Source organism: Xenopus tropicalis, chromosome 10, assembly GCF_000004195.4.
Source record: "Xenopus tropicalis strain Nigerian chromosome 10, UCB_Xtro_10.0, whole genome shotgun sequence".
NCBI classification, from domain to species: domain Eukaryota; kingdom Metazoa; phylum Chordata; class Amphibia; order Anura; family Pipidae; genus Xenopus; species Xenopus tropicalis.
In genome coordinates, this window is record NC_030686.2 from 13590770 (window position 1) to 13662858 (window position 72089).

Here is a 72089-nt window from a genome sequence, read left to right on the forward strand (position 1 = left end):
AAGCTACAGTATGAAGTACAATCTTTTTCTACTATAAAGGCAATCTGCAAGAAAATTGCAGGTCCGTGAGGAACTGTAGGAAGATTCCATTGGGGAAGTTAATCAGGTTTGGACTGGGCCGACGGGACACCAGGAAAATGCCTGGTGGACCACAGACCTAGGCTTTATCCCTGCCAGCACCTCCAGTCAATAACTTTTATTTGTCCTTGAAATTTATAACAAAAATGTATAAAAAAAATATTTGCGTAACGCTCTCTCACTATCGGCTCTGTGGCGCAATGGATAGCGCATTGGACTTCTAGTAAAATAAAGACATTCAAAGGTTGTGGGTTCGAGTCCCACCAGAGTCGAAAGCTTTTGTCATACCTGTCTGTAATATTTAGGAGAAAGTATGAACTTAGACCTCTGAGCCAGACTGCTAATAATTGCAACTGAGAAACTAATTTCACAAAAAATTCACAAAATATGACCCAGATTCGCTCATAACTAATCCTAACATGTCTTTGTTTAAAAGGTTCCAACTAAATTCAAAGCCACACTTTTTAAGCGGCCTGTCCTTCCAAAACCTCCAAGTTATCCTGCTTTAGTTTGACTTAACTGCCCTATTAATCAGTAGTCCAATTGCTATTTTAAAGCCATACCCATATGAGGCAAATTAGAGAGTTTTCTTACCTTTATCTGGCTCTTTGCTTAGCCTCAGATGGCTGGATTCAGGTCTCAGAATGCTAACGATGGTTATGAAGTCAAACCTTAAAATCTGGAGTAACATTGAGAAGAGATCACTTGGGTGTCACCCACAGCCTTGGATCTGATTTTTTCCAACAATGTAACAAAAAGTCTCATCATTGGTGGAAGCGTACAAAAAAAGGCAAAAAAAAAAGTATTGTTACTATAGACCACAGCTGTAGTCGTGGCCGAGTGGTTAAGGCGATGGACTTGAAATCCATTGGGGTCTCCCCGCGCAGGTTCGAATCCTGCCGACTACGGGTTGTTTTTCTGTGTTACTGGTGAAATACTGGAACTGCAGGAACTACTATCAGCTGAAGTCTTGAGATCGTGAATAAACTTCACTAACGGACTAGATGGCAATTAAAAGAAAAGCTACAGTATGAAGTACAATCTTTTCTTCAATAAAGGCAATCTGCAAGAAAATTGCAGGTTCATGTGGAACTGTAGGAAGATTCCATTGGGGAAGTTAATCAGGTTTGGACTGGGCCAGCGGGACACCAGGAAAATGCTCGGTGGACCACAGACCTAGGCCTGATCCCTGCCGGCACCTCCAGTCAATAACTTTTATTTGTCCTTGAAATTTATAACAAAAATGTATAAAAAAATATTTGGGGGAAATTCTTTCACTATCGGCTCTGTGGCGCAATGGATAGCGCATTGGACTTCTAGTAAAATAAAGACATTCAAAGGTTGTGGGTTCGAGTCCCACCAGAGTCGAGAGCTTTTGTCATACCTGTCTGTAATATTTAGGAGAAAGTATGAACTTAGACCTCTGAGCCAGACTGCTAATAATAATTGCAGCTGAGAAACTAATTTCACAAACAAACTAAATTCAAAGCCACACTTTTTAAGCGGCCTGTCCTTCCAAATCTCCAAGTTATCCTGCTTTAAGGTGGCCATACACGCACCGATATTATCGTACGAAACCTTGTTTCGTACGATAATCGGTGCGTGTATGGCATGTCGGCGAGTCAACCGATATCGCAGGAAGCTGCTGATATCGGACGACTCGCCGATCGGACCAGTTTGAAAATTTTGATCGGGCGCCATAGAAGGCGCCTGACCAAAATTCTCCCTTCAGAGCTGAATCGGCAGAAGGAGGTAGAAATCCTATTGTTTCTACCTCCTTACCTGCCGATTCAGCCCTGAATGGTGTGTGGCGGATCTTACGATGTTTCGTGCGACCGATGGTCGTACGAAACATCGTCAGATCGCCACGTGTATGGCCACCTTTAGTTTGACTTAAAGGAACAGTAACACCAAAAAATGAAAGAGCTTTAAAGTAATAAAAATATAATGCACTGTTGCCCTGCACTGGTAAAACTGGTGTGTTTGCTACAGTAACACTACTATAATTTATATAATAAGCTGCTGTGTAGCCACGGGGGCAGCCATTCAAGCTGGAAAAATGGAGAAAAGGCACAGGTTACATAGCAGATAACAGATAAGTTCTGTAGAATACAATAGTGTTTTATCTGTTATCTGCTATGTGCCTGTGCCTTTTCTCCTTTGAATGGCTGCCTCCATGGCTACACAGCAGCTTATTTATATAAATTATAGTAGACTTTCTGAAGTAAACACACAACTTTTACCAGTGCAGGGCAGCAGCACATTATATTTTAGTTACTTTTATACACTTTCATTTTTTGGTGTTACTGTTCCTTTAACTGCCCTATTAATCAGTAGTCCAATTGCTATTTTAATGCCATACCCATATGAGGCAAATTAGAGAGTTTTGTTACCTTTATCTGGCTCTTTGCTTAGCCTCAGATGGCTGGATTCAGATCTCAGAATGCTAACGATGGTTATGAAGTCAAACCTTAAAATCTGGAGTAACATTGAGAAGAGATCACTTGGGTGTCACCCACAGCCTTGGATCTGATTTTTTCCAACAATGTAACAAAAAGTCTCATCATTGGTGGAAGCGTACAAAAAAAAGGAAAAAAAAAAGTATTGTTACTATCAATGTCAGCTGTAGTCGTGGCCGAGTGGTTAAGGCGATGGACTTGAAATCCATTGGGGTTTCCCCGCGCAGGTTCGAATCCTGCCGACTACGGGTTGTTTTTCTGTGTTAGTGGTGAAATACTGGAACTACTATCAGCTGAAGTCTTTAGATCTTAAATAAACTTCACTAACGGACTAGATTCACAAAACATGACCCAACCAATGGAGCTGGATTCATTAAATCCATGGTGTCTTGTCTGTAAAACCTTTCACCAAGTATCCTAGCTAGTGAAGGGCGAAATGTTTCGCCAGGCATGGATTTGCGGCAAATTTCCGCGTTTCACCATTGGCGGATTGTTTTGTGAAACAGATGAAAAAATTCGCCGTGGAATAATTTGCTGCGCGTCAAAAAATTGTCGCCGGTGACAAAATAATAGCAGCGGGTGACAAAATAATCGCCGCACCACGAAAGAATAGCCGCGGGCGACAAAAGAATAGCCGCGGAATGAAAAAATAGCCGCAGGCGAAAAATTTTTTTGACATGCAACATTTTCGTTGTTTCGCAAATTTTCCGGCGAAGCGAAACGGGACAGATTCGCTCATCACTAATCCTAGCATATCTTTGTTTTAAAGGTTCCAACTAAGCCACACTTTTTAAGCGGCCTGTCCTTCCAAAACCTCCAAGTTATCCTGCTTTAGTTTGACTTAACTGCCCTATTAATCAGTAGTCCAATTGCTATTTTAATGCCATACCCATATGAGGCAAATTAGAGAGTTGTAACATTGAGAAGAGATCACTTTTTCCAACAATGTAACAAAAAGTCTCATCGTTGGTGGAAGTGTACAAAAAAAAGTATTGTTACAGCTAACCTCAGCTGTAGTCGTGGCCGAGTGGTTAAGGCGATGGACTAGAAATCCATTGGGGTCTCCCCGCGCAGGTTCGAATCCTGCCGACTACGGGTTGTTTTTCTGTGTTACTGGTGAAATACTGGAACTGCAGGAATTTTAGATCTTGAATAAACTTTACTAACGGCAATTAAAAGAAAAGCTATAGTATGAAGTACAATCTTTTTCTACGATAAAAGCAATTTGCAAGAAAATTGCAGGTTCATGAGGAACTGTAGGAAGATTCCATTGGGTGAAGTTAATCAGGTTTGGACTGGGCCGGCGGGACACCAGGAAAATGTGCAGTGGACCACAGACCTAGACTTGATCCCTGCCAGCACCTTTGGCCTTTCACTCTCACCCCCTAAGAACGTGATGTGGAATGTGACACACCGTGCAATGTGGTGGGTGGGAGATGGAAGAGGCGCACCTGCAACTTCTAATGGGGTGGGGGCCCCCAAGGTAGCTGCCCTGGTGGGTCCCAGGCACCCCAGTTCAACACTGAAGTTAACTGTATCTACTGGCCAGATAAGTTCATTCTTTGCACACCATAGGTGCAGTTTTATGTGATATTTTGGAACTATACCTATTGTTATCCACTGTAAGGCCAAATTAGTAAAATTCAAGATTGCGTATTTCTGTTTTGAGAAAACTGAATAAAAAAAAGTGAATAAAAACTCAGTCTAAATTTGTATTAACTTGATTTTTTAAGATTTAAGACATGATGGGAGCAATTTCTCTCCTTCCACACAGCAAGAATTCACTCAGAGGAAAAACTTCTAGAAATCGCCCCCCATAGACTCTGTAATTGAATTACTGAATGACCATCTCATATAGACTCCATTTTATTCAAAATATTGGCTATCAATAAAAATACACTGCAGAGCTCTAAGGTCCCTTCGTCAGGCAAAATACCTAGTAATAAATGAAACACAAGCAAAACCTGCAAAAGGTTGAAACAAAGGTTAATGCCCTGTGCTCCAGAAAGGAAAAAAGGCCCACTAAAGGTGGCCATACACGGGCCGACTATAGCTGCCGATATCGGTCCCTTGGACCGATTCGGCAGCTAATCGGCCCGTGTATGGGGAGAGCAGAGCGGCCTGGCCGACCGATATCTGGCCTGAAATTGGCCAGATCTCGATCGGCCAGGTTAGAAAATCTGGTCGGATCGGGGACCGCATCGGCTCGTTGATGCGGTCCCCGATCCGACTGCCCCATTGCCGCCCACATAATCCGATCGTCTGGCCCCAGGGCCAAACGATCGGATTATTATTTTTTTTACCTAAATGGTCCCCGATATCGCCCACCCGTAGGTGGGGATATCGGGGGAAGATCCGCTCGCTTGGCGACATCGCCAAGCGAGCGGATCTGCTCGTGTATGGCCACCTTAAGGTCAGGGCTCACCAGGGAAATGTCCTGTTATCCCAAAAGGCAAGGCTGACATTGAGGAGGGCTAAAATGAGCTAAAATGCCCTTAACTATAAAGGTTGCTAAAGACAAGGGGACTGTGGGAACCATGATGCCACCACCAGGCTCGGAAATGGTAGCTACAGCGTCCGCACAGGGTCCTGTGTCAATAGTCAAAACTGCGCTCAATTTGGAACAGGAGGAGGGCAGATGTGCCGACTGCAACGATATGGAAGTTCAAGGGGCACATGTTGATGCAAGTACCTTTAATGAATGGGAATTTTTGTGCAACAGACTGTGGGGAAATTCGCAGGTCTGCAACTGCTGCGTGGTAAGTAAATGACCCCTCAAGTCTGTACTTGTATTTTGTTCTTCAAACATCATAGCAGATGACACTTCCATTCAGAAACCTGGAATATGTTGCTGAATATCCTTGTCCTTCCTTGTCTAGTCAGACTACTTGCGGTTATCTGCTGTCTGGAAGAGTTACGCTGTTGTTACAGACAGAGAGCAACTTACACAGGACAACACTGATTTGATCGAATGGCCCCCACACCCCACACTAACAATCAGATCATAATGGTGGCTTACAGAGAGCCACCAGGCAGACCTGGACTGGGACTTAAAACAGGCCTTGACAGTTTAAGTACACAGAGGCCCAGACAGACCCCACCAGCCCTAAACTGACTGTCTATGGCATCTTACAGCATATTCCAGAATCCACAGATTGCCAGTCCTGGGCAGCCACCAGGAGAGTGCTGATGTGGTTCTTGCTCAATAGGTTTTTAACCTGGCTGATCAATATCTGGCATGACCTCCTGCAGCCCACAGTGGGCAGCTTTGATCAATCTCTGTCTGGCCATACAAGCCCTTCAGACCTGTTCGGCAGCTTATCTGCTGCTTATCTGAATGGCCTACCCAACTGATATGTGGTCTAAAATTGGCCAGATCTCGATAGGGCAGGTTTGATTTTCCCGTTTGATTGGGGACCACATTGGCTCGTTAGGATCAAACGATTGAATTAGCCCCATATCATCCACAATAGGTGGGCATAGCAGGAAACAATGCACTCCTTTGGCGACGTTGTCAAACGTGCACATTGCACCGTGTATGCCCACATTTACTCTTCCGAATAAGAGAGTTTCCCCTCAGCTCTGACATTCCGGCTTCTGCTGCAGCAGTTTCTCTTCTTACAGGTGAGAGGACACTCCCCTTTCTGGTGAGGTGTTTAGTGACACCTCTTTAACCCTTTCCCGTGGAACAGTGTGTTGCCTGCCATACGTTTTTCCCGTTGACCTATTTAAACACAGATCTTTACATTGCCTTAAGGCTGTGAAACCCCTTGTTGGCAATATAACCTCTATACTGTAAGAACAGGCACAGGCGCTGCACTCTGGTAGGGTATAATTATCCACCTTTTTACTTCTAAGGCAATTACTGAACTAGGAAATCTCATGTTTTATAGACAAACTGTCATACATTCTGAGAGGGAAGTCAGTCAGTATACATGGGTTTGCTTATACCACTGCTTGTAGGCATTAAGTGACTATACATTGTTCCTCCCTTTGACAAATAATCCTCTTTTACTCCATAAAGCTCTCATGTCATTAAAGGATAGCTAGGGGACATAGACTAATATACTCGACAGGGTGTTAAATCATTGGTGCTAGAGCCAGCACTGTAATAGCATAAAGAAGTCACTGGAAGTTCTAATGCCTACTAAGTTTGCTAACAGCCTGTTTAGTAAAAGAACAAAACACAATGCCCAGCTGGATTCCTTCATGCACGTGGTAGAAAAAAAAAGTATCGTAATACATTCAACAGCTGTAGTCGTGGCCGAGTGGTTAAGGCGATGGACTTGAAATCCATTGGGGTTTCCCCGCGCAGGTTCGAATCCTGCCGACTACGGGTTGTTTTTTCTACAGTATTTGTAGCTCTTTCTGTGTTACTGGTGAAATAATGCAGCTGTCAGATGAAATCTTCAGGGCTCATTTACATCTCCAATGCAGCGGGAAACTTGAGCTTTTCCCTCAGTCAGTTGTGCTTAAAACCACTTTCATTTAAGGTAGTTGAGCTCGTTGCTGATCAGTTCTGTCTGCTTCCATTTTGAATCGGGTGTTGCTGCACCTATTGCTGTAGGGAACCATGGAGCTACCGCCACCTCCTGAACAGATGGCAGTTTCAGGGTACCCTCAGCACCCTGCGTCAGTAGGTGCAGCATACTAGCGGAAAAAGAATAGGGCACACATCACTCGCACACTGAACGCCGGAAATTACGCCAGGGAGATGAAACTTCTCCCAGTTTGAGACAAAACTCACATGCAGTTGAGATAGGCACAGAGCAATTGCATCAAGAGAATTTCCTGGCTGTATCCGCAGTGACGCAGAAATTCTGGGAAATAACCTTGCGTTGTGGGAAAAAAAAACATGGCAATTGCACTTGAAATTGCACTGTGCACACTGTGTCAAGGCAGCGCCGGATTTCAAATCCAGGCGCCCAGAGGTCGCCCCCCCCCCTTCCGTGCGCGCGCATGCGCAAACAAACCTCTCTCTCCCCATACCACCCCCTCCCCGCGCCGCGCAGGGCACATGCGCGCCCATTTAAACTCCGATACGGAGCAGTGGGGAGGAATCCCCATTGCTCCGTATGGGAGCAAAATTTCACAATTTCATTGTGGCGGGGTGACATGCCGCCCCTACATTTTTGCCGCCCCTACATTTTTGCCGCCCTAGGCCCGGGCCTAGAAAATTGGAGAAAATTGTGAAATAAAAAATCAAGTTAATTTTCCCAGCTCAAATTTTCAAGATGTAAAAATGTCAAAAACATGAATGCAAAAATGTGGCAATAAAATGTGGTGAGCTTCTATAGAGGTCAAAGGCAGCAGCTTTGTACCCACCTCCCAGACCCAAAGTTTTCTCCCCCAACAAAATACTAGGGACAGAATTCTGGAAATTGCCCTCCAATTCAATGTCAATGTCAGTGTGAATCACCAATAAGTATCAGGTCCTGTCTGTGACCTCACCCTGAGCAGGCCCAGACTGGGATTCAAAATAGGCCCTGGCATTTCAAATACACAGAGACCCAAATAGCCCCCCAGCCCAATAATAGTGACTGTCTATGGCATCTTACAGCAGCCCCTCTGGCACTCGCCAGAACCCACAGAGGCCTCACCCTGATTCACTTTCCAGCAATATGCACCTTTCACAGGCAGGACCTGGTGCATACACATCATTTGAGGGGGGGGGGGCTATTTATAGTATTTGTCTCCTTTCCATGGAGTGAAATTATTCAAAGGAATTGCCCCACCCATTGTGACATTATTCTTAAAGAGCTTTTTGTGAGGTCTGCATTGTGTCTGCAGACCTAACAGTGCATTATGGGACTTGAAGTCTTTTCAAACACAAGTGTATAAGATTAATGTGGTGATAAAGCATGCTAAGTGTCAGTGCTTTCAAGCATTAGTTGCATTAGCTATCCTCTTTTGAGTAAAGACCTCACTTTTTTCATAGTACCCAGCATTATGAATTACGTGATTAACAAACTGCTGTCTCTATGTAGGGGAAGCTCTCAGAGAGCATCATGGGACATGCATCTTTGGCTAATTAAAGTACAGACTACTTGCAGTGGCGACAGATCATCTCACTGCCAGTAATTTATCTTATCTAAACTTGATATGCCCACCTTGAGGTGGGTGATCTGAACCTGATCCGATCATTTGGCTTTCAGGCTAATGATCAGATCATAATTGCCACTATGCAGGCAGTCGGATGAGGACCGCATTAACACGCAGATGCGGCCCTCAATCAGACGGAAAAATCAAACCTGGCCAATCAACATCTGGTTGATTTCTGGCCATATATTTGTGGGGTTGGCCCATACACAGGCAGATAAGCTGCCAAATTGGTCTTAAGGGACCAAATGGGCATCTTAAATCTGCTCATGTATGGCCACCTTAACAGGGTGAAGGCACGTTGGTCTTTTTATGCAGAACTGTACAGTCAACATGGGTTAAAGGAGTAGTTTACCTTTAAAATTACATTCATACATTGATATTCTTGGCTATTTGCAATTTGTCTTCATTTATTTATTTTTACCTTTTTTTCAGCATCTATCTGTTTGCTAGAGTCTTATATACCCTAGCAACCAGGCAGTAGTTTGAATAAAGGTGGCCATACACGCACTGATACTATCGTATGAAACCTTGTTTCGTACGATATTCGGTGCGTGTATGGTATGTCGGCGAGTCGACCGATATCGCAGGAAGCTGCTGATATCGGCCGACTCGCCGATCGGACCAGTTTGAAAATTTTGATCGGGCGCCATAGAAGGCGTCTGACCAAAATCTCCCTTCAGTGCTGAATCGGCAGAAGGAGGTAGAAATCCTATTGTTTCTACCTCCTTACCTGACGATTCAGCCCTGAATGGTGTGTGGCGGATCTTACGATGTTTCGTGCGACCGATGGTCGCACGAAACCTCGTCAGATTGCCACGTGTATGGCCAGCTTAAGAGATAGGAATATGATTAGGAGAGGGCCTGCTTAGAAACATAAGCAATAAAAAGTAAAAATAGAAAAATTGTAGCCTCACAGAGAAATAGTTTTTGGCTGCCGTCGTCAGTGACCCCCATTTGAAAGCTGGAAATTGGCAGGAGATGAAAGCAAATAAATCGAAATCTATTAAAAAGAAATAATAAAACACAATTGTAAGTTTGCTAGGAAGAGGACATTCTATAACATACTAAAAGTTAACTCAAAGGTGAACCACCCCTTTAAAAGCACCATATGTACACAGAACCCCTAATGTAAATATTACACAATAATTTTCTCTGCACTAGAAGGAATTTAGGAATTTTGACTTTTTGCTGCCCCTGGTAACTTGCAGAATGCTGCCACCAAAGGCGAGTTAATCAACTCAACTCAAGGCAGCAGCGCCCTGTTGGTGGGACCACAAAAAACATGAAATTAGGTAAAATGAGGGAAAGCTTAAAATCAGGGTATGTAAAAATGAGCTTTCACTGTATGTTTTCTGCAACAATGATTTTGTGGATAACCTTGGAGACACAAATTCACATACTATTGAAATTATCTAGTAAAATTGCCTCACCAACAATTGTCACTTGCTCTGACATCATACGAAACTGATGACCATTCCGGAATTCAGAAGAGAGTTGTCACTCTTTGGAACATTAGCAACTGCCTTGACAGTTCTCCAGCGGAATTCACTTGAGACCGAACAGATGCAAAGCTGCAAAGTCATCTACTTCAACTTGCAGGAGAAGACATCGACCATTAAGTGCTGATACTCTATGCCCTCAAGTGACTTGCACGAGACTGATGGGGAGTTTATGCAACTTATTGCTGTCAGTTTCATCGCTCTATCATTGTCCCAAGGTAACAGGTCATTTCCTTCTGGTGTCACACTGATGGCTCCATGTTGTCTGGAGATGGGCTCGCACCTCTGATGGCTGCTTGGCTGTTTTGCTGTTTTCCTAGGGGCAAGTTTGGCTGAGTGCACTAATCTGTTCATTTGCACAACAAAGAGTTGCTATAGACAATCGAAGCTCAATTCTTTAGACTAGCCTGGGAAAGTAACTGAAGCTTGCTTATGACATATTGCACATAAGGCTCTTGACAGGAATTTTGAGACATACTATGCATCTTATTCAGTGGTACAAAGTATCCTGCTGGCAGGGTAACATTTCAGGACAGAACAGGAACATTTAAAACCATACTGCCTTGATACAGAAAGATAATGGTACATGGACCCTGCTTATATGTTGAGTTTATCTTCCATTTACTTTCCACTAACAATAAAACATGAATGTACAGCTTGTGTGCACAAAAAATGCCTTCCCTCAATAGTTACATATTTACATTTGACTGACAACTACAGATACTTAGCCATACATATTCAACTTTAGTGAAAGCCCAAAGGTGGCCATACAAGGTTACCAAACGAGCAAATCTTTCATGCAATATGCCCACCTTGGTTGGGTGATATTGGGCTAATGCGATTGTTTGGGCCAAATTATCACATAACAATAAAAGGGATATGAGAAGTCAGAGGGAGGAGCACATCAGTTAGCTTAAAGAAACAGTAATTAAATATAATGTTCTGTTGCCATGCACTGGTAAAAGTTGTGTATTTGCTACAGTAACACTACTGTAGTTATATAAATAATTTGCTGTGTAGCCACGGTGGCAGCCATTCAAGATGGAGAAAAGGAGAAAAGGCACAGGTTACATAGCAGATAACAGATAAGCTTGGTAGAATACAATAGAATTTTAGCGGTTCCTAATCCAGCAGGACAATCAATCCTGCCCAATTGACATCTGACCAATTTTTGGCCAAATATTGGTCAGGGAGACTTGTCGAAGGGCCCCATACATTGGCAGATAAGCTGCCGCATCAGTCTGAAAGACCCAAGTCAGCAGTTTAAATCTCATCTATTGCCCATCTATTGCCAGCTTTATGAGTGGCATTTGGGCCTAACTGCCATTTGATTCCAACAGCCCATGTGCTGATTGCTATGTAGAAGCCCATACATTTCCAGGTGTGCCACTAGCCCCAGTCATGTCCAGATTGGGGACTCCAAGGATCCTTCCTGACCAATATATGGCCAAATATCAGATCTTTCCCAAATATGCCCACCTTAAGATCACAATGAAGGTATACAGGCCACTGGGACAAGGACTGCATCAACGAGCCAATGTGCCCATCATCCCATTGGGATATTTAATCCTGCCCCCTAGACATCTGGCTGATTTTTTTTAAACCAAAGTGAGCTGTGCATGGCCTAGGGCAACACCAGACCAAAATGCAGCCTTGCATCTATATACAACAGTGAGAACTACCATACTACTTATTTTCCTTTGCAGAAGTACATTGTAAATGCCTCAGCAGATCACAATAGCAAGGCACCATCCACTAAAGACCCCATATAATATTGCCTATAGCAAAGGTTTTTGAATCTACATTAAAACGTAATGTTAAGTTAAGCTATGTAACGTTGTCACTGTTAGAGAGAGTAAATATTACATAAATTCTGGGCATAAATAGTGTATATTCTCTTTTCATCATAAAAATCTGACAGGCTTCATACCATGTGATGCTTTTTTTAGGGAAAAGGCAGAAAACAAAATCTGACAGGAGTTTAAGATCTTTATATTGTCTTTCTCTTTGCTCTGATAGCAGCCATACTGGTGTAGACTGCAGCCACTCACAAGCAGGGGCCTTTGACCTCTTGTCTTGACTTGTTTCTCTTTGCTGCATTGTCTATCATTGTATTAATGACTCAGTAGGCTAGGATGCAAAGAACTATTCTAACCCTTATGTCTGGGCAGATTGTTATCCTAATCACCCTTCTCTACGGGGTTGCTTTAGCAATGTCTTTCTCACCCGTGGGCTTTTAAACTGCCCCAGTTCCGAAACCAGGTGCTGCCTTGTGGATAAATTATTCTACTTACTGGCTTACAATCTATATTAATGCCTTTTATTGCCTATTCCCATTCTCCTATTTTGGAAAATGCTTTGTTCCAAAGTTATTGTGGATAAAAGATACTGAACACGCTTTTTAACTCCAGTTCAGATATGGAATCTTTTATCTGGAATGTATCAGACCTGGGGTTTCTGGATAAGGGGTCTTTACTGTATTTGGATCACCTTAAAGGTGTTGTTCACCTTTAAATTAACCTTTAGGGCTCTGATACACGGGGAGATTAGTCGCCCGCGGCAAAACTCCCTGCTCGCGGGCGACTAATCTCCCCGAGTTGCCTTCCCCCTGCCATCCCACCGGCGAACATGTAAGTCGCCGGCGGGATGGCAGACGCAGCGGCGCGATTTCGCGCAAATCGCCGGAAAAGCCTCGCGAGTTCGCCGGTGGGATGGCAGGGTGAAGGCAACTCGGGGAGATTAGTCGCCCGCGAGCAGGGAGTTTTGCCGCGGGCGACTAATCTCCCCGTGTACCAGAGCCCTTAGTATGATGTAAAAAAAAAAGCTATTTTGAGACAATTTGCAATTTTTTTTTATTTTTTACAGTTTTTTTTTTTTATTTATTTAGCCTTTTTGTTCAGCAGCTCCCCAGTTTGGAGTTTAAGGTGCTATCTGGTAGCTAAGGACCAATTTAACCTAGCAACCAGGCAGTGGTTTTAAGGAGAGACAGGAATATGAATAGTGAAGGGCCTACAGAGAAAGATAAGTAATACAATTGTAGCTTTACAGAGCAATAGTTTTTGGCTGCTGGAAAGCGTCAGAAGAGAAAGGCAACAAATTCAAAAAGTATAACAAATAAAGAATAAAGACAAAATGAAAAGTTGCTAAGAATAGGCCGTTCTATAATATAATAAATTTAACCTGATGGTGAAAAAATATGTTTTCAGCATTGAAATGCCTAATAAGATTATTTTGCCACCAATGTGGATTTATGTAACTAGAGCTGGCCAATCATGTTTAGGTTTTAGTCCTTTTACTCACTTCACTTGAACTCAGCAGAGGGAAACACAGCTCCTATTACCTGTCAGATGCACCAGTGACTATTAATGGTTCAAATTTAGTTGACCATAGACTGTCTGGTCATATTCCACAAGATCTGTGGGTTCATTTACTGTGAGCCCAAAAGCAAGTTCTCGAACAAGGGATGCAATAGAGTAACTTTTGGTGCCCATTAAAGAGGCACTTTGGGTAAGTACACGGCTCCGATGTGGTGTGTATCCTCTGCTGCTTCCTAACTCGCACATCTGAATGAGACACCTATGTGCAGAGTCGGACCGAAATGCGAGGGGCCCACCAGAAAACCTTGGACCACAGACCCACTCTCTAAACTATTATTCCTCCTTTGCTCATTCATTTCCCTAGTCCAGTGATTCCCAACCAGTGGCTCGGGGGGAAACATGTTGTTCTCCACCCGCTTGGATGTTGCTCCCAGTGGCCTAAAAGTAGGTGCTTATTTTTTTAATTCCTGACTTGGAGGCAAGTTTTGGTTGCATAAAAACCAGGTGTACTGCCAAACAGAACATCCCATAGGTTTCCAGTTCACATAGGGGCTTCCAAATAGGCAATAACAGCCCTTATTTGGCACCCCAGGAACATGTTTTATGCTTGTGTTGCTCTCCAAGTCTTTTTACATTTGAATGTGTCTCACGAGTAAAAAAAGGTTGGGGATCCCTGCCCTAGTCTCTTTGTTCTCATACAGGAATAGGGAATGACCATGAAGCAGGCCACCAGGAGTTTTCCTGGTATCCTGATGGACCAGCCCAACTCCAGCAAATAGTTTGAAGCAAGAGGGCCCACTGACACCTGGGCCCACCGGGAGTTTTCCTGGTATCCTGGTGGGCCAGTCCAACACTGCCTATGTGTCCCTCATGAATAGAGCAATACCAAACAGAGGCATCGTTGTATTAATAGAGTAGATGCAGGTCTTTGGGTTCCATTTTGGAGCACAGAGAATTGTGGCAATTCAGAAAAGTGCAGAGCAGAGTGCAAGGGTGTATTAAACATGGTTATTTGCAATTACTACATCCAGGCTAAACAATTACCTCTCCCATGTAAATAGGGGTCAGTGGATGGCTCAGTTTTTCTTTTGTATGTGATTGAATAAATCTGCCCACCATGGGCAAATAATCAGATCACAACATATACATATGTTACAGGCCATCAAGGCAAGGACTGCATCAACGAGCTAATGTGGTCAGCGCTCTGATGAGATTTTTTTTCAGGTAGGCCCATCAAAGTGCTCCATACATGGAATAAGCTGTTAGCAGAAACCTGCCAAATCTGCTGAGCAAATCAGCACTTTTGTTCTGCACCAAAATAGCAGAACAGCTTTTTATTGCACATTCTGTTATCCAGAATACATGGGACCTGGGTTTTCATAGTTTTTTTCCTTTAATTTGTATCTCAGTACCTTAAGGCTTCTAAAAAACATTTACCCCCTTATGTAATAAAAGACGCTAAGTTTGCCCAGGAGCAGTAACCCATAGCAACAATAAGAGGTTTGCTTTTAAACAGGTAACCAGTCAATTCTACTTTCCGATTGGTTGCTATGGGTTACTGCTCCGTGGCAAACTTAGGGGTTATTACATAACCCCCCTAATGTTTTGCCACCAGTGTAGATTTATTCAGTTTAGTGCATTATTTGCTTAAAGGAACAGTAACACCAAAAAATCAAAGTGGTAAAAATTGTGTGTTTGCTTCACAAACCCTACTATAGTTTATATAAACAAAGCTGCTGTGTAGCCATAAAGGTAGCTATTCAAACTGACAAAAGAAGAAGAGGCACAGGTTACACTTCATATAACAGATAAGCTCTGCAGATTCCCATTAAATTCTGCAGAGCCTATCTGTTATCTGCTATGTAACCTGTGCTTTTTCTTCCTTTTTCATCTTGAATGGCTGCCCCCAAGGCTACAGCAGCTTATTTATATAAACTATAGTAGGGTTTTTGAAGCACACACAAAACTTTTACCAGTGCAGGGCAACAGTATGTTATATTTTAATTACTATAAAACATTTTCATTTTTTGGTGTTACTGTTCCTTTAACATGGAATCTGTGGGAGCTGAGTTACTGGATAAGAGATCCCATTCGTACAAGGACATTTTTATTTATATCATACAGTTTCATATATCATATAGTTTGAAAATAGCAGGAATTCTATGTGCTATTACTGAACTACTAATTTAAACAGATAAGGCGTCAACGTGATGAAACTTCATATCACAGGGTGAAAATAGAGCATTCCATAGTGCACAAAAGTGGAATTTCACGGCATACTGTATAGCATTTTTAGGGGTACATGAGTTTAAATGTGATAAATATGCCTCACAAAAATCCATTCCTTGTGAATAGAGAGCTGTGAGATGTTATCTCTGGTGAACTGTGGTGAGCTCTATTGTCACCATTTGATAAATGTGCCCCCTAGTGTAGAACATAATGCATAGATAAGGCATAGATACGTTATTGAGGTAAGCAGAAACAAATGATTTAACTGTATTGCAGAAACAATTCCAATAAACGAAACAAAAACTTATCTCAAATATAAATGATGCCATAGAAAATAATGAGTTGTAACCTGCCTATGAGTTGCAGGAAATTTGTCACCCGTGTAAACCAAGCCCAGGGTTTCTTTTCCACAGTTTCCTAACAATGAGACAATGCCTGTGTTCTGGCATATGGTGGCTCATTAGCATTTCTGTGGCCAAAGGATGAGGAAGCTTTGAGACTTTTTCCACCCTGCCTAAATCAATTACCTCTAGACAAAAGGAAACTATCAATGATTGAATAGGGAAAGGGAGTATACAAACACCATCGTCCTGGTGGTTTCACTGTAATGTGCCAGACGAAAGTGTCGGCCGCTGGTAGTATGAACTGAAGATACAAGAGTTTAAATGTATCCTTTCATAGAGAGGACCTCATGTTAAACATTAAGTGCTAACTCCCATAATTACATTTTAATGCTGTTGTCATGTAGTGGGTTCCCATGAGTTCTACCACATGGCACTGCATGAAGTATTTGGTCTTGTTCTTTTTTTGGGTTTTTTTTTTATGAGACAACCAATGAATGTAGAAACTATAGGTCTTTATCTACAGTGTGTGCTTCTCTCTCCATTAGTACAGACCCATAGGCATCAATAAAACCAATAAGTAGAGAAGCTACCAAACTGTGGGCCTGGCTGTTGTCATGTAGTGGGTTCCCATGAGTTCTACCACATGGCACTGCATGAAGTATTTGGTCTCGTTCTTTTTTTGGTTTTTTTTTTAATGAGACAACCAATGAATGTAGAAACTATAGGTCTTTATCTACAGTGTGTGCTTCTCTCTCCATTAGTACAGACCCATAGGCATCAATAAAACCAATAAGTAGAGAAGCTACCAAACTGTGGGCCTGGCTGTTGTCATGTAGTGGGTTCCCATGAGTTCTACCACATGGCACTGCATGAAGTATTTGGTCTCTTTCTTTTTTTGGGTTTTTTTTTTAATGAGACAACCAATGAATGTAGAAACTATAGGTCTTTATCTACAGTGTGTCCTTCTCTCTCCATTAGTATAGACCCATAGGCATCAATAAAACCAATAAGTAGAGAAGCTACCAAACTGTGGGCCTGGCTGTTGTCATGTAGTGGGTTCCCATGAGTTCTACCACATGGCACTGCATGAAGTATTTGGTCTCGTTCTTTTTTTGGTTTTTTTTTTAATGAGACAACCAATGAATGTAGAAACTATAGGTCTTTATCTACAGTGTGTCCTTCTCTCTCCATTAGTATAGACCCATAGGCATCAATAAAACCAATAAGTAGAGAAGCTACCAAACTGTGGGCCTGGCTGTTGTCATGTAGTGGGTTCCCATGAGTTCTACCACATGGCACTGCATGAAGTATTTGGTCTCGTTCTTTTTTTGGGTTTTTTTTTAATGAGACAACCAATGAATGTAGAAACTATAGGTCTTTATCTACAGTGTGTGCTTCTCTCTCCATTAGTACAGACCCATAGGCATCAATAAAACCAATAAGTAGAGAAGCTACCAAACTGTGGGCCTGGCTGTTGTCATGTAGTGGGTTCCCATGAGTTCTACCACATGGCACTGCATGAAGTATTTGGTCTCTTTCTTTTTTTGGGTTTTTTTTTTAATGAGACAACCAATGAATGTAGAAACTATAGGTCTTTATCTACAGTGTGTCCTTCTCTCTCCATTAGTATAGACCCATAGGCATCAATAAAACCAATAAGTAGAGAAGCTACCAAACTGTGGGCCTGGCTGTTGTCATGTAGTGGGTTCCCATGAGTTCTACCACATGGCACTGCATGAAGTATTTGGTCTCGTTCTTTTTTTGGTTTTTTTTTTAATGAGACAACCAATGAATGTAGAAACTATAGGTCTTTATCTACAGTGTGTCCTTCTCTCTCCATTAGTATAGACCCATAGGCATCAATAAAACCAATAAGTAGAGAAGCTACCAAACTGTGGGCCTGGCTGTTGTCATGTAGTGGGTTCCCATGAGTTCTACCACATGGCACTGCATGAAGTATTTGGTCTCGTTCTTTTTTTGGGTTTTTTTTTAATGAGACAACCAATGAATGTAGAAACTATAGGTCTTTATCTACAGTGTGTGCTTCTCTCTCCATTAGTACAGACCCATAGGCATCAATAAAACCAATAAGTAGAGAAGCTACCAAACTGTGGGCCTGGCTGTTGTCATGTAGTGGGTTCCCATAAGTTCTACCACATGGCACTGCATGAAGTATTTGGTCTCTTACTCATTTTGTTTTTTTTTTAATGAGACAACCAATGAATGTAGAAACTATAGGTCTTTATCTACAGTGTGTGTTTCTCTCTCCATTAGTACAGCCCATAGAGATCAATGAAACCAATAAGTAGAGAAGCTACCAAACTGTGGACCTGGCACCCTTAGGGCTCTGGCCCGCGACAAATCTCCCTGTTCGCGGGCGACTAATCTCCCCGAACTGCCATCCCACAGGTGAAAATGTAAGTCGCCGGTGGGATGGCACACGCTGCGCAGGCGATTTGTCACCCGTGACAAGGGAGGTTTGTCATGGGCGACTAATCTCCCCGTGTGCCAGAGCCCTTAAAGGGGAACTTCACCCAAACACAACTTAAGCTTTTCAAAAAGTAAGCATAATTTCAAGCAACATTGGAATATACATCAATTAACAATATGCAGCCTTTTCATTATATTTCATGTAACAGTTACCTAAGCCTACCCTGAGCTGAGAGAGAACTATTTTGCAGCTAAATGTCAGCATATAAAATTGGTATTTATTGCTACTTTTTGAAGAAACAGATTACAGTAATAGGGTTACTGTGTTGTCTCAAAAGAGCCACATTTGGACTTCTGTAAGGATTTCTTTAAGGACATTTTTCACACATGAACATTTCTACTAAGGACAATCCACACTAACTTTGTGTTCTTTCTTTGTATACACTTGGTATTGTACCTTAAGTTCCTTATCCACTGCTTAATGACGGGTGGAGCATCACACTTATTTACCTGCTCACGTTCCAATCATGTTATTTGACAAAGGGTGGCTTGAATACCCAAAACCTTTCCTGTTTTTTCTCACTCTGTGGCCAAAATAAATGGTATACACAAGTCTGAAGTATAAAAGTGAGTGCTGTTTGATATACCACACCAGGTATCCAAGGGGTATCAGCACCACTACCAACCAGTGGCTTGTGAGCAACATGTTGCTCACTACCCCCTTTGACGTTGCTCCCAGTGGCCTCAAAGTAGATGGCCATTTTTAAATCTCTAGCTTGGAGGCAAATTGTGGAAGCACAGAGACATGGTTTTATTCCAAGCAAAGCCTCCTGCAGGCCAGCAGTCCACATGGGGCTACCAAATAGCCAATCACAACCCTTCTTTGGCACCCCCAAACAACTGTTTTAATGCTTGTGTGGCTTACCAACACTTTTTACATCTAACTGTGGCTCATGAGTAAAAAAAAAAGTTGGGGATCCCTAACCAAAAGCTTCCAAGTGTTTGTGTGGGGAGAATTGTTCTAAATTATGGTCCACGGATATGGGCTTGAACTCAAAATGCTAGAAAACGTTTAATCATGGTATTCCAATGGAAGGCACCACAAAGGAACCACAACAAAAAAAACATTCACGTGCACAAACATTTATAGTTTTGAAACATATAATGGATCATTTACAACTGCAAACAGAATGTGCCAAGTACAATTTTGGACACAGTCTTAATGTTTTTTCCCAGAAACACAGCACTTTCCCCAGCGCCCAGTTCAGAATAGGAGGCTGGAGGAAGGCAGAAGCGCCCAGAGCAACTAAAGGGAAGTGCAAGGAGCATATGTTGGTGCAACTTCCTTTAATGAGTGTTTTTTTTAGCACAACTGTGGGGACATTTGCAGCCCAACAACTGCGGTACAGTTAGGAAATGACCACTATAGAAACAAATGCTAATAATTGCTTTTAATGCAGGGTAACGCAAATTACTCCCATGTATGATATATCCTACACCAGCGATCCCAAACCAGTTTTGCACAAGAAACATGTTGCTCACCACCCCTTGGATATGAATATGAAGCTTTTCATTCATCCAGGTCATGGTATATCTAGCATAAATAAATCTAAAGCAACTGGACTTCTCATCACTACTCAGTTCAGTTGAACTGATGGATGAGTAGTGAAACATCTTCAATGATTACTTAACAAGTCCAGTTGCTTTAGATTTATTTATACTAGACACCCCTTGGATGTTGCTCCCTGGGGCCTCAAAGCAGGGGCTTATTTTTCAATTCCTGGCTTGGAAGCAGGTTTTGATTGCAAAAAAACAGGTGTATAGCCTTCTGTAGGCTTCCAGTCCACATAGGGGCTACCAAATAGCCAATCACAGCCCATATTTGTTACCCCCAGGTTTCCTACCTATGGAAACGTTACGTTGGCTGTTCATGCTGTTTTAAATGTATGTTTTGGCTTGGCTATGTATGGCAAGGCCATTATTCAGAGCTTGCCTAGGGCAAGACTAAGGGCAATGACACACTTAATCTGCTGCTGTAAAATCACAGAGGGAGAAAACACCTATCCGCTCTGATTCACCCTACCAGCACTGACAAGCATAGCATCAGCCTGTCAGTGGGCACACAGGGTGGAATTTGGAGCAGAAATCTGCCCCAACTATCCATTATCTAAAGTTTTATTGAACACAGTGTATTGGGTAAGGTTTGGTTATTAGTATCTGATTTGATTGTCGCAATTCAGTTGTGGTTTCGGTGCTACATACTAAGAGTACCCTCCAGACTGGTGGTAATTCCAAGGTCCCCATGTGTAAATTAGCGAGCTTGCTGACTATTCACCAGAGTAAGCTGGGAAGGTGCTGTTGTGCTACCTACAAATACTCATTAGGTAGAAAAAGCGTGTGTGGGTGCAAACCTTTTATGAATGGTGTCAATTTACACTGGAAATCTGTAAATACTCCGCACAAGACCAATATAAAGCATGTGCTATGGTATATTCTAGCATTTGCCAGAGTATCTAAATTCTCTATAAGAAAGGAAGCGCACATATAAGGTAGCACTGCAATATACCAGTAAAAAAAGATTGCTATGCCCCACACCTTAACAAAAAATTGGAGGTGGAAATATTAATGAATGGCGTGAATAAATCCAAATGTAGAAAGCCATTAAGGGCGTGCACTCACAAGAGGTCAGGGCCGTATTTAAATATAGGGACCAGGTGCCTATATATTTGATAAAATAAAAACCAAAATCCCAGCTGTCAATCATATATTGCCTGCCCCGCCTCTATGCTTTAGGCAGACAGTTACTTTCACTTTCAATTGAGAACTTCTTAGATATTGCTGCACTCCTCACATTACCCCTCTCTTCACCATCTAATTTTGTAACCAGTGCCCCTCACACTGCAAAAAAACCAAGATTTTGGCAGCATGCAAAACTTGCCTTAATTAGAGTGTCCACAAAATGGCACCTGCCTGCTTGCTGCTATTGTAAATTCCAAGCCTGAAGAAAATAAGATAAAAATTATTTATATAGTGTAAGTCAAGTTTATTTTGCTTGACAAACACAATAGAAAAGAATTTGAAATTATTTCATAGGGTGACAGGTCCCCTTTAATAAAATCCTACCAAATCTAAATCAATGTAAATGGCTCCGGGTATCAGTGTATTTAAGGTCCCCATACACTATAAGATCCGCTCGCTTGGCGACACCCGATATCCCCACCTACGGGTGGGCGATATCGGGTAGCAAGTAACTTGAAAAAACAATAATACGATCGTTTGGCCCTGGGGCCAAACGATTGGATTACATTTGTGGTTATGGGGCAGTCGGTTCGGGGACCGCATCAAGAAGCCGATGCGGTCCCTGATCCGACTGGATTTCCTAACCTGGCCAATTTCAGGCCAGATATCGGTTGGCCAGGCCGCTCTGTTCTGCCCATACACGGGCCGATTAGCTGCCGAATCGGTCCAAGGGACCGATATCGGCAGCTATAGTCGGCCCGTGTATGGGGGCCTTTAGTTCACAAATCCAGTAAATTTTGCTTCAGCTCAAATTATTTAATCTATCTCTCCCTTACCTGCCAGAGACTAATATGTTGTGATCAACGTGGTGGTGGTGGTGGTGGTAATCACCAAGGTTGGATTGGGGTGTGTGAGGCCCCATGGGGCTGCCACCCCAGGGGACCACCCTCAGGGGCCTCTGCCCCCACATACCCCATGCCACTTCCCCTAAAGGCGCATATCTCATACTTAACCAAGGGAAGGAGGTCAGTGGGAGAGTGTTGCCGTGGATCAGGTCTGGGTTAGCAGGGCCCACAATATTTTTTCACAGTCACCCATTGGCCCAGGCCGACCCAGTAATCACCTTATCAGCTAACCTTGTACCACAGGCCAGAGTGTCTCTTTAAAATTGAATTTGCCTCTAAATGCAATGCAGTGCTGGTTGCCATGTTTTCACTGGTCCCAGGTATCCCTTGCCCCCACTCTGGGTGGGACACATGCACAGTGTAGTAGTTCTTGGTTACTTACTGTAGTACACATGCACCCAGCTACAATCAGTGCAATGAACAAATGGGCCACAGTAATGTGAACAATGGGCTCAATCAGTGAGTCAAGCCCTTGTGACAGGCTTTGCGCTCATGTTCAGAACTACTTACCTTTAAGAAAGTAGCCATTGTTTTTTGATGTATGGAAATATAATATATTTTTTAGGATAAAGAAAGAATGCACCATGTAATGAGGATGTAATCTCAAAGTTTTGCCTGCATTTAGTGCGATTTTTTATTTACTGATTTCAGTTTTCCTAGGACTATAGCAGTGTGGCTCTTAAACGGGACCTGTCGCCCACACATAAAAAGTTGTACAAAGTTGTACAATAAAAGTCCTTTGAAGATTAAACATGAAACCCAAATTCTTTTTTTAATGAAATCATCTATACCTGTTATAAATGTATTTAAAAATCTGAGCTGTCAATCATATATTGCCTGCCCCGCCTCTATGCATAGAGGCCGGGCAGGCAATATATGATTGACAGCTCAGATTTTTAAAAACAATTACTTTAAAGGGGACCTGTCACCCTAAAAAGTAATTCCAAATCCTTTCATATTAGTTGAGCAAAATAAAGGTTACTTATACCATATAAACTATATAATTTTTTTCCCCTTTAGTCTTGGAATTTACACTCACAGTCAGCAGGTCAGTGCCATTTTGTATACAGTATTATTAAGGTAAGCTTTGAATCACCCCAAAATCTTATGCATTTGCCATCTAAGTGATATCTAGGAAGGGCTGAATGAAAATTTAAGTAATTGTAATTAAAAATCTGAGCTGTCAATCATATATTGCCTGCAGGCAATATATGATTGACAGCTCAGATTTTTAAATGCATTTATAACAGGTATAGATGATTTAATTAAAAAAAGAATTTCATGTTTAATTTTGAAAGGCCTTTTATTATACAGCATTTTATGTGGGGGTGACAGGTCCCCTTTAACTTTCCATTCAGCACTTCTTATACATCACCTAGATTTTGGGGTGATACAAAGCTTGCCTTAATAATAGTGCACACAAAATAGCGCCGGCCTACTGGCTGTGACTACTAATTCCAAAACTGAAGGGAAAATAAATTCAATAATTGAAATAGTGTAAGTAAAGTTTATTTTGCTCTACTAACCTGATTCAAAAGGATTTTAAGACCATAGGAGTCACTTATGTATACCCCACCGCGAACGCAAGAGCACTAAGTCTAATGCCACATGGGGCAGATTTTTTCTGAATTGAATTGCATCTCAAATTGAATCTTGTCCATGAGTTTTCACATGATGAACCTTTTTTCTCACTGAAACGAATCTGGCCCATTATTTAAGATTCTTCCAAAAGACTGTAGGGTAAAGGTTATGGCTAAATGTTTATGGGGAAAGGCTTATTCATTTATTGGGCACATTTTAAATAAGCATTTAAGCATACTTCTATAGCAGGGATCCTCAACCTTTTTTACCCGTGAGCCACATTTAAGTGTAAAAAGAGTTGGGGAGCAACACAAGCATGAAACATGTACCTGGGGGTGCCAAATAAGGACTGTTATTGGCTATTTGGCAGCCCCTATGTGGACTGCCAGCCTATAGGAGACTCTGTTTGTCAGTACACCTGGTTTTTATGCCTCCAAAACTTGCCTTCAAGCCAAGAATTCAAAAATAAGCACTTGCTTTGAGGCCACTGAGAGCAACATCCAAAGGGTTGGAGAGCAACATGTTGCTCACGAGCCACTGGTTGGGGACCACTGTTCTATAGTAACATGAAAGGAAAAGATTAACAATGACTTCCTAGAAAGTCAATTAAACCACACATAGGGCCTATTCATTAAAGTACGATTGAGTCCGAGTTTTAGAACTGTGCGTATTTTCTTCGATATTTTTGTTAACTTCTGCGACTCTTAATTTGTTTGAGTACAAAAAGTTTCGGATTCGTTCAAACTTCGTTATTGTGACTTTCCTTGGGCCGGGTTGGAGCTGCAGAGTGCCATTGAGCCCTATGGGAGACTTTCCTTGGGCCGGGTTGGAGCTGCAGAGTGCCATTGGGCCCTATGGGAGACTTTCCTTGGGCCGGGTTGGAGCTGCAGAGTGCCTTTGAGCCCTATGGGAGACTTTCCTTGGGCCGGGTTGGAGCTGCAGAGTGCCATTGGGCCCTATGGGAGACTTTCCTTGGGCCGGGTTGGAGCTGCAGAGTGCCATTGAGCCCTATGGGAGACTTTCCTTGGGCCGGGTTGGAGCTGCAGAGTGCCACTGAGTCCTATGGGAGACTTTCCTTGGGCCGGGTTGGAGCTGCAGAGTGCCATTGAGCCCTATGGGAGACTTTCCTTGGGCCGGGTTGGAGCTGCAGAGTGCCATTGAGCCCTATGGGAGACTTTCCTTGGGCCGGGTTGGAGCTGCAGAGTGCCATTGAGCCCTATGGGAGACTTTCCTTGGGCCAGGTTGGAGCTGCAGAGTGCCATTGAGCCCTATGGGAGACTCTCCTTGGGCCGGGTTGGAGCTGCAGAGTGCCATTGAGCCCTATGGGAGACTCTCCTTGGGCTGGGTTGGAGCTGCAGAGTGCCATTGAGCCCTATGGGAGACTCTCCTTGGGCCGGGTTGGAGCTGCAGAGTGCCATTGAGCCCTATGGGAGACTTTCCTTGGGCCGGGTTGGAGCTGCAGAGTGCCATTGAGCCCTATGGGAGACTTTCCTTGGGCCGGGTTGGAGCTGCAGAGTGCCATTGAGCCCTATGGGTGACTTTCCTTGGGCCGGGTTGGAGCTGCAGAGTGCCATTGAGCCCTATGGGAGACTTTCCTTGGGCCGGGTTGGAGCTGCAGAGTGCCATTGAGCCCTATGGGAGACTTTCCTTGGGCCGGGTTGGAGCTGCAGAGTGCCATTGAGTCCTATGAGAGACTTTCCTTGGGCCGGGTTGGAGCTGCAGAGTGCCATTGAGTCCTATGAGAGACTTTCCTTGGGCCGGGTTGGAGCTGCAGAGTGCCATTGAGCCCTATGGGAGACTTTCCTTGGGCCGGGTTGGAGCTGCAGAGTGCCATTGAGCCCTATGGGAGACTTTCCTTGGGCCGGGTTGGAGCTGCAGAGTGCCATTGAGCCCTATGGGAGACTTTCCTTGGGCCGGGTTGGAGCTGCAGAGTGCCATTGAGCCCTATGGGAGGCTTCCAAAATCCTGCACTGAAGGTTCAAAGTCAGAAAGGTTTTCCTGCCGTTTACGATCGTTCAGATACGAAAATTTCAGAACTTTTGCAGCGTACCATGATATTTTCATACGACCACGATACGATTTTTAACGCAATTAATGCACAACAGAAATGATCATATTTAGAAGATTTTTTTGCAATTGTACTTTTTAAGATCCGAAATTCAGACTTTGATAAATCAGCCCCCTACTGTTTTTTTCTGCCTAATAAAAGAAAACATCATTCTAATTTGTATTGCTTTGAAAGTTATTTGTCAATGTAATTGCTATTGAAAGCATTTGCGGAACTCCTGGCTTTGATTTTTTAAACAATGTTGCAAAAGTCAGTCTCCTCCGGCCAGACAGGTCTGTCAGTCTACTGCCTTGTGTTACATTGTTTCATATGCCAGAGCCACCAGGGCAGGGAAGACAAACACTGCAATATATAGCGATCATTTTTACAAGTAAATCATTACAAATTTGTAACAAATGTATATAGTGGTTTGTATGTATGTATGTATATCTTTATTTATAAAGTGCTACTTATGTACGCAGCGCTGTACAGTAGAATACATTAATACAAACAGGGGGTTATTAAGATAATAGTAGATACATACAAAGTATAACAATAAATACAAGATACAGTTGCAATGTTAAGAGTCAAAGACACAAGAGGATGTAGGTTCCTGCCCCGTAGAGCTTACAATCTATATGGGAGGGTAAGAGCCAAAGACACAAGAGGATGGAGGTCCCTGCCCCGTAGAGCTTACAATCTATATGGGAGGGTAAGAGCCAAAGACACAAGAGGATGGAGGTCCCTGCCCCGTAGAGCTTACAATCTATATGGGAGGGTTTTGTGAAGATTCTCATTCATCAGATATAAGTTGCTTAGAATTATGTTTTCTTTAATCAGGCAAAATGTTATTTTTGGGTTGACATCCCCTTTAATCGTGTTGGCAACCTGTGTGCAGTAATGGCTGACAAGAACATGTGCAGGTGACTTTTACCACAACAGGATAAACCAAATGGCACCATTTATTTATCAGAGACATATCTATACCGTGTGGTTTCATTTCAACGAATTGCAGCTTCTTTTATTGCTTAGTTATTTTGCGCAGACAAAGTCCTAGCTCGCTGGGCATTGCCTATTTACACTGAGCCCGCTTTTGTAAATATCTCTTTGTACTGAGGCAGATGCCCTCCAGATTCTGCGCATGCGCAACAGGAGCCGTGAACCGCTGCGTTTTGAGCAAATAGCAGGACAGAGCCCACTGCGCATGCGCCTTCTGCATTCTCAAACTAACGTGCATTTTAAGGCCATCGCTTGGGACGCAACGCGCTTGCGCGCCAGGGGCAACCCGCTTGTGCGCAAGCGCGCCCGTCACTCCGCCGCTCAGGCGCATGCGCCGCTGCTTTCCACAGACTGCTGCGCTTGCGCAGTTCGAATCTTGAACCGCTTCTATTGTGGACCGTTCGGGCGTCGTGTTTGTGCCGTAGGCCGGTGTTCCATGACGGTGTCTCCCGAGGCCGCAAGAGGCTGGGGATCGCTAGCGGGGTCGGAGAAGGGAGAAGGCGAGGGAAATCTGTGAGGATGGGTTCCGCCTTATTCCCCGGTATATTGTAACGGCCTGGTCGGTTTGTATAAGGAGGCCGCCTCTTGCCCCTCGTTGTTCCCCCCTCAGACAGAGAGCCATGGAGCCCACCTTCCCTCCCAGTATGATTATGTTCAGCCATCTCCCTCCGGTCACCACCTTTGCCCGACTCGGCTCAGACTTACTCCCGCCGCCTCCGGGTCCTCCGCAGCTGCCGGGTCCCGGGGAGATGATCCTGAAAAAGGAACCGGGCTCCCCGCCTCATCACACCGACTTCCTGCAGGGCCTAGCCGGCATCAAGCAGGAGAAGATCGGGGAGCACGAACAGTACCGCTTCTACGGGGACAGGCAAGCCGAGATCGTGGAAGTGACGGTGGGAGGCCCGGGCTTGATCCCAGAGCTGGGGCTCAACAGAGAGGTGAGATACCCTGCTTGGGACGTGCTGCTGTGGGCCTACAACTCCCAGCATCCTCTGTAACTCATCAACATAGAGCATTGGGGCATTCCTGTAGCAAGCCATTCATTACTATGTATATATAGAATAGCTGGCCTCAGAACAATACTTCACAGCTTTTTGTTTTACCTTAACAGCACAACAGAATAATATAGATTTAGATGCCCCACTACCAAGCCTTTACTCCAGGGATCCCCAACCTTTTATACCAGTGAGCCACATATAAAGGGAAAATGGGTTGGGGAGCAACACAAGCATGAAAAGGGTTCCTGGGGGTGCCAATAAGAGCTATAATTGGCTATTTGGTAGCCCCTATGTGGAATGACAGCCTACAAGAGATTGTTTTTCATTATACTGGGTTTTCATGCAACCAAAACTTGCCTCCAAGCCAGAAATTCATAAATAAGCCCCTACTTTGAGTCCATGGGAAGCAGCATCCAAGGGGTTGGGGAGCAACACAAGCATGAAAAAGGTTCCTGGGGGTGCCAATAAGAGCTATAGTTGCCTATTTGGTAGCCCCTATGTGCAATGACAGCCTACAAGAGATAATGTTTTTCTTTATACTGGTTTTCATGCAACCAAAACTTGCCTCCAAGCCAGAAATTCACAAATAAGCACCTACTTTGAGTCCATGGGAAGCAGCATCCAAGGGGTTGGGGAGCAACGCAAGCATGGAAAAGGTTCCCGTGGGTGCCAATAAGAGCTATAATTGGCTATTTGGTAGCCCCTATGTGCAATGACAGCCTACAAGAGGTTATGTTTGGCATTATACTGGGTTTTTATGCAACCAAAACTTGCCTCCAAGCCAGAAATTCAAAAATAAGCACCTATTTTGAGTCCATGGGAAGCAACATCCAAGGGGTTGGAGAGCAACGCAAGCATGAAAAAGGTTCCTGGGGGTGCCAATAAGAGCTATAGTTGCCTATTTGGTAGCCCCTATGTGGAATCACAGATTGTTTTTCATTATACTGGGTTTTCATGCAACCAAAACTTGCATCAAAGCCAGATAATTCATAAATAAGCCCCTACTTTGAGTCCATGGGGAGCAACATCCAAGGGGTTGGGGAGCAACACAAGCATGAAAAAGGTTCCTGGGGTGCCAATGAGAGCTTTAATTGGGTATTTGGTAGCCCCTATGTGGAATGACAGCCTACAAGAGATAATGTTTTTCATTATACTGGGTTTTCATGCAACCAAAACTTGCCTCCAAGCCAGAAATTCAAAAATAAGCACCTACTTTGAGTCCATGGGAAGCAACATCCAAGGGGTTGGGGAGCAACATGAGCCACTGGTATAGACAATATAGACAATATGACAGGGTACGGATTTTTTTGGGGTTAATAGTAAAGAGATTTGGTTATCTCAGTGCCAAGTTATTCTTTGCTTTATAAGTAATAAGCAGAACTGTATTTCACAGAATTGTGTTCTAGCTCAACAGCATAAGGGCATTGAATTTTGGGAACTTCAGTAACAAGGCATTTATTATTATGTTTGGCATAACACAGCTCAGAACAACAGTTCTGCCATCTTAATGTTGGCGCAACAGCACAAGTATTCAACCCTTTCTCTACCAAGCCATTCATTACTATGTATATATAGAATAGCTGGGCTCAGAACAATAGTTCACAGGTTTTTGTTTTACCTTAACAGCACAACAGAATAATAGAGATTTAGATGTCCCTCTACCAAGCCTTTAGTCCAGGGATCCCCAACCTTTTATACCTCTGAGCCACATTTAAATGGAAAATGGGTTGGGGAGCAACACAAGCATGAAAAAGGTTCCTGGGGTGCCAATAAGAGCTATAATTGGCTATTTGGTAGCCCCTATGTGGAATGACAGCCTACAAGAGATTATGGTTTTCATTATACTGGGTTTTTATGCAACCAAAATTTGCCTCCAAGCCAGAAATTCAAAAATAAGCACCTACTTTGAGTCCATGGGAAGCAGCATCCAAGGGGTTGGGGAGCAACATGAGCCACTGGTTGGGGATCACTGCTTTAGTCAGTGTATACAATATACCAGGGCACAGAATAACCACTGCCTTTCAGCTAAATAAAAGATACAGTTTGGCATCTCTTTACTAAGCCTGTCGCTACCGTAGACAATTTGACAGGGTACAGAATGACAGAATGTTTTGGGTTCATAGTGAAGAGATTTGGTTATCTCAGTGCCAAGCTATTCATCGCTTTATAAGTAATACTGTATTTCCCAGAATTCTGTTCTAGCTCGGGCTAGGACATGGAATTTTGGGCACCTCAGTAACAAGGCATTTATCATTGTGCCACAGCTCAGAACAACAGTTCTGCCATCTTAATGTTGGCGCGACAGCACAAATATTCAACCCTTTCTCTACCAAGCCATTCATTACTGTATACAATACGTGCTCAGAATCACATTCTTTTGGGGAAATGGGTTGGACACACACTCATGTAAAGGCTGCACATTGCACATCCATGACTGGTACAGTTCTTCTTTATATAGTGATGACATTTTAAAGAACACTTATTCAGCAGTCACTTTCTCCGTGGAGTTTGCAAGCTAAGGTTCCTAACCTACACGCTAGGGAACGTTTACAGCTCATTTGTTACAGAAGGGATGTTTATATGTAGTGGGTTGCACTGATTATATTTGAATCAAGTAATCCATGCAACCCTCCTGCCTGAATTTGAAAGTGTTTGATTTTTGACATAAGCTGGGAAGCTTACGCTTTGTTAAATTTCATCAGGAGCCCGTTAAAAGCCATAGTGACATCACATTCATATTGGCAGTAGTATATTCAGTTACCAGAAGTACCATTGGCATCCAAAGTACCCCATGTTCTTGCAATTACTTTGTCAGAAGCATTGTTTTTTGGGAGCTTTGGAAGCCTTGAATGTACAGCCTAACTCTTAACAAAGCATCAGGAACTGGGCTGCTGGTAATTATTCCCTTTACAAGCCAACCAGACTTCTGGTACTCTGTGAGAAGCTGGGGCTGTATTTCCAGGTAGTGACAGTGACTTGGAATCAAGTGTGTTTCCAGTAAACCTTAAAAAGTAGGGACCTAAGTATTACTCATGCAGTATACTCATCGGCTGAATAATATGAAAATTATGATTTCATACAGTGGAGTGTATGGAGCCTTTGTGTAGACTGGGGGCCATAGAAATCCTTTCATGGGCAACATTCACCCCACAGGCCTCTATTTGGACAGCCCTGGCTTAGATACTGCCCTGGTTTAAAGGACATGCCAACCCAAAAAGCTATTTTTTTGCCTGATAAAATATAATTCTAAGCAACTTTCCAATATTACATTTTTATAATGGTTTTTAAGTTATTTGCATATACAATATTTATTTAAGTATAACCATCGAATGGACACAGCACTCACAGGACTTTATAATGAATCAAACATAATCCTTTATTAGTACAGAATCGATGTTTTGGTCACATATCCTGAACCTTTCTCAAGATGGTCCAGGAATGTATATACATATATATAGTGTATATGTTTTGCAGGATTGTTTAAAAAAAAAAATCATAACTAGAAGTTAATATATAAGCTCTTTTGGGCAGGGCCCTCTTCACCTCTTGTATCGGTTATTGATTGCTTTATATGTTACTCTGTATGTCCAATGTAAGAAACCCACTTATTGTACAGCGCTGCGGGATATGTTGGCGCTTTATAAATAAATGTTAATAATAATAATAATAATATTCATATAAAAAAGTTGCTTAGACTTATGCTTTGTTTTTTTTATTAGGCAGCTAATTTATTTTTTGGGTTGACATGTCCTTTACAATTGATCCCAGGGCATTGGTGATTGGATGCAGTAGTATGAAATAATAACAGGAAGCTTGTCAGTACTGTATTATCTTCTCCCTAAAGTAGTCATAGAAAGGTGTACTACACTTCAGGTAAATCCTGTACAGGTTTGCAAATAACAGATTCATCCACAGGTATCCTAAGGCACTGAAACCGGCATGCATGGGGTAGCTGTAGTGCAGGTGTGTCATGGTTTGGGGGGAAAATTTGGAATTATGTTTTGGTGTGGGTATGTTTCATTTTCCAACATTATGCATGGATCTTAAGTTGTGAATGAATCCTAGTAACCCACACAGAAGCAGTATGTAACTACATACCAGCTAAGAGCAAGACAAAGATAACATGGTGATACATGGAGTTCATGGCTGGAAATTATGCATACCCACACATAACCATAAAATATCTCACAAAAATGTTAGACATGCAGAAATATTCAAGTTTAAACTTAAAGAATGCTGGTGTTATCAGTGGGATACATTAAATGTGTGTATGTGATTATTAACATCCATTTCTAAAACTCCAACATATTCTCCAGGGCAGTACAATATTGGCAAATATTGGCAAATAAAATATATAACAATGCAAATAGGCCATAGAGTCTAAAAGTTATTATTTAATAGTATTTTGAAGTGTACATTGGCACAAATATGCCCACAACCTTATTCCTAATTATTTCCCAAGGCACTGGCAAAAACTTGGTATAAAAATGTGCTTTATTCGCTTTTCGGTTCTTTGGTGTCCAGAGTTTAGGGGTGGCTGAAATCACCACATTTTCCTCTATTGCATTAACCTAAAATTATTTGTCTAAGTTTTTATTAAGTTTTCCGTGTGACAGTCCCTTGAACAAGCATTTTCAGATCGCTGCTGAGGGGAACAATTGGCGCTGCTTCCTTTTCAAGTTATTAACGGCAGGTACCAAAGCATCCTAAATCACCCAATATGCCACAGAGTGGCTCGTCTTGATAAGCCCTAATTAACAAAAATATTGTTTATATATATTTGAACTATATAGTAACAAATATTTTATCTGTGCCTGTATTACCACATATACAGTGGAAACATAATTAGGGCTGGGTTCAGAGTTTAATTCTAGTGAAATAGCCCTTAAATGCACCAACCTAGGCCCTACAGCCGTAAGTCACTCACAAGCAGCTTTTAGTATGTTCTATACATGAGAAGTATCGCGTGTGTTTTGGACATGGGTGAACATTTTGTAAAGTAGGATTAGAACTGTCAACCTGCTTGTGTACACTTGTACAGCAATGTTCTACATGTGGGAAAAGGAAATGTCGTCTCCCTCTCTGCACATGCTCCATTATTTCTAGCTTATAGTTAATGTGTGTATAAATATAGATATACCGCCACAGAACTTTCCATTACACAGGCTAAAAGTAGTTACCCATCTTGTGCTAGCTTGAGAAATGTTACTGTATTTTCTCATGCAATGCTAGCAAAGCAGATGTTGGGAAAGGTTTGGGAAAAGGCAGGCAGGTTGTGATTAGGGGGGTGTTTACTGGAGCTTACTATTGGCCCACATTGATCATTCAGCAAAGGGAATGGCAAAATAAATGGGTACTATTTGAATATCATTAACTAATACTCATTATTTCTTTGTTTAGCTGTTACATAGTGTTTGATTGTCAGACAGTGTCTCCATATTCATTCTTAAATAATGACTGAGTGGAACAGAAATGCCAGTGTTTAGTCCTGCAGTCTAGTGCAGGTAGAAGAAAGCAAATGGAATGTAGACTCATGTATGAGCTCTTTGCTACACACCATTTGGCATGCCATTTCCTCATTGAATAAGTAATGATCTTTTTATAGTCAGTATATCCTTATATACTGGGAACATGCATGCATGGTCTGTGTGTGTGGGTATTACTGGGTCGATTCACACATGTACGGCTTAGAAATAGTGGTACAGGTATGGGACTTCTTATCCAAAAAGCTTTGATTATGGGGAGTCCATCTCCGATAGACTCCATTATAGCCAAATAATTCAAATTGTTAAACATTTTGTTTTTCTCAGTAATAATGAAACAGTACCTTATACTTGATCCCAACTAAAGGTGGCCGTACACGGTAAGATCATCCCGATATCCCCACCTACAGGTGGGCGATGTTGGGCTAATTCTGTTGTTTGACCCTGGGGCCTAACGATTGAATTAGAGTGGCGGGTATAGGCACCGTTGTTTCGGGGACCGCATCAACAAGCCAATGTGGGCCCCGATCTGCCAGAAAAATCATACCTGCCTGATCGAGAGCTGGCCAATTTCATTCCAGATGTTGGTCGGGCAGGCCCGTTGCTCATGCCCAGACACAGGCAGATAAGCTGCAGAATCAGTCTAAAGGGACAGTATCTGCGGCTAGAATCGGCACATGTATGGCCACCTTAAGATATAATTAATCCTTAATGGAAGCAAAACAATCCTATTGGGTTGATTTAATATTTACATTTTTTTTCTGTTAATAGTCTTTAGGCTTGGTGATCCTTGCAAGGCCCCCTTATCGGGAAAGCCCCAGATCCCAAGCATTCTGCAAAATAGGTCCCAAACCTGTAATATCATCCATTAACAAGGGCATTTCTGCTGCCAGATTTCTCTGATAGTTAATGCTTTGCAAAAACATTTTTCCAGATGCCTCCCAGCACTCTTATAACTCATAAATATTCACTGATAACCCATGTTTTCCAAGGATTGATGACAAGGATACTCAGGTTGCTACTATTTTTGGTGTGCTTTTTTTTTTTTTTTTAATCGTGGTCAATCAATAAATCTGTCCGCAGCCTCTGGCTCCCACATCTGAATACATAGCATTACAGGTCCAACTGCCTACGAAATGATGCCATTATTTGTTTTGTCTGCATGAATACACTCCTTGAGCTAGACTTTTCTTGTCCTTGCACATGACATTCCCTCCAGTTACAAAGATATGTACTTCTGTTTATAAAAAAAGGGTTGCTATATTGGATTCAGGCCCAAGTTGTTGATATAACGCTGTTACATGTATACAAGTTCTGCTTACAGGGCAACTCAGTGGTGCTGGTCTTTTGCAATCTGTTGACAATGTTATGCCCCAGGCTAGAGGTTGTAGTGCAAGTTACAACACAATAATATTTTGCACCTGCTGTAACTTTCCAGTAAAGCATCTCTATAAAATAACTTATGTGCCTCAAGTACTATTTGGGGTTTTTTCCATAGCCCTTGTTCCCATAATTACATTACATTATGCTTTGGTAGACACTGCTAATAGAGGAAAATCGGCAGCTGCTACTATACACGTTACCATGTTAATCCAAAAAATGTTTTTTTTGGCCTCGTAAAAAAAAAAACTAATTCTAAGCAACATTGCAATATACATTCATTACAGATATGTATTGGTTTTAAGTTATTTGTATACATTATTGCTATTAAAGCAGTGTTTGTCCTTTTCTTTTATCTGGCCTGGTGGCTGTAGCTTTTGAAACAATGTAACACAAGCAGAAGATTAACAGACCTGTCTTGCTGCAGGATACATTGTTTAAAAAATAAGGGAGTTAAGCAAAATGCTGCTTTCAATAGCAGTTATATTCACAAATAACTTTTAAAGCAATAAATTTTTTTCAATAAATTCATATTGGGAAGTTGCTTAGAATTGTGTTTTATTAATCAAACGATTATTTTTGGGTTGACATCCTTTAGGACTAATTACACACTGGGCATTTCGTCCACTGGCTTATATATGCCAGTCAGTCCACTGCCTTCCCCTTGTATTTATGTGTTGGCAGGTTATGCCTGGCAGTTGCCACAAACAGAAATGGCAGAAGATCAGCTTTTCTCTACTGGTGTATATATGCCAGGGGATAAAGCAATCTACATGCCATTAGCCTAACAATTTATAAAGGTGTGGGACAGGCTGGTATTGTTGTGTGGTTTCGCAATACCTGTGAGAGACTTGGGAGAGGAGCTGACATCGCTTGTATTAGAGGTTTGAGCAAGGACAAGTCTGTTTCTAGTGATGGGGGTCATTGCAGGTATTGTTTCTCCTGCCATACAGGGGGCAGCAGAAGTTGCTCAGCCCATGTTCATAACCGGCTCTTTCTCGTGTTTGTGCAAATTATCAACGCTGAGAATTAGCGCCAGGAAATTTCAGCGAAGCCCTGACCCATAAACGGCTGCATTTCCCCGTAATACAACTGGTTCCATTATAGAAAAGGAAATTCTTTCCTGATTTTTGTTTCTTTAGTTTCACTTCAAGACTGCTAATTTTAGTTCTCAAATACCGGAAGTCTAGTCTGGCAAATTTGCCTCTTAGTTCATCAATTGCTTTTAAAACCATACCAAGTTATAACTTGCTACTACTATGTTCCAATCAAGTTATTGTCTATCTTAACTATGTAGAAGTATGCGGCGAGACAAGATTATAAAGCATCATTGCCTGCTAAAATCCTTTCACTGCAATTGAAGAGCAGTGTACAAAACATTAATGACTGTGTAAAGCCGCAATCTAATACAGAATAGTGATCAGTGTGATACTGCAACAAATAATAAATCGGCATTTGTTTCTATATATTACAACACAAGCATATATAGTAAATAACCTCGACAAAAGCATATATATATATATATATATATATATATATATATATATATATATATATATATATATATATATATATATATATATATATATAACATGAAATAATCCATGGCCGGCACACCCTTAAAATTCAAATTTTTTTTTTTTTTTATTGAAACCTCATTGTTTAAAAACCAACGTTTCGGTCCTCATTAGGACCTTTATCAAGGATAAAACAACGGTGTATCATCTCACATATAAATACCCTTGCAATCTAAACAGAGTGAAAAAGGTGCCTAATCCCCATTTCCAAACCATTATGTAATTAGCCAATGCTGTTACGTGTGCAGAAATTCAAACGGGCCAATGCTTGGCCTATATCAGTGCATATAGAATATGACAAACTCATTCAATAAACATAAATAAAGTGATCATGTCATAAAACAACCTTATATCACATAAAACCTAATATATAGAATTTCTGCACACGTAACAGCATTGGCTAATTACATAATGGTTTGGAAATGGGGATTGGGCACCTTTTTCACTCTGTTTAGATTGCAAGGGTATTTATATGTGAGATGATACACCGTTGTTTTATCCTTGATAAAGGTCCTAATGAGGACCGAAACGTTGGTTTTTAAACAATGAGTTTTCAATAAAAAAAAAAAAAAAATTTTGGCTGTGCACCCCACAGAATACTAAAGCCTTGGAGTGCAGACACCATCAGGACTGATATATATATATATAATTTTCCTAGAATGGTTGTGGTGGTATGGCTTTATATATGTGTATATATTGTTATTATTATCATGTATTTTTAAGGTGCCAACATATCCTGCAGTGCTGTACAATAAGTTATAATATGTTTATAATACATACGTACATATACACACGTGTGTGTATTGACATTGGCATGTCTTACCAAAACTACTTATATTCTGAATATGACATATTTAAAAATCCTTCAGAGGAAATATAAATGTTTTGTTTTTGCTAGTTTGCCTATGTTGTCTTTGTTGGTGGTTCCCAAAATGGGCTTAATATCATAGGAGGACCTTGAATAATGGCTGGAGGGGCTCAGACTAAGAGCCAGTTAGGGTCAGATTTATGGATAATGCCTAGTTTACTCTCCTGGATAATTATTAAAGCCCAGCTTGAAGGTTAATTATAGTGAGATATGGGATAAACACTTATTTGTTGTCCTTGATATACTTGCACCATTAGCTGAGTCATATATTTATATATCTCTAACCTTATTGTATGCCGTGGGGGGTATGACACAATCTTGGACAATATTAGTTGAAGTGAAAAAGACAAGTGGTCTATGAATGTGCAAGTAACATGGATAGTTTGTGCTTATTCGTTCCTTTTCCCTGCTTAATGTTTATTTCCCCACTGTAAAGTGAAGTGATAAGTTGCTATATACTCTGGGACATGTAACATATGTAATGAATTTTCTGCTGGTAAATATCCATTTGCAGATTCACTTCGTTATGCACTCAAATAACTGGTCAGTTGTTCAATGCTTGTTGTTAATTTGAACTTTGTTTCCTGCTTTCTATTTTTAACCCCCTAAATACTCAACTGTCTACAAATCTCTGGATAGGGAACCAGACAGATTTTTAAAGGGGCACTGAATGCTTAATGTTCATCTATAGCAAGCAGAGCAACTGACATGCTTCTCCCTGAAACAAAGTCTGTTTTGGAGAGCCTAATATTGACCCCCTGGCTCTTAGGGTGCCCATACACCTTAAGATCCACTCGCTTGGCGATGTCGCCGGTGGGATGGCATATGCGGCGCCGCGATTTTGGGGAAATCACGGTGCCATCCCACCGGCTATTTACATTTTCGCTGGTGGGATGGTGAGATTAGTCGCCCGCGACAAGGGAGATTTGTTGCAGGCGACTAAGCTCCCAGTGTGCCACAGCCCTAACACTGCGCAGTTGGGGCAGTTTTCAGAAAACTGATGCACACAATTATCCCAGGCTCGTTTTGGAGCAACAAAGCAGCTTTTTGATCGCAGGGAAAACAGACACGCAGTCCTTCAGGAAATGCTAATTGTGATACTTTTGGAGCAGATTAAGCACAAGGGTGAAAGTTCATTTTTATTCTTTTCAAATGGGATAGATAGCAAGCAGACATCTTCACAAAGGGACTTGTAGATGGCTTTGTGAGCTAGATCTAAATCGGACTGATGCCGGTAAATGGTGCCCAGGTCTCGACCATACCCAAATGCTAAACAATGTTTAATGGTGGCGTTATAGGAGCTGTGGCTCTTGTGGCTTGTCCAGCCCTGTCTTAAGCTTAAAAGCAGTCTTCTTACTTGGGGTGGGGAATCTGTGGAGCAGACAGATTTATTTTTGGGGTGGGAAAAAGAACAGCTGTCACTGCAGGTTGCTTGCAACCTCTAGTTTTATATGAAGAGCTGCTGCACTCCATATGCTGGCTTGGATACATTGCAATAGATCTCTAAAGAATTGTACGGGAATACAGGCTCGGTATTGGGAAAGGCTACTAGTTGTATTGCGGGGAAGTAACGTGGCATTTATGGCTTCTTCTTTCTGCATGAAAAGAGCGAAACCTTGATAAAGCTACAAATGGGTAAGGAAAGCAAGAATGCTATTTAAACTGCTTCTATTATATGCCCTGTATAGATAATTTATTTGCTTAGAATTTTTTTTTTTTTTAATTAATTTTTTACTCCTGTGTATTTGAAGGGTTTTGGGGTGTTTTGTATGAAAGACAGCTTATCCCATGTACTTGCTGGGGGGTCAAAGCCTGTACCTTTTTGTATTTGAACACTATATTTTGTAACAACATGGTTGTTTATTGATGAATGGGGGTGCTGAATCAAAGGGTAGGCATTCAACTGCGCTTTGTCTGAGGCTGTTCTAGGCATTGCAGAACTACTACTTTCAGAATTCGTCCAACATCTTTGATGGTAGAAGTGATAGTACTTAAATATCTAGGTTGCTAGCTATCTACTGCAGTGGCATGGTCAATCTATAAGTCTCAGGAAAATACAAGGTAAATAATCAATTCCTTGTGGTGTTTGTCTTTGTTTTACTTTCCATTCTCAACTCCAAATTGTGACTTTATAATATAAGGTTTTCCATAAATTCCGTGATATTGTGACAGACGTGTGATGGTTTGTTCCCTCCAGGGAAACTGTATTAGCTGCTGGAGTTGTTTTAGCTTTTTTGTTTTGTTTCTTTTTTGGTCTGCAGATGTGGGTGGTCTGCATGATGCCAGCTCAGTGTTTTGTCTCCATGCAGTAGTATAACGTGTTCCTCCTGATTTGCATTACAATTATTGTTCCATCTGTCCCCCATGGATTAATATATGCATGGACGCTTGCTTTTCAACACACTATGTAAGGCATGTGTTCATTGGCTCATATGAAAAGTGCCTGCTTTGACCGGAAGCCTTTCCAGCTGGCAGTTGTGTGTGTATGTTCATGTATATAAATGTTTTTTATACACTTATAACAGTAGCAGCAGTCTGAAAAAGGATATAATACAAACTGATTCTGCCTGGATCTGAGCAGTGCATTTTCTTTCCATTAAGCTGACAAACATGCTTCATGGACAAACTTTTTTCAAATGGAATGTCCTCTCTCTCAACAATACAGGTATAGGACCCGTTATCCAGAATGCTCGGGACCAAGGGTATTCTGGATAAGGGGTCTTTCCGTAATTTGGATCTCCATACCTTAATTCTACTAAAAAATCAATAAAACATTAAATAAACCCAACAGGATTGTTTTGCATCCAAAAAGGATTATTTATATCTTAGTTGGGATCAAGTACAGGTACTGTTTTATTATTACAGAGAAAAGGGAATCATTTAACCATTAAATAAACCCAATAGGGCTGTTCTGCCCCCAATAAGGGGTAATTATATCTTAGTTGGGATCAAGTACAGGTACTGTTTTATTATTACAGAGAAAAGGGAATCATTTAGCCATTAAATAAACCCAATAGGGCTGTTCTGCCCCAATAAGGGGTTATTATATCTTAGTTGGGATCAAGTACAGGTACTGTTTTATTATTACAGAGAAAAAGGAAATCCGTTTTAAAATTCTGAATTATTTGATTAAAATGGAGTCTATGGGAGATGGGCTTTCCGTAATTCGGAGCTTTCTGGATAACGGGTTTCCGGATAAGGAATCCCATACCTGTACTGCCTGATACAGTCCTGCAATGGGTCAAAAATAAAAGTGGGTACTGTATGGGTTACGGGCAAGATTTTCAGATGCGGGTTGGCGGATCTGCGGATTGTGGGTCTTATATATATATTTCTTATCTTATATTGATAAGTCTTTTAAGGTATCCCCTCCCCTTTCTCCATTGGTTTATATTCTCTGCATAATGGTGTTTTAAGGTTTGCTTTAGGTTAAAAGTGAACTGTCCCTTTAAAATTGTCCATCGGAAAGGAATCTCCACATACTACAAAGTTTAACGCAGGATCTGGCACATCCCTTAACATGAAGGTAATGAATTGCCAGAGGCTGAAATAAGATTGGCTGCAACTCTGTGAAAATTACCGTCAACGTGTTTTATATTACATTCACTCGATAATAGATGAGATCTGCTGTTGTACAGAAAATTTCAAATTGAAGATTTGTTTTTCTTTGCTGTGCTTTATTTGAGCCAATTTGCCACTTGTATTGTATGATTGTATGTTGGGTGTGGCTTTAAAGGAGAAGGAACATTAAAATCACCAGGTTAGGGCCAAATGTTAGGCACCCTTAGTGACTGAAATTACTTACCTGATACCCCGGCCGATGCTCCTATTAGCAGAAAATCCTACCAGTACGAGGTACATGCCCCACACAGTTTTCTGTGATCCTGCCAGCAGGTGCCTATTCCTAATCTGGTTGCCAGTGTGTGGGCACACATTGCAGTGTGTGGAGGTAACACATTGCTTGTCCCTGCTGATCAGACTAGGCAGCACCTACTAAGGGTAGTCGTCTTGTCTGAGGTAACCAGCAACAGTTGCTACTGTTTTACTAATGTAAAAGGAAATGGAAGTGAAACATTAGCCATGTATTACAAGAGGGTATAATTCCCCATTATTGCCATTCTTGCTACATTTGTTTATACAGCAGAATCCCTGTGTCCTTCAGAGAAGGTCTCATTGACTTTATCATGTGTCAGTTGCAATTTTGCACATCCAGCTTAGGATTTCAGCCTGCTTATCTGTAAATATGTATCTCCCACCTTTTCTCTAGTGACCCATCTTGCTGCACAGGTATGGTAAATTATACCCAAGGCCCACTGGCTAGCTGCTTCTGCATACATAATAGGCTTCTATCATATACAGTGTGCTCGACAAACTCATGTATTTTGCTCTGAGTTTATTACCAGGGAGCTATAAGGTATGCCTAGAATGCAGGAAAAGTTGCCTAGTTTTTCTGGACCTATTTTTGACCAATCTAGTCCTCCTTCTCCTTGTAGATTGTAAGCTCTTTTGGGCAGGGCCCTCTTCACCTCTTGTATCGGTTATTGATTGCTTTATATGTTACTCTGTATGTCCAATGTATGTAACGCACCTATTGTACAGCGCTGCGGAATATGTTGGTGCTTTATAAATAAATGTTAATAATAATTCTACCTTGGCTTATTTCTTCATACATAATGGTATTTTGTGTTCACCACCCTGGCTGGGACCTGTGTGCCAGCTCTTTCCATTAAACATTACTAGCAGTGACAGGGAGACATTATTGTAATATCCATGGTACTAAGACTAAATTAAAGTTTCCATATGCTTGTGAACCCTCCATGTTATTTGACCGAAGGCAGAATGGACCAGTATCATATGAGTAGCCATCCACGTGCCTGGGCTCATACTCATTGACAGAATCAGGTTGATTCAGTTACATGGCAGTCCCTTGCAGCTGCAAATGGATTTTACTTTTTCCATATTGTTAACTTTAATCATGGTCCTTTTTAGATTGTTGTCAGTATTTTAATACTCCAACTATCTCCCCTTACAGCTGTTAATAAGGACAGAAAAAAATGGCTTCGACCCAACAGAGATTCCTTCCAACAAGAAGACGAAGCGGCTAAATTCAGAAGCTCAGGAAGCAAAATCCAAACGCAGGCGGAGTGACTCCTCCAAAGTAAGAGCCATTTTGTGCTCATGTGAACTTACACATTCACTTAATCCTTGTTCTGGTTTGGAGTTAAGCTCTTTGATGCCACAATCCCTCCTATAGTTATATTTGTAAATCAGATAGGTCAGGTGCAGCTTTCATATGTCTTTAAAGGGGATTTGTCATAATTACCCTCATCACATCATTTACACAAGCTCTACATTATATTTATTTCTATAATTCATCCATCTACACTGTCTCAAGTAACTAAAAGTGGCCATACATGTTTACATACAAGGTTGCCAAATGAGTGGATCTTCCTCTTATAAGCCCACCTAAGGTTGGCAAAATCTGGCTTATTGACTGCTTGGCCCTAGGGCTAAACGATTGTATTACAACAATGGGCGTAGGAGCCCGAGGACTTCATCAGTAAGCCAATGCGGCCTCCAATCCGACGGAAAAATCAAACCTGCCCGAGCATCACCTGGCCGATTTTCAGCCAGATATTAAGCAGAGAGGACTGGTGGCGGGCCCCATGCACAGGCAGATAAGCTGCCGAATCATTGTAAAGGACTACTAGTAGCAGCTACTTGTCAGGACTACAAAAAAGACAATGCATTTACTGATAATTGTGTCTGTGTGTTTTAGCAGAGGCAATTCTAACTTTTGTCTATGGCAGGGTATTTTAGTAGCAGTGTGAAGTATTTGCTACTAGTAGCTCTGTGTGTCTTCACCCTAGGCCTGTTTGTCTCATTCATTCCCGTTGTTAAAGCAGCCACAGCCATTGCTGGCACAGCAGTGTAGTAAATGTTAGTGAGTCATTCAGATAATGGGTGTTTCACCCTGCTTTGTCCTGTTGGACAGTGTTGCTGATACTAAGTGTATATTTAGAACCCCACTTATTCTTTCCTTGTAAACAATTGCCTACACCCAGCATCTGCAGGTGAAGCTGCTCAGGCTTAAATATACCCCAGTGTCGGGCCGAGAAGATTAAGCAGTGTGGGATGTATGGGTTGCATTGTGGGAGCACAGTCGTATGGTTCAAGGAGGTTGGTAACTCCAGGAGTTCTACGTTTTTATTTAAAAATGAAATAAGCTCTTTGGTGGCAGTGGAAGCAGCCATTCACATTCCATTAGGGCTCTAGGACCCACTTAGCATTGCAGTTAAAAGATCCTCATTTAGAATACACTGGTTTTAGTATAACATTTGCATGCTATTCTTAATTATAAGTACTTGCCTGATGCTTTTACATTACCTACCTAATCCCCCATGTCCCTCTATAAGGGAGCAGCCATATTTGTGCAGCAGGAGGCAGTTCGCATTAGAAGCTATAACTGACAGACTGAGAAGTCAGGTTGGCAAAACAGTCAGGTTTAGGAACTTCAAGTAACAATTACTTACAAAAGCAAAACTATCAGTGAGAAATGATTAACATGACCTATAATAAATATATATATATATATATATATATATATTTTAAAAAGTCATTTTTTTAGTGTCCATATCACTGACACTGAATTTGTCTACTCACTGAAGAAGTTATACAGAAGTGTCCCGCTTCAGAACCTTAATAGGCTCTTCTGCTGTGGAAATTTTGATTATTTATGGCAACAATGTCATGACCCAGTTGTTGCATAATGGCTTTTCTGCACGGGTTGTGTATATTCTAAACACGGTCTAATTATTTTCTCTCCAGTCTGTAGGTGGTGATGGTGAAGCTGCTAGTTTATCTCCAAATCAGAAACCTCATATCTGTGAACACTGCAGTGCTGCTTTCAGGAGTTCCTATCATCTGCGGAGACATGTCCTCATCCATACAGGTAAGCAAAGTCCTATTTATTAGTCATTCTTTTTGTCCCATATAATTAAAATAAAGGAAAAAATGTCCCCCTTTTTGGACACAAGCCCAGTCAGACTAAACCAGTGTGACGCAGCTTTTTGTTATATATACCGTATATAGTCGAGTATAAGCTGATCCGAATATAAGCCGAGGTACCTAATTTTACCTAAGAAAACTGTAAAAACTTGTTGACTTGAGTATAAGCCGAGGGTGGGAAATCCAGCAGCTACTGCTAAGTTTCAATAATCAAATAATTAATAAAGGGCACTCAGCGTGACCCCCTGTGAACTCTTCATAAATATATAATGGCACCCACCAACAGGATCCCAGCGCAGGGTATATTCACTCGAGTATAAGCCGAGCATGAGTTTTTAAGCACATTTTTATACTTGAGTATATACAGTAATTTATATACTTTCCATTATACAGACATGCGTTATTCCTCAGATTGAGAGAAAACAATGATAGTCTGCCTCTGATTTAGGGGCATATTTATCATGCTGTATAAAAAGTGGAGTGAAACATTACCAGTGATGTTGTCCAGTCAACAGTTAGACAATCAAAGCAAAACATCTGATTGGCTGCTATGAGCAACATCGCCGGTAATGTTTTACTCCACTTTTTACACAACATGATAAATATACACCTTAGTGTTAGTTAATCAATTCTCTCTTTTTTTCTTCCATGATAAAGTCATGGATTCTAGGTCTCCGGATATGAGACCGTTTGGCATGGGAGAAGGCAAGGGAGGTGTTGAATGACCCTGCCATGCGCTGTACAAATCAAGGGCAAATCTATATTTGGCAGTTCAGATAGTGTTTAATCACAATTTTATATATAAGTCCTGTGGAATGAGCTTAAGCCAGAAAGTTTAAGTGATATATACTCTCTGGACACAAGCTCCATCTGCTTACACCAATGCTTTAATGTATCTTAGCAATTTATATGTTAGAAATAAAGTTCCTATTAAGCAAATTGTAGTAATTTATTTTTTCTTTAACACTTCAATATTTGTCATTGGTTTCATAGGTGAAAGACCTTTTCAGTGCAGTCAGTGCAATATGAGTTTTATTCAGAAGTATTTGCTACAACGGCATGAAAAAATTCACAGCGGTATGTAAAAATTCAATGTTTTTGTAATGTATGCTTTATATTATTCATGTAATTTCCTGAATATGAGCAGTCTTTCTATATCTGATTATAATAATTTGTTGTCTAGCAATTGTATTGTTGCCTCTGTAAAGGGTAAATATTTTACTTGAGATATTGGTAGCGTCAGTGGTTTCTCCAGAATAACACTAGGTCACTTGACTTGTACGTGTGACCTAAAAATGTTCCAGCAGGGCAAGGGTGCACTGTGCAAATATAATAGCAAAGATATGTTCAAGTGACACTATTTTCACCAAGACAGTATTGGCATGTGGATTATCTTTAAAACCCAAATCTGCTGTTTTTTTGTTTTTTTTAAAAGACTAATTCTCATTTATAACGGAAGTCACACAGTTTGCTTTTTAAACAGGTAACCTGTAAATGCTACCTATTGATTGGTCATTGTAGGTGATTAGACCTTTAAACCTTTTATTACTCAACCTCATTCCCTCCATTCCACTTAATTAGTTTAATATAAGTGTATTTTTGTGCACTGAACATGCTGAAATATTTGGCCAGCTCCATGGCATTCTGTGGATATTAATAGTACATCACCATCATTTCTTGGCTGCTAGATTGTGAAGCAGCCATATGGAGCACCTATGTTGCTTTACACAGTGTAATAGCACCCACTAATTTAGGTTTGACTGCAGGAAGAATGTTCTGAACCGAACTGTTCAAGAACAGATATGTTATGTATTGCCGTTTTAATTATTTATATATGCTAGTATATTAGCTATATTAGCTATTAGCCTTTCTCTACTCGTTCTGGAATAAATATTTGGAATTTTTGCTTACAGGAGAAAAGCCTTTCAATTGTGATCAATGTAATATGAAGTTCATACAGAAATACCACATGGAAAGGCACAAGAGGACTCACAGTGGGGAAAAGCCATACAAATGTGATACCTGTCAGCAGGTAAGGCGATTGGGATTGGGGATCTACTCGTCTTGGGGAATGACTATCATCTAAAATCAGCTTGTGTGTTAATTTTAGAAGTAAAGAAATTCTGCCTGTAAGAGTAATGAGGCGGCTGTTTAATATATGATTGAGTTACATAACCACTACTCTACCTTTCTGGTAGCTATTTTTGATCCCATTTGCCAGCTTTCCTTGTTTAGTGGCAATTTTCCATTAAAGTGGACCTGTCACCCAGACATAAAAAGCTGTATAATAAAAGTCCTTTTCAAATTAAACATGAAACCCAAAATAATTTTTTTATTACCACATCCAAACCCATTATAAAAGCATTTTAAAATCCCAGCTGTCAATCATATAATGCCTGCCCCGCCTCTATGCCTTAGGCATAGAGGTGGGGCAGACAGTTACTTTCACTTTCAATTCAGAAGTTTTTAGATGTTGCTGCACCCCTCACATTCCCCCTCCCTCCTCACCATCTAATTTCGTAGCCAGTGCATGGACATGGGCATTATGTACCCATACTGGCACAGAAACAAGATATTGGCAGAATGCAATGCCTGCTTTGATAACAGTGTCCACAAAATGGCCCCTGCCTGCTTGCTGCAATTGTGAATTCCAAGGCTGAAGAAAATAAAGATTAAAATAATTTATACAGTTTAAGTAAAGTTTATTTTGCTTGCCAAACACAATAGAAAACAATTTGAAATGATTTCTTAAGGTGACAGGTCCGCTTTAAGATTCAGGCAGACCTCAAAGTGATGGGAGTCACCCTCTTTTTGATTTACTCATGTAGTTAAAGGAACAGTAACACCAAAAAATGAAAGTGTATAAAAGTAACTAAAATATAATGTGCTGCTGCCCTGCACTGGTTAAAGTTGTGTGTTTACTTCAGAAAGTCTACTATAATTTATATAAATAAGCTGCTATGTAGCCATGGAGGCAGCCATTCAAAGGAGAAAAGGCACAGGCACATAGCAGATAACAGATAAAACACTATTGTATTCTACAGAACTTATCTGTTACCAGCTATGTAACCTGTGCCTTTTCCCTTTTTTTCCAGCTTGAATGGCTGCCCCCATGGCTACACAGCAGCTTATTATATAAATTATAGTAGTGTTACAAACACACCAGTTTTTCCAGTGCAGGGCAACAATGCATTATATTTTTATTACTTTAAAGCTCTTTCATTTTTTGGTGTTACTGTTCCTTTAATGGGCTAAGCAAACTTATGACATACAGGAGCATATTTAGCAAAAATGAAACTATCATTCACCATAGTTTGCCTGTTTTACTTGAATTGGGTCTTTAATAGCATTATTTATGAAAGAGGAAAAAAAGACATTGTTATATTCTCAACTTTTACAATATCCTTAAAAATAATGGAATAAAAAAGTACTAGCTCAAGTCTTTTATGTAATTAAAATGTAATACCTCTAAGGGCTAGCAAGAGAATCGAGGTGACCGAATTGGTAAACATTGTAATAAAACAGAACAGCCTGACTCTTATCTCTGTATGATGATAATAAAGTGCAGCAGGAAAACTTTAAAGTCTTTTTTCTAATTCTATTTTAAACATTTGCCAATCTTTTTATTACAGTACTTCTCCAGAACGGATAGGTTGCTGAAGCACAAGAGAACATGTGGTGAAACCATCAATAAAGGATCCTTGGAAGCTGGGTCATCAAACCCTAGTCTGGATAATTTGTCGGGTAATTTTGAGTTATCTCAGGGAAATTCTAATTTTTCTGGGCGAAAGAAAGGCAAGTCCAGAAATGGCTCAGCACACAAGGACCAGAAGCCAAGCATCAAACTTAATGAGACCCATTTGACAGCTGGACTCAATATCCAAAATTACGCAGTGGATGTTCCTCTAGTGTCTTCCAGCAGCGGATCATCTGGCATGGATGACTTGAACGTCAAGGTGCCAAAACTAGTTTTTAAGAAGGTAAGCCGGAAGCAAGAGAAAGACGACCTCCAGTTGGAGGCTCAGTCATCCAATATGGTTATTCAGAAACTTTCAGACAAGAGTGATAGCCCCTTGGACATGGTGGGAAATGCCGGTGTAGACACTATGAACCTTCTGCACGGTTCAGGTAGCAAAGGTCATACAAGTAGCAATTATGATGATGCAATGCAGTTCCTGAAAAAGAGAAGGTATTTGCAGGCTGCTGGTGGTAACAGTGCCTATGCAGTGAATGTAGGCCACATGGTGTCTCAGCAGTCAGTAATTCAGTCTGCAGTTTCCAGTGTTATGGATGGAGACAACCCATTAACTCTTATAGACTCACAGTCGCTGAATGTTGAGATAAAGAACTGTCAGGACAAGTCTGTTATTCCCGATGAGGTGCTTCAGAGTATTTTGGATCATTACACACACAAGTCGGTGGGCCACCCCGATGTTCCTTTTAGCATTTCTGAACACCATGTAGATCTGCATACGACAGGCGACAGCAGTGATTTGGTACAGGAGGAAAATGTCTGTTCAGATTCTCAGTCGTCACACAACGACAAGGCCAGCATGTTTCAAGAGTACTCAAAATACCTTCAGCAAGCTTTGGAAAGAACAAGCCATACAACTACTTTTCCACTTGGTCCCAGTTTACAGTTTGTCAGCCTCTCTTCATCTCTCACAAACCATAATTTGTTTTCTGACAAGCAAATATACACTACATCTCCTCTTGATTGTGGATTCAATCAGTCAGTAACATCAGTATTGCCAACTACCTTACCAAAGTCCCATTTTGGAATGGTTGTGGGCCCCCAAACAGGGTTCTCCTTATCCTTGGAGACGCATCAACAGCTGACTCCTTCCCAGGAGCTGGCAGACCAAATTGACCCACAGAAAACCTTAGACACATCTGCCACCTATCAGATTTCATCTCAGGAATTGAATGGGCAGAAAGATCAGCAGAAGAACCTAGAGTCTACTTCAGGCTATCACCTTCAACCTCAGGAGTTGGCAAGTACGCTAGAGCCACAGAAGGATGTCAGACAGCATGCTACCTGCCAGATAGAGAACTTTGCACAAGCATTTGGTTCTCAGTTCAAATCTGGTAACAGGGTGCCAATTTCATTTAACACTACCACTGATGGGGGAGTGGATCACAGGTTGAGGACTTCAACTCCAGAATTCTCAGGGTACACAAATTTGCTATCTGATGTTAATGACACAGGTAGTGCAAGAGTCAAGACTCCAAGTAGTCAGAGTTTCAGGTGAGGCTGAGCGTATTACTTGGCTCCAGAGGTCTTTTAAAAACATGGTGTATTTTTTATTTTGATAACACTGCCATTAGAATGTTTCTACACAATCGTAATAAGAATTATGTAACCTATGCCCTGTCAATGCAAATTTTTTGTTTATATATAAAGTGTTGTGATAGTTCAGCCTGTATCTAATTTTTAATCAAAATTAGTTAGTAAAGGGAGGGGAGGGTCAGGGGTAGCCGAAACATTTAATTTGGGAGATAAATGTTTTGCAATCAGCCTCTAATTGAGAATATTGAGGACGGGTGGGTGGGTGGGGGGGGGGGATAGGATATAAATGCCCATGGTCTTAAAAACTTGGGTTTCAAATTTGTGGGCTCAGGTACAGAATTTGAAGCTGAGGTCGCAGAATTATAAAAAATGTGAAGTTAATTTAAGGTGTAATTGGTTATTTTTCCACACAATCACATTGACATCATATGTTCAAAGTAGGTCACGTCTGCAAGTCTATTCCATTAGTTCTATGTTTGTTTCTCGGCAATAGCTTTAAATTAACGAAATTAATTTACTCTCGGATTTGAATTTTTTTGTCAAATTATGTATGTACAGTTATTTCCTTTGATATACCTCATTTTTACTGTTCATGCAGCATTCAGGAACATATGTATTTCGCAATATCGTTTAAATATAATAAAAAGAAACCATTGTGTTACAATTGTTTTATAGAAGTGTCTAGAATTTTATAGCAAAGTGCAAAATAAGAGATATTGACTATATCCGTAGAAGACAATACTATTTTTTCTGAAATAGACTTATATTCATTTGGCTTAACCACCCAGTGGATAATGAACTAAAACCTGTGAACACCATTCCTTGCATCTTGCTCCTCTCATCACAACAAAAGGACAGCATTTTCCATGTAATTTAGGAAAGGGATGTTGAAGGTTAGTCCCAAAATACTGTTGGCCTGGGAAAAACAACTTTCCTGTAGTAGAGTCTTCCATATAATATGGAGTTTAAAGCCCAATTAAATAGAATTACAATGTAAAGTTTATTACTTAATGGCACAAAGGTTACCCTTTGTCCCTATGTTTATAGTACAGTGTTACTCGACACAAACTCCTTACGGTTTAAGGACCAAAATGCTAAATTGCATGAAGGTAAATGTTAAATTCTAGCACAGTATTTCCACTTTGCCGTTTTATCTTTAGCTTAGAATCCTTGCGATCAGATGTATTATGAACATATATCTGCAAACGGTTGCAAAATGTATTGGAATCCATTTCCTGTAAAGCTATTTTCAAATATGACATGGGGCCGAACTAACGTATTCCTATACGTCAGAGCTTTTCAAATACATTTTGTTTAAAGCCCCATTTTTGAGGTCCCTTCCCCCTTGGCTCTTTACCCTTTCTGTTATTAAGCCATAGTTTAAAAGCTCTATATCCCAGATATCCCCTCAAGTAAAGATTGTGCTTCAAGGAGTATATAGAATAAATGCATTGTCTTCAAATATCTCTCTAATGGGCCTTCAGGCTGGGCTCCCCCTACCCACTGCTCAGGGCCCCTCGGGTTGGGAGCCACTGGTATACATGAATTTATATTGCTTGAGTGTTGGTAAGGACAGCGTAAGGAAAACTTGGCAAGTTAAACTATTGCATTTTTATTTTTGGTTTGTATTATTTTTAACTAGTTAATATTTGTTACTCAAGGGGCCAATAGGATCAAAAACAATCGAAGTGCATTATGTTTAATGTAGTGCAGAGAGTTGGAACTTGGATCCAAGTTCCCAATAAATTTATATATGTAGTAGCAATCAAAATAGTTTGGGGACTGAACTGGCAGATCAAAGATGGCAGGTATACCCACACAATAAGAGCCTTACAATCGCTGAATAGGCATAATTAGTGTTTCCGTGCAGATGAATTGCTTCCAAGTTGCTGTTACTGGTGGTACTGCATCATGCCTCCTAAAGGAGTTGTTGCTCTGGGTCACAATCCTGCTTTGCTCACTACCTGCCTCGGGAGATGCCCCCTCGATATCAAGTCAATACACGTAAAGGGGTGGGGGGCACTGAGGCAGGGAGTGAGAGGAGCACAACAAACTCTGCCCCTGATATTTGACTATGGAGCTTTAAAAGGGATATAGACAGGAGTTTGCCAAGTCCCAGTATCCTGGGGTGACACTTTTTTTTTAATATTGTTCTTAGCTTCAGCATCCCTGAAATACCAATCTGGCTGCATGTAGACCGTTGCTTGCTACGCGCTCCCATAGGAAAGAATGGGATAACCCAACGTTGAGTGCTCTGTAGTCACTGCGGAGTGACTGGGATTTACATGGAAATATGCAGTTATGAAAATATAATTGGCAACCCCAGAATATCCACCCATTGCATTGGCTCTGCTGTTAGTATCCTTTTTCTAAGTAACCCAATATTTCTTTAATCTGCCTGCTGTGGTTTGGTTTTATAATATGGAAATGCTGATTACAGAGAGATTGCCCTACACTAGTCTTAATTCACTCTGTAGTCAGAGTGAATTGCCTCTAATCGGGCATTTTATTAAGCAGACTAATATATCTGCTTGTAATACACCCTCTATAACTTTTCCTGCCATGTAATTACTACACTGCTAATCAGATCAAGCCATTTAAAACCCCTGCCCCCCTTATAGGAGGAGTTCTTGTTCATGAGAATTCCTCCTACTGAGATAGGAAGATACCACGTGAAAAGGATTTGGTATCAGATGAATTATTTTGGTTGGTTTAACCAAAAATGAGTTTTCCTTTTCAATGCCTGTGACCCAGCAGTGGCAAACACTTGGCTACTTGGCTGCAATAAACAATAAGAAGCACTCCTGAGCAGTGTTAAAGGGGAATCCAGCACTTATAATAAGACTGGCACCAATATGCCATGGTAAATGAGTAGGACTCCACCTTATTCCATAGACTACTCTAGCAAGAATATTAGTCTGTTGATTTGCTGTGCTTGGGCCCTGTGCAACCTAAAATCTAATCCTTGTGCTTCAGTCTCCATTTTTATAAGTCATTATTATAAAAAAATACTAGCTATAGACAATGGAAACCATATGAAAAACCTCCTGTGTATCTTGTATTATAAAGATATAGGGAATTAAGAAATATGTCCCTGGCCTGCCTGTACTTGGACGTCAGGTTTAATATAATATAAAAGGGTACAACATTTGCTGCTGGTCTAGTAACCCATAACAACCAGTCGGCAGGTAGAATTTGCCGGTCACCGTTTAATGCAAAAATCCCATTGGTTGCAATCGGACCTGTGCCTTTTATTATTACCTCATTAGGGCATAAACATACAGGGGGTATTTTGGTCTGGTTGCAACTATGGGAATCCAGTTGCCCCCTATTGAAATGGAAGTGAGTAGCCAATTCCCTGGGAAATGGGCAGACTGTTCCCTGATAGGTGGAGGCAATAAAAATGCATTATGTGCCACAGCCCTCTATTAATAGCCCCCTTAATGTTGTTATAACCCCAACATGTCATCTACATTGGCTGCCTGCGCTTTTCCAAACAAGCAATATCCCATATAAATTCCAACATTAGACCAAGCTGGATCCATTCATTTCCGCAGTTGTCTTGCTTAGATATACATATCTCTTTCAGCTCGGTATATTCTGTATGAAAGATGCATTGTCCTTTTAGAACGGGTAAATGCTTTGAAGTCAGTATTAAAGTAAATATATAAATATATATATGGAAATATATATATGTTCCTGTTTGTATATGAATTAGCAGTGCAATAAAACATTTCAGAAATTCTGCTTTCTTTGCGCCATGCAAGAATAATATGCACGTTTTTTTTTTTTTTTTGCATTGATTTTGATCCCCCCCCTTCCCTCGTAGAGAGAATGAAATGTAACCTACATCTCCGTGTCCGTTTAAAGCCATTTTTTTAAAAAAAATGTATGGAAGTAAATTAGTTCTAGTTTCCTTTTTTGCTGCTGGATAAAATAAAAGTTATGCATCTGCTTAAAGAAAAAAAAGAAAAAGAAAAAAAAAAAAAGAGAAACCGACGCAGTTCGTTGGTCCTGTCAAGATCCACATTGAAAGACTTTGTGTAAGGTTCTGTGAGCGATGTGGCTCGGATTCAACCTCATATTTTTATAGCAGACGTTGGATAATTGCTCTGGATTTAGTTTTCTCTGAAGAACAATCTGGCGCGGACTGCGTTTTACCATAGACTTTGATGACTCTTATTCCTTTGGAAACAGACTGAAGATAATCTTGGAAGTATTATTGCCTTTTTTTTTTTTTTTTAACCATTATCATTATTATTTTTATTTTTTTTCCTGTGTAATTTTCATATTGTTCTTCTGTATGTATTGTTAATGGTTTATTTATACACTACAGCAATGCAATGTTTAAAAAAAAGTATCAAAATCGGCAACACGTCTGCAATGAATTGCCATCAGCTCTATACATATGTATATATGTTTGCGTGTGTGTATATACGTATGTGGTTATAGAATATATATGTGTATGTATACACACACCCACATATATGTATATATATATATATATAAATTTGAAACCTGTGTCACCCAAAGTCCATATGTTTAGACTTCAGGAATAAGATATAGACTGGAAAAAAGCAATGTTTATTACATGTATCAGTCACATTGCAAGATGCATACAAGCTCGAGCACAGAGGTACCTTTACTACACCAACCCTGTGATGTACGCAAGTACTAGCTGCTGGGAAGGCCAATATGTGCACCATTGTGGATTTGTAAGGCCAATAGGCTTATGAAAGGACTGCTCGGCCTTATGGTCTTCCTATTGATTTATGCCTAAAGCCTAGGGTTCAATAAAAGCTGACAAATTGGCAGCTTATTGGCCCATGTGTAGATCCGAATAGCCTTGATCAGGCAAAAATTTCAAATATGTTCACATGAGGGTTGAATCAGTGTTTTGATGTGGTCCTCTGGCCCCAGTTGTGATCTGGTCATTGGCCTGGGGGGCCAAAAAATTTCTACTATGTTAGTGGCCAAATCAGTAAAGGTCCCCTCTTTTGGCAAACTCAGGTTTTGGGATCATTCCCACTGATTCTAAGTTCCATTGTTCCATTCCCTGTTAACGTTTGGCTGGTTAGACTACCCCGCCACTAGTAGGAAGGGTATTATAGCTCTACTGTAGGTCTTGTGGGCTATAATAAGGCATTTTGTGACTTGAGAATAATGGAGGGAAAGACAAAAAAAAAAAGCAGACTGATCAATAAAACCTTAACGGAAGCAAGTAATCTAATAGAAGGTTATCTATAAAGAAAGGGAGGCATAGTGACCAACACAAATGACAACAGGACCATGAGAGTAGCAATATCTCTGGCCCCACTAATATTCACCCCAGTATTTCAGAGGCAAAATGTGTCATGTGAGTAGCCAATAGTGAAGTATTTACGGAATTGCATACACACGGCTTTCTGTGCACTCCTCACTTCGCTTAGCGCTGGGTTCGTTTTCTGTGGACGAGCGATCCCTGAATTTATTTTCAGCTCAATAAAACGTATCTGCAGCTCCTCTATGCATCTTGCTATGTGAAACACGGCCGCTTTATATTTATACTGGAATGCTGTGAACTTGGGTATCAACTAACTGATAGACTAAATGCTGAAGTACCTGTGCCACGAGGGGACAAAACTGTGGACATCGAGGGTATGAGCGGGTGTACAAACATTTGTCAAGCAATAGGTATTTAAATATTTGAATCTCGGCAAAGGTAATGGGTAATATTGAACTTTCTGCTGATGGGATGCCACGTTTACAGATAGTTGTTTTTTTGAGAGATGGGGGCGGGCGGGGGGGGGGGGGGAAATAGAGGGGGACCATGAATTTATTTTTTATTTCAGTTTTTGTTTTATTGTTTTTTGCAAAGTAAGTTAAAATAAAATGTTTACATCAATTTTATGTTTATTGTTCTGTGTTTGATTTGCCCTTTGTACAAAGGTCCTATTTTAAGTACAGGTATGGGATCCCTTATCCGAAAACCCGTTATCCAGAAAGTTCAGAATTACGGAAAGGCCAACTCCCATAGACTCCATTATAAGCAAATAATTCTTATTTTTTAAAAGAATTTCCTATTTCTCTGTAATAAAACAGTACCTGTACTTGATCCCAACTAAGATATAATTACCCCTTATTGGGGCAGAACAGCCCTATTGGGTTTATTTAATGGTTAAATGATTCCCTTTTCTCTGTAATAATAAAACAGTACCTGTACTTGATCCCAACTAAGATATAATTACCCCTTATTGGGGGCAGAACAGCCCTATTGGGTTTATTTAATGGTTAAATGATTCCCTTTTCTCTGTAATAATAAAACAGTACCTGTACTTGATCCCAACTAAGATATAATTACCCCTTATTGGGGGCAGAACAGCCCTATTGGGTTTATTTCATGGTTAAATGATTCCCTTTTCTCTGTAATAATAAAACAGTACCTGTACTTGATCCCAACTAAGATATAATTACCCCTTATTGGGGGCAGAACAGCCCTATTGGGTTTATTTCATGGTTAAATGATTCCCTTTTCTCTGTAATAATAAAACAGTACCTGTACTTGATCCCAACTAAGATATAATTACCCCTTATTGGGGGCAGAACAGCCCTATTGGGTTTATTTCATGGTTAAATGATTCCCTTTTCTCTGTAATAATAAAACAGTACCTGTACTTGATCCCAACTAAGATATAATTACCCCTTATTGGGGGCAGAACAGCCCTATTGGGTTTATTTAATGGTTAAATGATTCCCTTTTCTCTTTAATAATAAAACAGTACCTGTACTTGATCCCAACTAAGATATAATTACCCCTTATTGGGGGCAGAACAGCCCTATTGGGTTTATTTAATGGTTAAATGATTCCCTTTTCTCTGTAATAATAAAACAGTACCTGTACTTGATCCCAACTAAGATATAATTACCCCTTATTGGGGGCAGAACAGTCCTATAAGGGGCCAAGTTGGCAGTTTATGACAGACCTAAAAACATGTTAATGTAAACACTCTTCTAAGCACTTTCATAACTTTATACTTATCTCTTATTTTTTATTTCCAAAATATTAAACATTTTAGGCATTTAGAACAAGCCAATATAATAACCGCTAATTAAATGCATTTTATAACAGCTGCGCCACCTGCTGGTAATTTTGGCAGAAGCAGGAGAAAATAGGTCATCTGATGTTTCTTTAGTCAGTATTAAGCAACCTCTCAACACTTTTTATTTTCTCAGTGTTCATTTATTTTTCTGACTGTAGACAGTTGGCCAAAATGACCAGCAGAGGGCACTGTTAGAAAAATGCATTTAATTAGTGTTCTAAATTGTCTAAAATGTCCAAAATCTGGGACATGAAAAAAAAAAATTATCGTAAATTGCATAGCAGAGTTCTCTGAGCAATTATACATTAACTGGTCTAAGGGTTAATATTTCCTTTTACTGGGAAAGGCTTATTACAGGATAAACACAGAAGGAAAATGGAATAATATCTTTAGAATGCTGCTTATTAATAACACGTCAGTATATTCCACTTGTGTGCAAGGAAAGATGTTGCAAAGGAAAAAACTTTGTGGTTTGATAGAAGCATTAACTTTGTGGACATATTTAAAGCATTTAAGTTAGCTGGGACAGTGGAGACATTTGTTATGTCCAAAAAGACCAATAAAAAAAAAGCTACCAAACAAACAATTTATATATGTGAACAGAATCACATATCTTTATTACAGTGCGTAAGCCAACTAGTCAGCAATTAGAATTTAACTGTCATCCAGTTATAAAACAAAAGCAGAGATCTGATTGGTTGCTATGGGAAACATCATGGTAATGTTGGCTATAATAAATATGCCACTTCATGTCACCTGACTCCTGTGATGATGTCATCATGCTCCTACACTTTGTAACATGACTCCTGTGATGATGTCATCATGCTCCTACACTTTGTAACCTGACTCCTGTGATGATGTCATCATGCTCCTACACTTTGTAACATGACTCCTGTGATGATGTCACAATGCTCCTACACTTCGTAACATGACTCCTGTGATGATGTCACAATGCTCCTACACTTCGTAACCTGACTCCTGTGATGATGTCACAATGCTCCTACACTTCGTAACCTGACTCCTGTGATGATGTCACAATGGTCCTGCTTTCACCCTTTAGCTCCCTAGGCAGAAAGGATCATTTGGCTTTGCTGATTTGTTGGATCCAGACGTGACTGGAGCTTGCTCCATGAACAGTTAGGATGGTAACATTTCAGCATTTATTTAGTCAATTCAAGCATGTTTTTCAGCATGAATTTTTCAGCCTGACCCTGAATGGGTCAGTATTTTGTGTTTTTTTTAAATTCACTTTGATACTTTGTCTCGGGTATTTCTTAAGATGGATGGATGTGGGCCCTTATTACATTGTTGTTGGCCTGCTTGCTGTTTTGTGCTGGTTCAGCAGTCGTGAAGAGGGCAAAAAGAAGCAGAGATTAGCTCAGCAAGGAGGGAAGAAGCCAGAAGAATCAATGGCCTCATTGTCAGCTATGGAGAAAGTTTTGAAGTGTAAAACTGAAATGGAAAGGAAGGAAGTTTTGAACAAGGTTGTAGCAGATTTATGGCCTTACATCTCTGAGTACCTAAAGAAAAAACTCCAAAATCAGATTCAACCTTCAATATGTGGCAGCATGTCAGCGCTGTCATCATTCCACTTTACATACATTGATTTCGGCAAGAATGCTCCTCGGTTGACTTCAGTGAGAACTCATAGAATTCCAGCCAGGAAACAGATTATCCTGGACGCGGACCTCACTTACCATGGAGATGCTAAAGTGAACGCGGCACTCAGGCATCACTCAATTAAGCTCGGAATAAATGGGTTGACGCTAGAGGGAACATTGAGAATAATACTGGAACCGTTACTTGATGATGTTCCTTTTGTTGGAGCAGTAACGGTCTACTTTCCCCAGCGTCCAGTCTTAGATATAAAATGGACTGGGCTAGCAGAATTCCTTGAACTTCCTACACTGAGCAAACTATCCAATAAAAAGGTCATAGACAGAATTGCAAAGTACTTGGTTGTGCCCAATCACATAACAGTCCCACTAAAGGCAGGAATTAAAGTAGAAGACCTGTACTACAAAGTACATCGAAATGTTCTTCGCATCTTTATACTAGAAGCTGAAGACCTAATGGCCAAGGACTTGATCTCAAGAAAGTCAGACCCATACGTCGTTATACACGGCGGAGGCCTGACTGAGAAAACTAAAGTGATCTACAGGAACCTGAATCCTAAGTGGAACCAAGTGTTCGAGATGTCATTCTCTGATCTCCCCGGGCAGGAGATTGAGTTTGAACTCTACGATTACGACATAGAAAAAGATGATTTTTTGGGCCGTTGCCAAATCAGCGTGGAGGAGGTTATGACAAACAGAAGCATTGACACATGGCTTCCATTAAAGAATGCAACATCTGGGAAGCTGCATGTCAAACTGGAGAACCTCAGTCTTGTATCAGACGTTGCCCAGCTTGAGCCGGTTCTGAAACTAAATCAAATGTCTCGACCTGCTCAGAGTAAGGACTTTTCTTCTGCCTTTCTCTATGTCTTTATTGAAAGAGGCAGAGACCTTCAGTTGAAAGATGAAAACAAGACTCCTTCAGCCAAGGCAGAGATAAGGGTCCGAAATACTGTGCAAAAGACCAAAACCTGCCCAAAATCCAAGGATCCTATATGGAAGGAAACCTTTACTTTCTTTATTAAGAATCCTCATGATGATATGTTGGACTTACAGGTAAGAGATGAGCATTATGGTTCCCTGGGTTCCATAACTGTGTCGCTTTCTGTCCTCCTATCAGCCAACAATCTCACCATTGAAGACTGGTATGAGCTGTCCCAACACAGCAACCAGAGTGCAGTTAGGATAAGACTGCAGATGAGGATTTTGGTTGGTGCCAGTTTAACTCCTGAACTCCAACCTTCTAGCTCCTCTCAAAGGAAAGAGGAGAAAGAAAGAAAAAATGTCCAAAAAAAACTCAAGCAGAAAAAGTCTTCTGCAAAGAGACTGTTAGGAGACAGTATAAGAACTGTAACCTCAAGAGACAGTGAGAGATCTGGGAGAGAAAACCAAATAGATAGAGCCAAACGTATAGCCAAGAGACTTTTGTGTAACCATTGCTGCACTATTTCTTAACCCTTGCAAACGCTATTGTGAGGGTGGGGTGGAGCTGTGGGTGCAGGTGGTGGGTGGAGCCATGGGTGTGGTTGGCCAGGGGAGTTGTTTTCCTTGTGCCTTCTATCTTCACCCTAACATATAATGTACTCCCGACCTTCCAGCTTCTCCCATCGGAAAGAGGAGAAAAAAAGAAAAAATGTCCTGAAAAGGCTCAAGCAGAGAGTCTTCTGCAAAGAGACTGTCAAGAGACAGAAGGGAACTGGAACTTCAAGAGACAGCAGGGCCGGAACTAGGGGTAGGCAGAAGAGGCAGCTGCCTAGGGCGCAACGATTGAGGGGCGCCAGGCAGGAGCCTCTCCTGCCTACCCCTAGTGCTACTTTGTCATTGCCTCTGCCGCTTGTCATTAGCGGCGGAGGCAATGACCGATCTAATCGAGGGAGGTGGGCGGAGTTGGCCGGCCGGGTTGCCTAGGGTTCCTGGTCGGCTTGGCACGCCCCTGAGAGACAGTGAGAGATCTGGGACAGAAAACCAAAGAACCAAAACATACAGAGATAGAACCAGACGTATAGTCAGGGGACTTTTGTGTAACCATTGCTGCACTATTCTTAACCCTTGCAAATGCTAGTGTGAGGGTGAGGTGGAGTCGTGGGCGGGGTGGTGGGTGGGCCCATGGCTGTGATTGACCAGGCGATTGCTGAGTTGACAATTGTCATATAGCCGAAAAGTTCCACTAAATCAAATTGGGAAAAGACTTGTTGGCTCAAAAGAACTATGCCGATAACAGAATGTACAGAATGCTCCACCAAGGGAGGTGCTTGGTTCTAAATGTTGGGATTAAATAGAAGCCAATCATAAAACTGTTTCTGAGAGATATTAGTGATGAACAAAATGTTTCAACAGTTCTTGCTGCAAAAAATACCCATACCAATGGGTGAAAACAAAAAAGTTGGGAAGTGGAAAGGGACAGATTCACTCATCACTAGCAAATGTACATACATACTTAGTAAATCCAAGTTTCTGAAAGAAAGGATAAGAAATGTCTCTCAAATTCAACAAAACCCCCATAGAAAATGATATACCAACCAGCTGGCGTTTGAAATTGAGAATTTCCAAATTTGTTTAATACATCTGACTTTATCAATGGAGAAGGAAAGGCTACATCACAGGGGGGGGGAGAGAGAGAGAGAGGGTCTCCTCCTTCTATCTCTAACATTTGGACCCCCCCAGTGATTTTTACCTTTCCTTCTCCTTTAAAAGGAGCCTCAACAGCAGAGTGTCCTTTCCCAATAAGCAACACAGCAATGGGGCTTGGAAAGCACAAACCGTAGTGCAAGGATCCCGCCGGTATCAGTTATCTCAAGAAATTTCTGTTCATTTACTTAACCTCTCATTTTTAGATAACAAATTCAATAAATTAACCAGTTTACCTTCAACCGCTTCTAATTATTGTAATTCCACAGCAGAAGGCATTAAGCTTAGCAATGAGTGTTTTCTGTTTCATACAAAGTTAAAAAATTAACCCAACCTCGTTCCCACAGAATTGATTAATAGTCATTGCTCGTTCCAGTGCCAGTGCACTCTGCGCTGTTGGATAGGAACCAATCAGCAGTTAGACTGAACAAAACCTGTCTTTGCTTGTGCTTCTGCACGGCTGTGATTGGCTATCCCCCTCTTACTGTGCTTCTGGCAGGGGCCGTAGGGACACGCCCACCGCTCAATTAAACCAGACCTGTCTATAGGGAGCTCCAATAAAGTGGCCTTTTTTTAAAGATAATAATATTTGGCACAAAGTAAAACCTGTGCTATATATTATCCATGATTGCCTACACGATTGGAGAGGGTTCAGTTATGATATGTCTAATTTTTTTATAGAAAAAAATGAGGTTGCACTGAATCCATCAATTTAGCATTTTGCGGAATAAAGGGTGAAATTTTATTTTTTAGATTCTGCCCAAATCTGAATATTTATCACTTTTAGTTGTCTGGTGTATTTAACATCTCATGACATCAGTGGCAATGGCTGGGGCTGCACGGAATCCAGGAGGGAGCCTGGGGTGCGGCCAAATCCCAGTGCTTAGCGCAGGGTTCCCCCTAAACTTCTGAAACAGCTCAGAGGGACACATTTTGTTAATTCCTGACACGTTTTATAATTACATGTACAGATTACTGTTCCCAGATGGTCTTGGTTTTATCCGGATCAGTAATCACTACTACAGAATGGGCTGTTTTGATTGTGGAAGGAAAGGTATACCAGTAATCACTGTTAGGCACCCCACTAGTGATTATAGTCGCTTATCTCATACCCCTGGGCCGGTGCTCCTGTATGCTGAAAACTGCCTGAGAAAGTACTTGTAGGAGCCCCACGTTGCTATGTTCTTTCTGGATCCGTTCTACAGCCTGGTCCATGTGCATACGCCCATGTTTTTCATTCTACTGCCCGTGTACGCCTGGCCCGGACCTATGCCTGTGCGGAAATGGCTAAAAAGTCTTTGTGCCTTTACCCTAAGGGGCTAGATTTGGTCAGTTATTCTGTATTCTTGTATTGTCCTTCACCTCCTGCGCTTATCCAGAACTGATGAATGACCAGAGCATCTGATGGACAGTAGCCATTGCAGTGATGAGACTGTGCCTTTTGCTTGTGGTTATGGTGACTATACACTAGAAGATGCGCTTGTTTGGCAAGGTCTCCAAGCGAGCAGATCTTCTCCCAATATGTCCACCCAAAAGGTGCACAATATCGGCCTAATTCGATCTCTTGACCCTAGAGCCATATGATGGAATTACAAGGGTAGGCATTGGCACCATTGGATTGGGAACCGCATCAACAAGCCGATGCGGTCCTCGTTCTGATGGAAAATCAAACCTGCCCTATCGATATATGTCCAATTTTAGGCCAGATGTTGGTCAGGTAGGCCCATCATTAGTGCACATAGTTAGGGAGATAAGTTGAAGAATCGGTAGCTAAAATCTGCCCATGTATGGCCTACTTAAGGCCCAGGCTCCCAATCACAGGGCTTCCAGCCGCAGAGCACAGGGAATATGAATCAGATTTTTTGAAAATAATTTCCTTTTTTTTGTGTAATAATAAAACTGTACCTCGTACTTAATCCAAATGAATATAAATGCAATCCTTATTGGGGGCAAAACAATCCTTTTTGGTTTGTTTAATGTTTAAATAATACTTTAGTAGACTAAGAGCAATGGCACTGGGGGAGATTTGTTGCCTGTGATTAAATCCGCGCTACCGCGGATGACAAATCTCCCGAAAATGACTTGCCATTGAATAACATTACGTTTGCCACAAGTAAAACTAACACTCACAGCGATCTGGCTTAATAACAGGTAAGGGAAGCATTTCTCACTATTAAACCAGATCGCCATTTTACTTGTGATCCTAATGTTATTGAGTGGCAAGTTTGTTTCAGGAGATTTGTCACCCACAATAGTGCAGATTTAACCACGGGCAACAAATTGCCCTCACCCTAAAGGTGTGGAGATACAAATTACTGAAAGACCCCAGGGTATTCTAGATAACAGGTCCCATACTTTCTAACCCGGCTTCTATTTTGTCCACAGGGTCCAACTATAAAGGTGTCCATACACATAAAGATCTGCTTGCCTGGCGAGGTCACCAAGCGAGTGGATCTTCTCCCGATATCCCCACCTACGGGTGGGCGATATCGGGGGAATTTAGGCCAAACGATCAAACTGTAGTGACTGGAATAGGCGCAGTCTTTTCAGGGGCCCCATCAACGAGCCAATGCAGTCCCCGATCCGACTGAATTTTTTAACCTGCCTGATCGATATCTGGCGATTTCAAGCCAGATAACGGTCGGGCAGGCCCGTCATTTGTGCCCCTAACCGGGCCGATAAGCTGCTGAATTGGTCCAAGGGAGCGATATTGGCAGCTACAATCGGCCCGTGTATGGCCACCTTAACACAGCAGAAGTATTTCAGACAACTGACTTTCCATTATAGATTGATACCGCTGCTATAATGAATAGGATCCTACCGATGTCCCTAGTACTTTGCTTCAACGCATCCCTCGTATTATATTTATTTAAACCCTTTATTCCCAGTCTGCAGCCCAACAAATGCAAGGGGGTGTTTGCGGGAATTCTCCTATTGCTGCCTGCATAAACTGGCAGGTATCCAAACCAGAAACAAAACTATATATTCCGTCAGTTTTACATCTGTTTTATATAGGGATGCACCGGGTTTTGGACCATGTGGGCTCCGAAATATCAGCCAGATGATTTTCGTACCATGCCGATCCGTCGGTTAGTCAATTGGGCACATTGGAAAGTTTCTGTCTGACAAATATAATATCTGTGCATGTATTCTAATGAAAAAAAGTTTACTGAGGGATATAAACAATTCAAGAGTATAAGCTGAGGAGGGCAAACAAGGCTCCAATATCACAGGGGAACCACAACAGGCTTTCAAAAAAAAAAGGCTTTTCAATAAAAACAGTTTTATTAATCCATCATCTAAAATAGACAAACCCCACGTTTCTTAGGCTAAGAAGTATGGGGTTTGTAAATTTTAGATGATGGATTAATACAACCTTTTTATTTTGTCTGTGCGTGTATTGCCACAATTCTTTACAGAGACAATTGCAACTAAAGGCAACCCGTAGTCGGCAGGATTCGAACCTGCGCGGGGAAACCCCAATGGATTTCAAGTCCATCGCCTTAACCACTCGGCCACGACTACTGCACTGGTGTGTTGGTGAGTCCCAACCAGGGATGCAGTTTACATGTTGGGTTGAAAAAAGACAAAAATCTATCATGATCAACCCTTCCAAATGAATCCCAATACACACACACATATATATATATATTTTTTTTATATATGCGTACATACATTTATATACACACATATACACAGACATGTATATAGACCTTTTTTCAACCCAAATTAACTACACTACATTTTACACCATTGTTTTTTTGGTCCCACTAATAAATAACACATAGTAAACTTCTCTGGTTTTACATTTTTACGGATTTTGCACCATTTTCTTCTGGACCCCTGAAAAACGTAAAATGGGGGTTCTACTGTATGTAACTAAGGACTTTTTTTACCAAATCACATAGGAGTCAGTTGGACAGAACGGGGATCTGCCTATCTCGCGTGAGAATGACATGTCAACAGCGCTCTATGTGGGGCTCAAGCTGAGGTATGCCGCATCCCTGGTTGGGACCCCACGCCATCCCTCCATCGCAGTAGTCGTGGCCGAGTGGTTAAGGCGATGGACTTGAAATCCATTGGGGTTTCCCCGCGCAGGTTCGAGCCCTCTGCCTCACAAAAACTGTGGCCAAAACCGGTGATCTGTGGGGCTTTTCTGGACCACCAAGCAAAAGACACCACAGACATCTTTGCCGTGGCTTCAAGGCAGCTAGCAAGAACACAACCCCCAAAAAGAGAACGGGCCTCTCGGCAGTAACCGACCCCTTCCAAAATGGAAAGAGAGCGATCCCTGTCTAAAAGAAGGACGCGCCACATTTCTGCTTACTGTTGTGGAAAATTGCATGACTTACCAAAAAGTCACGGCGTCCAGGCCAGCAACATCCTAACGTTTAATGCGGTACTGCTTCTGGTTACTTTCTGCAAACTCATGCCCACTAACGACCCTTTTCCCTCATTCCAAGCTGAGTCAGTTGATTAGAAGCTGGAGCTGCCTACCTGCGGATCTGCGAATCGCATCCAATACTGCCCTATGAGCCTTGGGCCGAAAGTTAGGGTATCGTGCAGCTTCGGTCGGCAGCCCGCGGCCCACCTCAGCGCAGTAGTCGTGGCCGAGTGGTTAAGGCGATGGACTAGAAATCCATTGGGGTCTCCCCGCGCAGGTTCGAATCCTGCCGACTACGGGTTGCCTTTAGTTGCCACTCCCTCCCCGAGGATAACTTTGGCTGATCTGAAAAGGTAATGGACTTGGAATTTCAAGAACTCCACGCAAAATGCAGCTTGCATGCTTGTCATGGCCTCCCACTGCAAACCAACCCAAGAAAAGTAGCGCTATCCAGAAAGAAACCATCTGGAGACATTCCGTAGGGGAAGAAAAAGGAAATCTGTTTTAAAATGTTATTTGCTTAAAATGGAGATATTTTCCTATAAAAATGGAGATTATTTCCTATAATTCAGATCTTTCTGGATAACGGGTTTCCGAATAACAGATCCCTTACCTGCAGTAATGTATCGAACACATTCTCCATATGTATACGCCAGAAGACTTTGACTTGTTGTAGTGCTCTTGACTTAAAGGAAACCTATACCCCCAAACAATGTAGGTCTCTATAAAAATATATTGCATAAACAGCTCATATGTAAAACCCTGCTTCATCCAAATAAACCATTTTCATAAAAATATACTTTTTAGTAGTATGTGCCACTGGGTAATCCTAAATAGAAAATTGCCGTTTTAAGAGTTAAGGGCCGCCCCCTGGGATCATATGATTCACAGTGCACATAAACAAGCCAAGGCACACATACATGCTAGGCCCCATCAGCCAATGAATGGACAGAGTTCTGCCGTTTGCTCCCACAATACTTCCTGTTACAGTTAGAGCTGCACACAGCCCATCACAAAATGGCGGCTCAAGGGAAAGGATGTAAAAGGGCAATGTTTACTGATATATATATTACAGTTTGGTGAGATTCTTTAATAGGTCACTTAACATAATATAAACTATCTGTTGGTTAAGTTTCCCTTTAAGCTGGCCCTACACGCACAGATATAATTCAGAACCCACACATAGTCTGACAATAGTCCAGAACATGTGTTTCATAAGCAGATCGTTCAGTGTACATCTAGACTTACAGTCTGAACTCTGTTCTGTTGAAGTGAGATGTAAGATGAGGGGCTGAAAAGATCAGTTACTGTTTCCTGCCTAATTAAAAGCTTTAAAAAAAACAAAACCCACACTTTTATTAGTAAAAAAAAAACGTTTATTTCCTTCTTTGGCCAGTGGACGTTTTACTGCACGGCCAACACTGCCATATTTCTTTAAGCAATAAAGGAAGTTATTACTATACAAACATTGGAGAGGAAATATATAACTATGCATGCTAATATATGGTACAGCCCTGGTAAACAATGTGAGGTCAATTATAAAGTACCTGCTAATTACATTACAGTGCTCAGTAGTGTATAATACGGCCCAGCATTTCAACAGTGATGTCGTAGGCCACACCCCCATTCTACCCTAGTTACACCCACAAATGTACCAGCTTGCCCATTATAGAGGTAATTCCCCTGTCCTGCCTGAATTGGTACCAATGTATTGGCATAATGGGAAATATAGACATTAAATGGTAGAACAGTAGAGGTTAATCACATGTAGCTCATGTGGAAACTATTCTAGAAGACTAATAACATGGGTTCTTAGGCCTAGGGGGCTTAGGGAATTTCATCTGTAGAAGACGGATTATAGAAAGAAAAGGAGAATCAAAAACATTCTGAATCCAAAAATCAGTAGATGAAGTTAAAAAAATGTATGAACGGGAAGCACTGAATAGAAATGTTGGGGGCTACAGGGTGGGTTGCTGTGTGTAGGCATATAAGCCCCCCGGGTCATTCAGCAGAACCGGCCTATGAGCAGCAATGGGTATACAGTCAGAACAAGCTGGTTTTACTGGTACAGCCTCTCTTGGTCTTAAACAATAGGAATGCATAAAAGCACCAAGCCTTCTCCTTACTGGTGGCAATGGCAAGGAACATTTGGCCCACGTGTGTGCCCACTAAAATCCAAGGTCATGCTATGATTCTCTATAGTTTGATTGGGTTTGGGCATCTTTCTTGGAATGTTTTATAAAGTGTCAATTATTCTTCACCACATTTGTTGAATTGTTGCACTGGAGGGACATTTAAGTATGTGGATATGAGGATATGGTTGTATGGGGAGCTGCTTGTAGGTAGTCACCCAAACACTGTGGGTGCAAGATGGGTAACACAAAAGGGTGGGCAGTTGTGTAATGTGTATTTAATTACATTGTATGCTTCATATTAATAACTAAGCTGTGCTAGTTTATGTAGGAAACAGTTAGGAGTTAATAAATAGCAAGAAGATGGTTGGACTATCCCGCATCCATGGCGTACCTCAGCCAGTACTAAAACACACATTAAGGAAAATATTTTAGTTGTACAGAAGGAGTCATCACCAAGTTCTTCATGAGGTCAGCGGAACTGGGATTACACTGAGAATCCATTGACTGGAACACTTTCAGTATTTCAATATGTTAAAAGCCAATGAAATGAAAGAGAGGCTGCAGGACACTGGCTGCCCAAGGGTAGGTACCGCCTAACAATCACTGAATGGCTTCAGACTATTGGTCAGATAGTAGATTGCTCCTGCAGAAAATTGTCGGCTCCCGACATTGGCCTTTCAGGTTCAGTTGCCAGTGCGGCTTCTCTAAGGACCGCCAGGTGATCCTCGGCGGCGGAAAGTGATTGGTCAATCCAGTCCATCCCACCAGTCAGGTGACAGGCATTTTTGGTGACCAGCACAAGATGACTGACAGACAGTAGGAGGGCAGTGGTTCTGGGGAAAAGAAGGTAACTTTGTTCAGGTACAAATTGTTAAAAAAGAAATAACAAAACTAAAATCTCCAATAGCCAAATTTTGACCAATTTCTGAAAACCAAAATTTCAACATTTTGAATGGTTTAGACCATAGAGAACAACTGCTGATTGGCAGTGTTGGACTTTTTCAGTTCAAACTCCCCTTTCTTGGTCTGGACTTTGGTCAGGGCTCTCTTAGCTCATACCCATATTACAGATACAGATGGAGGCAAATAAGTTTTGATGGCAAATATGTTTTCATCACCCAGGGCCATCACAGTAGTTAATCAGCCCCTACAAGCACTACATTTCTACAGGTTTTCTATCCTGCTTATCATAATGGATTGAAGACATCTAAACATGTCTACCCACAACATGATCAGGCGCCACAGAAACCCCTAATATACCTATCACTATAATTTGTTCCTTCAAAAACTATGAATACCATGTTTCTATGCTGAAATCCAGTTGCAGAACAGTTCTTCTCTTTCTGCATCATTTAAAATCCTGGCAGGGGAGGAGGGACTAAAACATCAATATTGCAAATGATTGTTACAAACTGCTCCACAGATTGCTGACAGCATAACCCAGAGTACATTGTATTGTAATGTTCCTTTCCTTATTGACATCACCCGTGCAGGGAATTGTGGGATTGGGAGGATGCAGGCTGAGTGCCACCTATATTTATTCTGCAGAAAGCTTTACCATACCTGAGTAAAGAGCTCTAGAAGCTTTCTGTTTGTTCAAGATTGCAGCTACCATTTTAAGTAGCTTCCTGCCCGCAGTCTAGCCATTATAGCTCCGATCACACATTCCTAAGGGAGGGGGGAGTCCTTAGCATTCTTGTGGGAGAGAGGAGAGAACTGCGCAGGCTCTGACCCCCGGAATGAAGGCTGCATTTACATAGACCTTTCTGATAAAGCTTACTTAGTTTTTACCTTTCCATCACCTTTAAAAAAAACTATTTTTTAATTGATGTTTACAAAGTTGTTTGATATTATCTTTTCATTTCAAAGAGTTGTGTTTGGATGGAGTTTCAATTTAAGATGACCACATAGTGGCTAGTTTCTAGGATATCTTGACAGAGTAGGGTGGGCCATTGGCAAACATGTGTCTCCGTTTGGTTGACAAGCAGTGTATAATCATATTTGGAATAAAACGTTTTATCAGTTTTACGTACCTTGCATCAAGCAGCTTGGGGTCCAGTGGAGGATACATGGAACGCACCACATCATCAACTCTAAAACAGAAAGAAATCACAAGTGTTTTCCAGCAGTTGATGAAAGCTCATTTTCTCCTAGTGCCAGCCCTGTGGGCACCATAGGTGAGAAGTGCAGGTAACACAGTGCCTATGGCTGAGAATGAGAGTCCTCACCTTGGGCTGATTCTTTTTGCAACAACAATGATGTCACTAAGACTCGAGGAGGATTTCATCTTGGCGCCAGATCCCATGGTCATAGCGACCAGCTTCTCTGTCAGAGTATGGCATATCTGGCAACACAGAGGGCATATCAGTAACCTCATTATCCTCATACAGGAGCCTTTGTTTTTATTCTCCAAAGTAGAACCCTTTTTCTATCAGTCTGCACATCTATTTATTTTCCTTATCAAAATTACTGTTGCTGAACCTTGGGTGTCAAGATATAAAGATAAGATGTTTGCAAAAGTAGGGTGGTGTTACCTGGGGATCATCTGCTTTCCAAAGGGTAAATAAACACTACTCTCAATAAAGAGTACATCTTTCATAACTCATTCAGTTGTTCCACATAACCCCTTTATCCCATATACATTCCTTATATAATGTACCTTTATATACATTTACAGCGTCGGACTGGGTCACCGGGTAAAACCCAGTGGGCCCCGGCGGGCCAGAACCGAACCCCCAAGGGTGTTCCCGCGATCCGCCAGTCTCCCTCTCCCAACGCGCCGCAGGGGTCGGAGGGTGTTGGGGGCTTGTGCGCGGGGGGGGGGGTGAAGGCGGCAGGGGCCATTGGGGGGTGCAGGGGCCCCTGAGGCAGAAGCCCCGGTGGGCTCTGTACCCCCCAGTCCAACCCTGTATATTTATACCTTTACATTTATATTCTGGGTATGAAACATACCTTGAGAATGGCAATGCAGTGGGACACCAGACCTCTAGAAATGGAAAGAGATTTGATTAATTGACCAACCAACCAAGGGACAATTTTCATAAGCATTATTCAGATTATATTAAAGCACAGTAAAGAGAAAGAGTTTACCCACAACTGGACTTAAATGTTGTGTGTGTGTCTTATTTTGTTCTTAAAGTGGTGGTTCACCTTTAAGATAACTTTTAGTATCGAAGGTCCAATTCCTAGACACTTTGCAATTGGTCTCCATTATTCATTTTATATAGATTTTAAGCTATTTGCTTTTTTCTTCTACCTCTTTCCAGCTTTTAAATGGGGGTCAGTGACCCCGGCTGCCATATAACTATTGCTTTGTGAGGCTAAAAGTGTTACATTTTCTTCTTTATTTACCTATTCAGGCCCTTTCCTATTAATATTCCAGTCTTTCTTTCAAACCAGTGCCTGGTTGCTAGGGGAAATAAGACCCTAGCAACCAGATAACTGCTAAGCACATGCTAAATAACTGGAAAACCATAAAAAAAACTAAAAATGAAGACCATCATGGAAACAAGTGCACAATGTTGGCTCTTATCACTGTGTATTGGTATATGTTGCTTTATTTACCATTAGATCAATCCAGAAGATACAAAGGCATCCACTGAGACTAGAGCAGTTCTTCTCTTTCTCAGGGGACCAACATTAAGTGAACGAATCAGCTTTGTGACCCAAACATTGGTTTAGAAACGTCATATTATTAAAGCGGATCTTGGAGACCCAATCTAAACAACAAGGAGACCCACAATGTTGGTTCCCAATCTGTTGGATAAGAATCCCAAGCAAGAAGTTGGCGACAATTGATTTTAGAAAATGGTTGACGGACATGTCTCATTTTAACTGATATATAAATATGTAGCTACAAAATAATTTTCACCGGGAGAAGTAATCACACCCAGCTTTCTAGGTTTCCATTAAAGTTCTTCTACATTATTTATGGTGTTCCGCTCCCATAGCTGAGGGTTTGTAGCTTGCCACCCAATGTTTCCACTGGTGAGATTTTACCCTATCCTTTCTGGGGTATTTCTTTATGTTTTACAAACTGTTCTTAGCCCAAAAGTCCCATGTTTGCTTCCATATAAATACAGAATCCTATAGCAACAACAATGCATTGCATCTGCCCGAAATAAAACCATCTTCTTGAATGTAAAACCATTAAGTAAAAGAACAATGTTATCTGAAAAATTACGAGGCATCCTCAATCCAGTCCTCGTCTTCCAAGATGGCTTCTATGTGAGGGTTTGTGATGACAACATCATCCAGCTCTAGATCAGAGGGTTCTGACTGTGTTTCCATGGCTCCAATTAAATCCACTGTTGGTCTTTAAAACAATGAGAGAACACCCGTTATTAATTACTCTCTGTGTCATTTATCATTTATATGATTTACCACTTAAAAAAGTATGAAAAAATGCTGTATTTCATATTTCTTATATATTCTTTTATGTGTTATATTCTTCAAGTATGAGTTGAGTGGTTGGGCCCTATAACAGTAATGATCCAGGCCTTCAAAGTTGTCTTGGAGGCCATCTTAAAAATTGTCAGTGACACTGCACATGCTCAGTGTGCTCTGGGTTGTTGTTTTTCAGACACTAAGCTTAGGGATCTTTGGAAATCATCTGAACATCATTAGAAAGGGAGATTACATCCCTTAATTAAACCTACATTGCTGATGATGATCAATAAATAAATTCTTACATAGAATGAACTGGTTTCTAAGAGGAAATGTAATATGAATCTAGATTAATTACTAATGGCCTTGTATTGTTACTTTTATATTTCATATACACTGTATATTGGGAGTTGGTACCTAAGCTCAAGGTAACTGACAGCAGCCCAGAGCATTTTCTGCGATTTAGTAGAACAGAAGATGGGGGGCTACTGGGGGCATCTTCAAAGGTACATATATTCATTGCTAAAA

The 72089-nt window shown here is 41.2% G+C and overlaps 2 protein-coding genes and 8 non-coding genes across 13 annotated transcripts in view; 8 read left to right on the forward strand and 2 right to left on the reverse strand.

Moving 5' to 3' along the window:
- Positions 1-264: 264 nt before the first annotated feature.
- On the forward strand, positions 265-350 carry trnar-ucu. Its single transcript is given in 2 exon segments — positions 265-301; positions 315-350. It is a non-coding gene; the product is annotated as a tRNA-Arg (tRNA).
- A 554-nt stretch (positions 351-904) lies between these two features.
- On the forward strand, positions 905-986 carry trnas-uga. The gene has a single exon. It is a non-coding gene; the product is annotated as a tRNA-Ser (tRNA).
- Positions 987-1360: 374 nt separating this feature from the next.
- trnar-ucu lies at positions 1361-1446 on the forward strand. The gene is given in 2 exon segments: positions 1361-1397; positions 1411-1446. It is a non-coding gene; the product is annotated as a tRNA-Arg (tRNA).
- A 1257-nt stretch (positions 1447-2703) lies between these two features.
- On the forward strand, positions 2704-2785 carry trnas-uga. Its single transcript has one exon. It is a non-coding gene; the product is annotated as a tRNA-Ser (tRNA).
- A 765-nt stretch (positions 2786-3550) lies between these two features.
- trnas-aga lies at positions 3551-3632 on the forward strand. The gene has a single exon. It is a non-coding gene; the product is annotated as a tRNA-Ser (tRNA).
- Positions 3633-6791: 3159 nt separating this feature from the next.
- Positions 6792-6873, forward strand: trnas-uga. The gene has a single exon. It is a non-coding gene; the product is annotated as a tRNA-Ser (tRNA).
- A 20106-nt stretch (positions 6874-26979) lies between these two features.
- znf281 (zinc finger protein 281) lies at positions 26980-50862 on the forward strand. 2 transcript variants are annotated; one of them, XM_002935702.5, is made up of 6 exons: positions 26981-27667; positions 42068-42193; positions 43864-43987; positions 45037-45120; positions 45957-46075; positions 47676-50862. In XM_002935702.5, the coding sequence occupies exons 1-6, from the start codon at positions 27350-27352 to the stop codon at positions 49293-49295; spliced, it is 2391 nt and encodes a 796-aa protein (XP_002935748.1). In that variant the 5' UTR covers positions 26981-27349; the 3' UTR covers positions 49296-50862. The 2 variants fall into 2 exon arrangements, with proteins under 2 accessions (XP_004918670.1, XP_002935748.1); XM_004918613.4 differs by lacking the exon at positions 42068-42193 and having other exon boundaries at positions 26980-27667.
- Positions 50863-64099: 13237 nt separating this feature from the next.
- On the reverse strand, positions 64100-64181 carry trnas-uga. Its single transcript has one exon. It is a non-coding gene; the product is annotated as a tRNA-Ser (tRNA).
- Positions 64182-65256: 1075 nt separating this feature from the next.
- trnas-aga lies at positions 65257-65338 on the forward strand. The gene has a single exon. It is a non-coding gene; the product is annotated as a tRNA-Ser (tRNA).
- A 1055-nt stretch (positions 65339-66393) lies between these two features.
- tmem98 (transmembrane protein 98) overlaps positions 66394-72089 on the reverse strand; it is a 22743-nt gene continuing 17047 nt past the window's right edge. For 2 of the 3 annotated variants that reach the window (XM_012971527.3, XM_031893972.1), the window contains 5 exons: positions 71359-71490; positions 70128-70161; positions 69404-69519; positions 69209-69268; positions 66394-68008 (listed from right to left, as the gene is read on the reverse strand). In XM_012971527.3, coding sequence (XP_012826981.1) covers positions 67801-68008; positions 69209-69268; positions 69404-69519; positions 70128-70161; positions 71359-71490 — 550 coding nt within the window. In that variant the 3' untranslated portion in view covers positions 66394-67800. 3 annotated transcript variants of the gene reach the window in all.

Bases quoted from the DNA above. Each gene is read 5' to 3' on its own strand.
- znf281 (XM_002935702.5), top strand. From the start codon at position 27,350: ATGGAGCCCACCTTCCCTCCCAGTATGATTATGTTCAGCCATCTCCCT. The intron at 27,668-42,067 runs GTGAGATACCCT...CTCCCCTTACAG, and splicing joins AGCTGGGGCTCAACAGAGAG to CTGTTAATAAGGACAGAAAA. The intron at 43,988-45,036 runs GTAAGCAAAGTC...TTGGTTTCATAG, and splicing joins ACATGTCCTCATCCATACAG to GTGAAAGACCTTTTCAGTGC.